At 39.3% G+C, this 72,089-nt stretch overlaps 3 protein-coding genes and 1 long non-coding RNA gene across 4 annotated transcripts; 3 read left to right on the forward strand and 1 right to left on the reverse strand.

Moving 5' to 3' along the window:
- Positions 1 to 6,856: 6,856 nt before the first annotated feature.
- LOC121989057 lies at positions 6,857 to 8,489 on the forward strand. The gene is made up of 2 exons (XM_042542872.1): positions 6,857 to 7,975; positions 8,051 to 8,489. The coding sequence occupies exons 1-2, from the start codon at positions 7,088 to 7,090 to the stop codon at positions 8,198 to 8,200; spliced, it is 1,038 nt and encodes a 345-aa protein (XP_042398806.1). The 5' UTR covers positions 6,857 to 7,087; the 3' UTR covers positions 8,201 to 8,489.
- Positions 8,490 to 40,261: 31,772 nt separating this feature from the next.
- LOC121989074 lies at positions 40,262 to 43,679 on the forward strand. The gene is made up of 4 exons (XR_006114158.1): positions 40,262 to 40,797; positions 40,929 to 41,033; positions 41,118 to 41,211; positions 41,433 to 43,679. It is a non-coding gene; the product is annotated as an uncharacterized LOC121989074 (long non-coding RNA).
- Positions 43,680 to 44,902: 1,223 nt separating this feature from the next.
- Positions 44,903 to 46,906, reverse strand: LOC121989040 (3-ketoacyl-CoA synthase 6-like). The gene is made up of 2 exons (XM_042542846.1): positions 45,890 to 46,906; positions 44,903 to 45,827 (listed from the first exon to the last, which is right to left on the reverse strand). Exons 1-2 carry the CDS (start codon positions 46,811 to 46,813, stop codon positions 45,054 to 45,056), a joined length of 1,698 nt encoding a protein of 565 aa, XP_042398780.1. The 5' UTR covers positions 46,814 to 46,906; the 3' UTR covers positions 44,903 to 45,053.
- Positions 46,907 to 52,798: 5,892 nt separating this feature from the next.
- On the forward strand, positions 52,799 to 56,232 carry LOC121989037 (probable inactive receptor kinase At1g48480). The gene is made up of 2 exons (XM_042542840.1): positions 52,799 to 54,220; positions 55,225 to 56,232. Exons 1-2 carry the CDS (start codon positions 52,903 to 52,905, stop codon positions 55,794 to 55,796), a joined length of 1,890 nt encoding a protein of 629 aa, XP_042398774.1. The 5' UTR covers positions 52,799 to 52,902; the 3' UTR covers positions 55,797 to 56,232.
- Positions 56,233 to 72,089: the final 15,857 nt, after the last annotated feature.

Below are 72,089 nucleotides of genomic sequence, written 5' to 3' on the forward strand. Positions count from 1 at the left end.
TCATCAGATCTGATTCTATTCCTTGCTATCTTGTTTTGTTTGAATTTCAATTGCAATTCTATTCTTGATTTCTTGTTCGTAACTTTGATTTCTTTAGTTTCTGCAATTCAAACCCCATGCTTAGCTACTGACTTAGGTATTAATCTAGTTACTGTTTTTGACATAGATAATTCGCTTGTCACAAATTGTTGAGTGTTGTTCATTTAATTAGCAAACCTTAGTTCTATTCGATGGATTTGTTGTCACTGATTGAGCTTTTGAGTTTAATAGTTGAATTTTGTGGTGATTGTGATTATGCTTGAAAATGGAATGTTGAACTTGAGCTTGTGATTTGTTATCTCTGTCCAAGTTTAGTTATTTGAGCTTAAGAAATTGATGGAAATTGTGATTGTGAATTGGAGAGATGGTTATTAATTTATTTGATCCAATGATGCTTAATTGTTAACAACTTGAATTGAAAGAAGTTTAATCATGTTTTGATGAGGATGAATTATCTTTAATTCTGATCTTGAATGCATTAGATGAAGATAAATTGAATTGTAAGTCAAATGATGTACTTAATTGACCTTGTTGATGTAAGAATTTGATTGGAACCAATTCCAGAATGCACACACATATTAGTTATCCTTGAAAAAATACGACTTGGGACTCCTTACTACACGCATTTTCTTTAGTTTAAATGTGTTCTAATCTTTATTAATTTGGAGCGCCTTGTGACATGCAAAAAGGCCGACACCAGGGCTCCGTCGCCTCAGGCAGTGGGTCTTCTTCTTCACCACGACGATGAACCGAGGGGTGCTCTGTTGTTGCGTGGGATTCTCCGCCGCTGGTGCTATCGCTACTGCCAAACAAATTTCTCCCTCGTAGCCCGACCACCGGATCAGTTGTCAGCGTCGATAGCTGTTCCAGCGGCTGCCAGTGTCCACAACCGCTTCCGATAGCCGTGGGCAGCCCCGCTTCATCTCCCTCTCTCTCCTTACCGACGCCCTCCTCTCTGTCGACCATGATAGCACAGAATCTGCCCCGAACCGCAGCCGGGTCCCATCATCGCAGACGACCTTTGAGTTGTAGTCGTCCCCCATCGTCGCGCCTTCGATCCGCGCTGTCATACATCGCCTGTGCTGATTTAGTATCCGATCCATGTTGACGTACGTGTTCAACACTTATCGGGCCCTCGGGCCACAGCTGTTCTAGCTCTACGTCATGGTTGTGTTTTGGCCCTCGAGCCATGGCTATGTTCCAGTCTTTATGTCGTCTGACCTGTGTGTTAGATTTTGGGTTGTGTGTCATATCTTGGCCTGCGTGCCAATATCATGTTCAAGCCTTCATGTTGCCATTGTATTTTAACCTACATGTCGATGTCTTATTTCGACTTGCGTGACGATATCTTATCCCAGCCTTTGTGCCAATGTCTTAACCTGGCCTGTGTGCGAGGGTCGCATCCGATTTTGTGCCACCGCATTCGGCTTCGTGTCGTCAGATCCAGCTCTTCATCTAGCTCCGAGTCATCTGCTCTTCCGGGTCGCGACAACTCGAGCAGCGCCCTATCCAAGGGTGCCCCCTGGGCTAGGGTACGCTCTTGTACTCACTCTTCCTTCATTTTATTATTCCAGTATTAGTCGATTATTTATATATTCGTTGGATTTGCCTCGAGCCTCAGGGTACCAGGGACCGGAGCAGCTCGATCGTTGGCTGCAGATAGCGTTGACCAGAGGGTTTTTGATGACTTGGTCAACACAGAAGTCATCTCAGCACACCCTCCCCCCCTTCGGGACGTCGCAACTCGGTCAACATTCCATCCACCTCACCCGGCGGTCCATCTGACTCAGATTCCGGACAGGATCAATTTGGCCGAATCTTCTCCACCTGTTCTGGAACATAAAGATGGACGATGTCGGGAGGTTCTCTGCTATTATCACAGTCCTGGAGGATCCCGACAAACATATTATCTTCTACCCTCACTCCACGGGTATTCGGGAGTCGAGGGATTGAGTTGGAGCTTCAGCTGGTCGACAAGTTAGTTTTTCCATTATATTTTTTCCCTAACTCCACGGGTATTTGGGAGTCAAGGAACTAAGATAAACCCTTAGCCGGTTGTCATGGCTCCTCTATCAGGTACGTTACATGCTTTGCTTCCTTTTTACGATTATAAGGGCTGCTATAGCTCCCTTATAAGAGAGTAAGATCTTAGTTCTTTGATCAAAGATTAGGGTCTTCGATTTTTGATCGGACACTAGGGGTCCAACTCCCTGATCAGACATTAGGGACACAACTCCTCGCTCATACACTAGGGGCACAATTCTCCGATCATTGACTCGCAGTACAAATTTCTAATCAGGATCTAGGGATCTCGCTCTTTGATTATAGACTAGGGCCTTACTCTCCAATCAGGGGCCAAGGGCCCGCCTCCCCGATCAGGTATGTTCTAGGCTCTGCACCCTTCGTCATGAGGCTCAACATCCTCTTATTGCTACAGACTATGCACCCTTCACCATGAGGCTCTGCATCCTCTTACTGTTATAGGCTATGCACCCTTCACCATAGGGTTCTGCATCCTTTTACTGCTATAGGCGCTTCACTCTATTATTACTATATGCTCTGTATTCTCCACTTGTTGTGCATTCTTTTACATGTACAGGCTCTGCTCCCTCCGCCCACGGTGCTCTGCTTCCTTCTAATGCTACGAATTTTGCTCCCTTTTATGACTATGGGCTTCACTTCTTTGATGGTCGGGGCTCAGATTATTCTCTCCCTGACTCCACGAACATTTGGGAGTCATAGGATCGACATTATTTCTCTCCTTTACTTCACGGGTATTTTGGAATTGAGGGACCGAGACAGATCCTTAGTCGGTCGACACTACTCTGCGGTCAGGTATGATAAAGGCTCTCCTCCCTCATATTGCTATGGGCTCTGCCTCTATGGATTTCAGGGATTCACCTCCCCCATTAGGGGTCGAGCTATCGTCACTGGTCTCGGATCGGAGAATCGTTAACGATCTCTCGGTCGAGCTTCCAAACCAATTCCCGGTCGGACTTTCAGATCAATTCTTGGTCAGGTCTCCAGATCAAATACTGGTAAGGCCTCCAGATCACCCCTCGGTCGGGATTTCAGACTCTCACCTCAGTGCGAGTTATAAGTGAGCATGCTCTCACGCCTCCAGACTCTCGCCCCAACGCGAGTTATAAGTGAGCATGCTCTCATGCCTCCAGACTCTCGCCCAAGCGCAAGTTATAAGTGAGTATGCTCTCACGCCTCCAGACTCTCATCCCAGCGTGAGTTATAAGTGAGCTTGCTCTCACGACCAATGACCTCCCGATCGGTGTTCCAGACTCTTGCCCCTGCGCAAGTTATAAGTGAGCTTGCTCTCATGACCAACGACCTCCCGGTCGGTGTTCCAGACACTCACCCCAGCACGAGTTATAAGTGAGCTTGCTCTCACGACCAACGACCTCTCGGTCGGGATTCCAGACTCTCGCCCCAGTGCGAGCTATAAGCGAGCATGCTCTCACGACCAACAACCTCCCGGTCAGGCTGCAGACTCTTGCCCCAACGCGAGTTATAAGTGAGCATGCTCTCATGCCTCCAAACCCTCGCCCCAATGCAAGTTATAAGTGAGCATGCTCTCACGCTTCCAGACTCTCACCCCAGCGCGAGTTATAAGTGAGCATGCTCTCACGCCTCTAGACTCTCGTCCCAACGCGAGTTATAAGTGAGCTTGCTCTCATGACCAACGACATCCCGGTCGGTGTTCCAGATTCTCGTCCCAGCGCGAGTTATAAGTGAGTTTGCTCTCACGACCAACAACCTCTCGGTCAGTGTTCCAGACTCTCTCTCCAGCGCGAGTTATAAATGAGCATGCTCTCACGCCCAACGACCTCTCGGTCGGCACTCATTGCTCACTCGCCACTCTGCCCCGCACTCATCACACTCCACTCATCGCTCTGCCCGACACTCATTGTTCGCGACTCACTCGCCGCTCTGCCTGACACCCACCATTCGTGTCCCAATCGTCGCTCTGTCCAGTACTCATCACATTCGCTTCACTCGTCGCTCTGACCAGCACTCACCATTCACGTTTCTCTCACCGCTATTGCTCGGCCGACACTCATCTCACTCGCTGCATTGTTTTAGACTCGAGTCTCACTCGCTGCTCGATTCACGAGCTCTGCGCCTGCTCAGCTCAAGGGCTTTGTTCTCGTTCGCCTTTGATCTCATTAGCTCCATGCTCGCGTCGTTCACGAGATCCGCTTTCGCTCTGCTCATGAGTTTTGTGCCCGTTCGTCATCGACCTCTTGGTTTAGCTCGACGTTGTCTCTATTACCTGGTCAACATTTTTCAGTGGCCCGGTCGTGGTTATTGTCGCTTGGTCGGTATTTTCTCGGTCGCACGCTCGACATCGCTTGCCCGTTCTCATTCCGCTCGATCGGCATTATCTTTGTTTCCTGGTCGATATTTTCTCAGTCGCGCGCTCTACATCGGTCGCCCGTTCTCATTCTGCTTGATCAACATTATCTTTGTTTCCTGGTCGGTATTTTCTCGATTGTGCACTCGACACTGCTCGCTCGTTCTTATTCCGCCCGACCCACATTCTCTCTATTGCCTGGTTGACATTTTTTCGATCGCCCGATCATGATTTATTATCGCTCGATCACGCGCTCGACACCGCTCGTCCATCGTCTTTCGACTCGCTCGGCATTCTTGATCACTCGGTCGAAACTTTTCGGTCGTCCGATATTGATTGTCGCTCGATCGTTTTACTTAGCATCTCTCGGCCGTCTGCTCGATATCGCTCAACATTCCCCAGATCGCTCTTTCGACATTCGTTCGATATTACTTTTGTCGCTCAGTCGACACTTATTCTTTTCGTCGCTCTGCGGGCGCTCGCCGTTTGCAGCTACTCGTTTGACGTTATAAAACGAACCCAGTAATATGAGTTTGCGTTCAATAGCGATTCTGTTTACGTTGGGCTTGGTCTAGTCAGTCGGACTTGCGTCTCCTTCGACTAGACTTGAAGGGAAGACTTCTGATACAGATATGTCCTAATGGCAAAGTAGTAATTAGCAAGGGGAGGAGGGGCAATTTCGTGATTCCACTGTGTAGGGCATTAAGGGGAAGGAAGTGGGACTGTTGGAGGGGCGGCTTTCGCGTTTTTTCTCTCCACCGCCACTACCAGGAAGAGAGAGGCCACTTCTTCCACCTACGGCGCCGGCACTGGTCACATCCGATGCCGGTAGCTCTCTCTTTCCCTCTCTCCTTCCTTCTCCATGTCGACAACCTCACGCACGCCTCCACTCCGTTGCCTCCTTTCCTTCCTCCTGTCTTCTCGACACGGACATTTCCAAGGAGAGACCAGCGACACCGCCAGTTGCACACGTCGCCGCCACCTTCTCCCTCGTCGTCAGCGAGCCATCTCTCTCTCTCTCTCTCTCTCTCTCTCTCTCTTTCTTCCTTCCGCGACCAGGTCACCTCTCACAAAAGGGGGGCTGAGGCTTGAGTCTTCTCAGCCGCCTCCACAGCGCGAAAGATGCACGCCGCCACCCTCGTCCGATGCCACCTCGCCGGAGGCGCTCGTAGCCACCTCGTCGGAGGCTCATACGCCGCTCCTGTCTCTCTCGCTTCTCCGTTTGGGGCCCCGCCGCCTCAGGCAGAGGGTCTTCTTCTTTGCCACGACGATGAACCGAGGGGTGCTCTGCTGTTGCGTGGGATTCTCTGCTGCTGGCGCTGTCACTCGTTGCCACACCCATTTCTCCCTCATAGCCCGACCACCGGATCAGTTGCCGGCGTCCATAGCCATTTCTAGCGGCTGCTAGTGTCCACAGCCACTTTCGATAGCCGTGGGCAGCCCCGCTTCGCCTCCCTCTCTCTCCTTACTGACACCCTCCTCTCCGTCGACCATGACAACATAGAATCTGCCCCGAGCCGCAGCCGGGTCCCATCGTCGCAGACGACCTCTGAGTCGTAGGCGCCCTCCACCGTCGCGCCTTCGATCCGCGCTGTCATACATCACCTGCGCTGATTTAGTATCCGATCCATGTTGACGTATGTTTTCAGCACTTATTCGGCCTTCGGGCCATCGTTGTTCTGGCTCTGTGTGATGGTTGTGTTTTGGCCCTCGAGCCGTGACTATGTTCCGGTCTTTACGCCGTCTAACCTGTGTGTCAGATTCTGGATTGTGTGTCATATCTCGGTCTACGTGTCGAGATCATGTTCCGACCTTCATGCTTCCATTGTATCCTGGTCTGCGTGTCGATGTATTATCTCGGCCTGCGTGTCGATATCTTATCCCGACCTTTGTGTCAATGTCTTCGCCTGGCCTGTGTGCCGGGGTCGCATCCGGTTTCGTGCCACCGCGTCCGGCTTCACGTCGTCATATCCAACTCTTCATCCGGCTCTGAGTCACCTGTTCTTCCGGGTTGCGACAACTCGAGCAGCGTCCCATCAGAGGGCGTCCCCCTTGGGCCATGCCTCAGGGTACCAGGGATCGGGGTAACTCGGTCGCTGGTTACAGGTAGCGTTGACCAGAGGACTTTTGACGACTTAGTCAACATAGAAGTCATCTCAGCACACCCTCCTCCAGGACGTAGCGACTCGATTAATATTTCATCCACCTCATTTGACGGTCCATTTGATTCCAATTTCGTACATGATGAATATATATAATTGAGATTTTAATGTCAGTTATGATTTTTAATAATTGTACAGGCGAATAAAAAAAATAATTTATTAAAAATGAGTTTGGTGTCTTTTCATAATAATTAATAAAAAAAGAGATATTTTTAAGGTTTCTATTAGAAATGCCTTTATGATTTTTAAAATAAAAATATAATAACAAATTTGAGAAGGTGCTCTGCCCGAACCGGTCGCATGCGCAAGTGCAACCCATGAGCGATTAACGAGAGCGTCGTCGCTAGCCCAGCGGTCTCAACAACCGCAACCCTAACACACCCCTCTTTTCGTTCCACTTCCGATTCGGAATCAGCCGTGCTCGATCTTAATTCGCCGCCTCGCCTCGTCCAGGAATCCAACCCCAACCCACCTACTGCACCCACCAGAACAGAGATTCGATCGATCCTAACCTTCGTCCATGGCTACTTCGACCACGACCGCGATCCATCTTGATCCATCGACCGCCGCTCCTCCGCGCAAACTCCCAATCAAGCGCAAGAAGGCACCCCTTCCCTTCCTCGATACCCTCGCTAAGCCCTCCTCCTCCTCTGATCCACTCGACCCCTCCTTCGACGACGACGAAGAAAATGGCTTTGACGAAGCGGAGGAAGCCAACGCCGTCTCCGTTGACGCCCGTCCCGCACCTGGCATTGCCGCTGCCCAGCCATTCCGGTTCCAGCGCGTCTGGTCGGAGTCCGATGAGATCCGGTTCCTGCAGGGTCTCCTTGGATGCTGGTCGCAGGGCCTGGTCTTCCCCCGCGACCTCAACATCTTTTTCGACCGCTTCTCCGAGTCCATGCAGCAGCCCTTCACCCGCTCGCAGCTCTCTGAAAAGCTGCGACGCCTGCGCAAGAAGTTCCGCATCATGTCCGCCCGCATTGCCCGTGGCCAGGACCCAGCCCGCGTCGCCCCCCACGACCGCGACGTGTTCCATCTTTGTACCCGCCTCTGGCACCCATCTTATGCCGCCTCGTCTCCCTACTCGGCTACAGATGCCCTAGCCCCTGGTAGCGGAGGGAACAAGCGCCGCCGCCCCAACTACCGCATCCCCTCTGGCCAGGCCCACCCCGAGTCCTTGTCCTTGTCCGCTGTCGCTTCTCTTCCTCCTCCGATGCCGATCTCCACCTTCACGCCTTCCGAAACGCTGCCGCTTCCTCCCCCTACTCCTGCCTCGGCTCATGGAAACGTAGCTTACGCCACCGATGGCGTCGCCATGAACACATCATTCTATCCTGTTGTAGCAGAAGATAAGGCGATCAAGGAGGAGGCGGAGGTGGAACCATCACCTGGCACCTGCAGCAATGAGGCATCCGTCGTCAAAGTCGCTACTAGTCCTTCGCTTGCAAAAATTTTCTTTGACGTGTTTGATGCATGTCTTCAGGAGTGGAAGGTGTCGTTTGCCGGTTCCTATTCGTCCAGCACATCAGAAAAGAGCAATCTGGAGGAGAGATGGAATGAGCTGCGGCTTGCCGAGATGAATGTTTTGTCCCGTCGCTTGAGGTTGGTTCTCGAGAAAACTATCAAGAATTAAATTACTGTGTTAAAAATTGCAACCATGGGAAACGATACTGGACAAAGATTCGCCCTTCGGCGCTGTCTTTTTTGCTGATTTCCTCTTGAAGTTCGTTACGTTCCTGATTGTTTCTCTGTTGTGTACATCCTCAACACTAAACCTTAGCTGGATCTAGTCTTTATGTTATCTGATTTATGCTTCGTTGAACCATGAATATGCTACTTTTATGATCTTACCTTTTGTTTTCTCTATCTGAATTCAATTTGTTGATGTTTATAAATTTTGTTTTTCCCTGTACATCCATAAATTTGTTCTACCTCAGTCATGCGTATACATGCCGACAGAGTCTCTTGTCTGAAACTCCAAACTATATACAATTCAAGTGGGCGGTTTTTGTTGGTAGAGCTTCTTCTTCTCCACATTGAGGCGAATCTTCAACAGTTCTGTGAGGCTGAGCAATAATTCTAATATGCCATGTGAGAGATCTACACTTTGTTTTTTTAATCTAAAATGTACCATTTAAGATAAAAAAATATTTTATTAAATTTAGGTATTTTTTTTCTCTTTTCTTTATAATATTTAGGGAATGAAATTCATTCCCTAAATTTCGAAAATGGATAGGGTAGTTAATACAAATATTTTTAACTATCCTATCCAAAATTTAGAATAAAAATAACTTTTTATTGAATTCAGTCGCACATCTATTTTTCATTTTACCCTTGTCCTTAAATCAATTTGATGAAAAAAATTATTCGATTGACTTTTTCAGTCGAATTATTTTTTTTCTGTGCGTTTAAAAAATTAATCAGTTTAAAATCGGTTGATTAACCTATAAACCTTATAATAATATGAAATTAGTTTCTATGTGCTTGTCTAATTTTTCTTATTATAAAAATACTATCAAACATCAACTTGATCTAATATATTGAGAGCAATGTTTTCTCAAACACGAATATGTTTGAAAAATTTATTTGTGTTCAAAAATTGATTACTCTCAATATATCATGTCAAAATTATGTTTAATAACATTTTTACAATCAAGGAAATTAGACGAACATATAAGAATTAATTTCATGTCATTTCGAGATCTCTAGGTCCATCAGTCGGTTTCATCCCAAATCGACTGATAAATTTAGAGATCTCGAAATGACATGAAACCAATTCCTATGTGTTCATATAGTTCTCCTTATTATAAAATTATTATTAAATATCAATTTGGTCCAATATACTGAGAATATCAATCGGCTGATTGACTTAGAAATCTCGAAATGACACGAGATCAGTTCTTATGTGTTCGTCTAGTTCTCCTAATTGTAAAAATGCTATCAAACATCAATGTACTCTAATATATTGAGAGCGTGTGATTTTTTGAACACGAATTAATTTTTCAGACACATTCATATTTAAAAATTACTGCTATCAATATATTCGATTAAATTGATATTTGAGGCTATAGATATAATCATACGAGCTAAAAGAGCTCATAAGATCTGGTTTCACTTCATTCCGAGCTTTCTAGATCTACAACTGGATTAATTTAAGTTCATTCGACCATAGTTTTACAAAAAAATCTCTTAATATTTGGGGTCAAATTGATGTTAGGAGATCAATTGATGAACCTAGAAACCTCGAAATGACATAAAACTAATTTATATGTGTTTTCTAGTTCTTTTGATTATAAAAATACTATCAACATTAATTTGATGCAATAGCTTCTAGTTCTTTCGAAAAATTAATTTGTGTTTAAAAAATTATTGCTTTCAATATATTATATCAAATTGATGTTTGATCATATTTTTATAATTAGGAGAACCAGATGAACATATAAGAACTGATTTTATGTCATTCTAATATCTCTAGATCCATCAATTAGTTTTGGTTGAAAATAACTGATGGAAATGGAAAGTATGTACGTGATTTAGTAATTAATTTTGAAACTATGGTAATGATTAAAGTATTTTAAAAACTTATCTAATGATTCAGAAAAAATATTATAAAATCTCTGAATAAGATAATTAATATTGATGCTCTTTAACATACATCAATGGCACCGCCATCAACGGACCGGCAGTGCCGACTTTATCCTCAAAACTTAAGTCAGCAGCACACAGTTAGAAATAGTTTGCCTTTCTCAGGAGAAAGGATGGAGGTGGAAAACAGAGGATCTTCTCATGGGGAAAGGCTTGTACGAGCTGCTAGAACAATGGCCCTCCATTGGAGGAGGGTTTTTGATATAATAAGAGGAAAAAACACAACAATAGTTTTTAGGGCCAACTAGTACATTGATCGGAGAAAAATACTCACAGAGTTAGGTTCGGAAGGAACAAAAGGGTAAAGAGAGAGGTTCCCTTTTGCCAACATTCATTTAGTTATATATATAGTTCTTAAGAGCATCTTCAATAGAATATTTAGAGGGGATATTTTTCTAAATATGAAAAAGTCATTGGACCAGATGATATTCCGATAGAGATATGGAAGTGTTTAGGGAAACAAGGTATTGAATGGCTTACAAAATTATTTAACATGATGTTGAAAATGAAAAGAATGTCTGATCAATGGAGGATAAGTACTCTAGTTCCCTTATATAAGAACAAGGGAGACATACAAAATTGTGCAAACTATAGGGGTATTAAACTAATGAGTCATACTATGAAACTTTGGGAAAAAGTAATAAAAATAAGATTAAGGAAGAAGACCACAGTAACAGAAAATCAATTTGGGTTCATGTCTGGAAGGTCGACAATAGAAGATATATATCTCCTTAGACAATTAATTGGAAAATATCGGGAGCAAAAACAAGATCTACACATGGTATTCATTGACTTAGAAAAAGTTTATGATAGAGTCCCAAGAGAAATTATATGGAGAATTTTAGAAAAGAGAGGTGTTAGCATAACGTATATTGAACTAATTAAGGATATATATGAGGATGTAACGACCAGAATAAAGACTTCAGGCGGAGTAACTGAAGCATTTCTAATAAAGATAGGGTTACATCAGGGATCAGCCCTAAGCCTCTATCTTCTTACACTAATTATGGATGAACTCACTACGCACATTCAAGACACAGTACCGTGGTGCATGTTGTTTGCAGATGATATTGTTTTGGTAGATGAGACACGTGAAGGAGTAAATACTAAGCTAGAATCTTGGAGGGAAACACTAGAAGGGAAAGATTTTAAGCTTAGTAGATTAAAGACAGAATATATGAAATTTAAATTTAGCAATATTAGAAGTAATGAAATAATTGTTAAGATAGAAGAGGACGAGTTGCCCGGAATCGAGAGATTTAATTATTTAGGATCATTTTTACAAAATGATGGAGGGATTGAGAGAGACGTCTTATATAGAATACAAGCAGGATGAGTGAAATGGAGGGGAGCGCCGGGTGTTTTATGTGACCGTAAAGTACCTCTTAAACTTAAAGGTAAGTTCTATAAAACCGCTGTTAGATCTGCTATGTTATATTGAGCTGAATGTTGGTCTATGACTCGAGCACATGATCATAAGATGAGAGTTGCATAGATGAGGATGTTAAGGTGGATGTGTGGACATACGAAGATGGACAAAATAAGGAATGAGAGCATTAGAGAGAAAGTCGGAGTTGCATCTATTGAGGACAAACTCCGAGAGACACGTTTAAGATAGTATGAACATGTACTTAGACGACCAATAAATGCTCCAGTTAAACGATGTGAAACTATGATAAACATGCATATCAAATGAGGAAGAGGAAGACCAAAAAAGACTTGGTTAGAAACAATAAAATAAGATAAAATTTATTTAAATATAGATGATGATATAATAGGAGATAGAGCTCAATGGCGTAAAAGGATTCATACAGCCGACCCCACTTAGTGGGAAAATGCTTGGTTGTTGTTGTTATATTTCTCTAAATATCTTTTTTATTTTTCAAATATCTCTCATTATAGTGATATATGAAGGGTGATTAAAAATCATTGGGCACCAGCACGATATATATATATATATATATATACAAAGTCGAATGAATGTTAATCAACGTTCATATTTTTCTGAACGTTGGGCAATGTTCATTTTCCTCCTATATATACATCGTCTCATTCATCCATTTTCATCAATTTCACACCTATTGTACCAAATTTAGAGAGAAATGAATAAAAATTTTGGTAATTATTTTAGGGATTTGTTCAACTCTCTAAATATCGACGAAAATTCTGGTGAAAAAAATTCTCGAGTGTGTCCTAATTTCCTCAATCCTCAATTTCTATTTCTCACTCAACACACAACAAATTTCCGACCTTTCCATACCCACTACCATATTACTATAATTTTCAAAGTTGTCCAAATTCTTTGAGTGGCGACCCTCGAGCTCATTTTATACATATTCTCCAGAATATTGACAGAGTGGTCAATATTTCATGCAAGCTCCATCTCATGGAATTAATCCGTTTCAATCACCGGAAATTCAATCAAATAAATCGAGAAGAGCTAATGTTGATGTAACTGACAATGATAAAGGTACAAAAATTCCTTATGCAGTTCCTGATTCACAATTTCCTCCATTCTCATATGAAATAGGGTTCGACAATATTATTCTCAATCAATCATCAGCGATCGACAACAAATCATATGAAGATCGTAGCAAGTGAACAATATAGACAGTAGCAAATGATAAACACCTTGCAACGACCTACATAATTATGAGTGAAGATTCAGTAGTTGGTAATACCCAGAAGAGTGAGTCTTTTTGAAAATGAGTGATGACATACTACAATACCAATCGAGATAAGGGAGCTAAAAAGAGAATTGCGGAGAAAGCAAAATCACATTGGGCTTAGCTGAAAAATATTGTAAATAGATATAATGGAATCTACAATAAATGGTATAATGATCGACCAAGCGGATAAAGTGATGAGAATTTGATGGTGCGAGCTCATGAAGAATACAAGAGTATTTTTAAAACTACTTTCCAATATGAATATGTATGGAGAATCATGTCCAATGTATGTTCCTCAATCCTCAGAGCGATGAGCTACAAAGAAAGCAAGAATATCAGAATCATCAGGTTTACATACTGACTCTTTTAATCCTAATACAACTGTTGATCTAGATGATAGAGAAATCTAATCTCGTCCAATGGGGCAGAAGGCAGTAAAGAGGAAAGGCAAAGAAAGAGTTGGCCTAATTGTTGAATTGAATCAGGCTATACAACAGTCAATGACACATTTGGAAGAGTATAATAACAATAAGAAAGTGGATCAACTCATCCAAGCATATCAATTCCTCGTAATAGACACACGAGAAATGACAGATGAACAACTTCAAAATTACCTAGCGATTTGTGAGCAGTTGAAGAAAAATTGAACATGTAGTTAATTTGTATGGTTTATTTTATCCGCTCCTTATTTATTTTATTAATTATAGTTTGTAATTTCTATGGTTTATGGCTGTGTTTTATTAATTTAATATATGGTTGTGTTTTATTAATTTAATATGGTTTGTATTTCTGTATTTCAATTTTAAATTTATAAAATATTTATATTCGTATGAAATAGTATTTTTCTTAAATTTGTACGTCTTCTATTATATTTTTAAGTTAATAAAATGGTCATTAGACCCATCAATATTTGGTTGGTCAGATATTTGATTATGAAATTGGAGATATTTGAAAGTGGATATTTGATGGGTGTGACCTATAAATATTTGATTTGTGGGATATTTCATTGTGAGATTTGAGATATTTGAATAGTAGGATATTCGAAAAGTAATGTGGAAATAGGGACCACAAATACTTTGAAGAAATATCTCTAACCATTGTGGATGCTCTAAAGAAACTGTCAGGTCAGTCGCCAACATTCATACCACTCTTTCTTCCTTGTATTTTTTTTTTAATTTTATTTTATTTTTATTTAGTTTTGTTTTTTAATCAATTTTATTTATTATTTTTTTATCAATACCTGCATTTTTTAAATTTTATTTAATTTTATTTTTTTAATCATTTTTGTTTATTATTTTTTTCATCAATTTTTTATTTTTTTTATTTTATATAATTTTTAACATACATCAGAATATCTCCATTCCTTTAAATTACCTTCCTAATTCGTCATTGAAATTATCTCTATCCAACTCTTGACACATGCCCATGTTGACAATCACTTCGCTAATTTGACACTTAAATTACCCTCATCCAACTCTTAACACATGCTCATGTTGGCAATCACTTCGTGCAAGTTTTCTTACATCCTCATTACCTTGTATCACCCATTCCAACGTGGTGGTGGTAACATTCATTGTACGAAGCTAAAGGATGGGTCATTCGTTATAGGACACGTGTTCATTTGTAGTACAAAGTAACAGGTATATTACCAAACAAGTCGAGAGCAGAATTTGGAGGTAATATTGATTAAAAATTTTATTTTTATATATTTTTATGTATTTTTTATGTATTATTACATGTACTCTTCATTTAAAAAATAATGTTTGTTCCTAAATTATAAATGTGTTTACTATTAATTATTAATTTCATATATATCATTTTTATTTTGATCCATATTTTTATACTTTTTAAAAATTTTACAAATAATAACTCCTAAAATCTACAACTAAAAAACCAAAGAAAATATTACAAACATATAATAAAAATTTATTCAAAAGAAAAATAAAATTGATAAAAAATTTAAAACAAAATGGTTTAAAAAACAAAATCAATAAAAAAAAATAAACAAAACTAAAAAAGGGAAAATGAATAAGGGTATACACATATGCAACTCTAAAATTTGAGGTGAGGTCGGGGAGGGGATGTGTCAGAGGAGATGCGAAAAGTACTACTCATGAGGTGGAAGAAAGAGAAGACCACATATGCTCTGTCATGTGTTAAGGGAAGGATTTGTTGTTGTCGTTATGTCAATTGTCACGATAATTGACACCCATCCCCCTTTAGTGTCCACAAGGTGAGAAGGTGTGGGTTGAACATGCCTTGTCACATGTTAGGCAAAGGATCTTCGATCACTGTCATGTTAATGAATGGACTAGACATGAAACTTATTGTTCGATTGACTTTGGATTCAGACCAAACATACTAGTCACTGACACATAACACTTTCCATCAGTGTCTGACATTATGTACAGTTAATGAGGATGATTAAATCTAATGATAGAAAGAACTCAAATTTTGACCTGAGTTGTACAACTAGTGGAGTAATCACAGCCTAGGTACCATCACCACCTAGGAGTTCCACAACCAATGGTGTAATCACAGCCTAGGCATCAACACCACCTGAGAGACTACTAGTCAAAGAAATGTTAACGCAAATGATAAATGTCAATGAGAGTAATAAAATAGAATGACCGGAAAAGTTATAAGTTAGTGGATACATATGCCAATAGGGAAGCTCTCAAAAGCCTAGGAAAGTCGAGTCTAAGAGAGAACTCCACAAGGAAGGACACTCTCACGGCCTAGGACAGTCGGGTTTAAGGAAGATCTCCGCAAGGAGGGATGCTCTCACACTACGACAGTCGAGCATAGGGGAGATCTTTGCAAAGAGGGAGGCTCTCACAGCTTAGAACAGTCGTGTTTAGGGGAGGTCTATATAAATTGGGAGGCTCTCATAGCCTAGCATATGGAATGAGGACATTCCCTAGCAAGGGTGCTCATATACTATGTTAGTTGATTGGGGATATACTCAAAGGGGTTACTCTCAATGTATAGTATTTAAGGCTGGGGAAGTCTGGGTCTTTTTGGGGATGTACTCAATGGATTATTCCTAAGCTGCAACATCCAAGGTAGGGAAGCCCAGTCCTTTCGGAAATGTACTCGATGGGTTGTTCCCAAACTACAATATCCAAGGTTGGGGAAGCCTAAGTCCTTCTAGAGATGTACCCGATGTGGTTGCTCCCAAGCTGCAACATCTGAAGCTGGAAAGCCTGAGTCTTTCCTGTTGGTGCAATTTCCCTAGGTCAAGGTTGACCAAGTTGACTAAGCTTGAATTGACTCAAGCTTGAGTCTTGATGTTTGAGTTTTGATATTTGATAATGTATGGAGATTGTTAGGACCAGTTGAGCTAGAGGGGGGTGAATGACTCACTCCGTTTTCTTTGTTGATTTGATTGTGCACAGCGAAAACTTGAAAGAAATGCTAACTCTTGTATTTACTTGGTATCCACCTCCTCAAGGAGGTGACTAGTCCAAGGATCCACACCACTGTCACTCTTCCACTATAGAACTTCTCCTTCTCAGAATTATACCGAAGGTGGAGAAACCTTACAAGATTTACAACTCTCTCTCTCTCTCCAAAAGAAAAAGATCACAACCACTACAAAGAAGAAGAAGAGGATGATTACAAACTTAGAATACCTTCTTCTTTGTAGAATACAACTTGAAAATATAAAGGGGAGAGCTTGAACTTGAGCATTTGAGATATCTTGAGCACTTGAAGGATCTTGAGCACTTGAGAGCAATAGAACAGTGCATTTTTCGGTGAAGTGTTTCGTTGCCTCTTTTCCAGCTTTTTAAATGTCTTCAAATATAGCCATTTCTCACATGATCGTCGTCGTGAATCGATTGAGTTTGTCTTCCAATCGATTCAAAAGTATCCGTTGAGCGTCATCACGTCAAGATCAACAGTGTAAATCATTTTATTCGAACCTCAATCGATTGGGACATTATTCTTAATCGATTGAATTTTCCAATCGATCAACAAATCGATTTGGACGCGTTATGCTCCAACGCAGAAACGCAGAACCTCTGTGAATCGATCGACTAATCAATCCAGGAGCATTCTGTGCTTAGCGCAGAAGCTTCACCAATCGATCGACCGATCGATTAGTTTACTCCAATAGATCGGTTGATCGATCCAGGAGCGTTTTGTGCCTCGCGCAGAAGTTTCACCAATCGATCGGCCGATCAATTGGTTTACTCCAATCAATTGGTTGATCGATCCAGGAGCGTTCTGTGCTTCGCGCAGAAGCTTCACCAATCGATCGACCGATCGATTGGTTTACTCCAATCGATCGACTGATCGATCCAGGAACACTCTGTTTCACAACCGTGCGTCTCAATCGATTTACCAATCGATTGCTGGTTTCCCGATTAATAGCAAGTGGATTAATACATATTTTTAATAAATACCTCGTGCCAGATGAACGCCTGTTCCCCTGAACTTTCTTGCCTTGCATCCAGCCTTCTTACCTGCAAGGGTGCTTCTCTTGCCAAGAATCCGGCCCTCGACCTTCTTGGACTTCTCTTGCCTTATATCCAGTCTTCTAACCTGCAAGGACTTTTTTTGCCAAGAATCTGGTCCTCGACCTTCTTGGACTTCTCTTGCCTTACATCCGGTCTTCCGACCTGCAAGGATTTCTTCTACAAACTCATAATACATGTTAGATCCAACGTATTAACCTAAACTTAAATAATTGTCAACACATTGAAACTTCCAGGGCATGATTACACCAACAATCTCTCCTTTTTTGATGTTTGATAATCTATTTAAGTTTAGGATAATTTTCAACACACCATAATAATAATAATGAAATGGTAAATAGTAATAGCAAACCACATATTGTCATGAACTACACATGAAATTCATCTAAATTAAGCATAAGCAGTAATAACAACACATATATAACTAAGCATAAACTTCAACTTATATCTCCCCCTTTGCTAAATATCAAAAAGAAACTAGAAACACTCCCCCTTAATGGGTGCATTAGGCAAACACAATATACTCGAGGGGTACTGCCCCTAAACCAAAAGACAAGAGGGTATGCCCCCCACGTATTATGCAAATCAAACACTATGATAACATAACTAAAAACACTAGTGACATAAAACATATGTCCAATAAGAAGTCATATCATAGATACAACACACGAAATAGTGTCTAAGAGGCACACCATAGACTAAAAGTCAAACAAAAAACAACTATCCATACAGGAAGGGAAACGATAAGTTATAATGAAACAGTAAACTCAATCCTATCGCCCTTAGGAGGATCAACAGCATCAGCAGGACTTCTGGAAGCATCAAAAATAGGTGGCACATCAACTGCTGGAGGGGGAGGCGGAGAGAGTGACCTGATATCCAAGATTGCACTAGCTCAATTAAAGACTCAACGCTCATCCGCAAAGTGGCAACCTTGGCACGCATCTCAGCAATAGTCATGGGCAGCTCCTCAAAGTGAGTGTCCACTGTCTCCTCAAGTGTTTGAATTTGAGTAGCCACAACAGGACCTAGAGAAGCAAGTGCCTCAACATCCACCTTAGGATCAGCAGCCTCCGGAGTTGGCGCCTGACCGGCCCTCCGAGGTCGATCTCGCGATCCCTCACCAAGGGCACGCCGATTAATCCATCGTACGTCATCCGATCCAGCCTCAATACTAGTCTTAGTAAAGGATCGTGCAGAGATTCGGGAATACGAGACTGTCATATGCTCTAGATTCCCTCAGGAGACATCTATATGCATGGACTTTAACCAGTCGGTAATGATGTTGTCAAAAGGCATATGAACTGTCTGCTCCACAGGCTGAGTGAAATGGATGATGTAGTGAAAGATGTTCAAAGCAATGTTGATATCAAGATGGTGTCGCATAGCATACAATAAAAACATGTGAGAGGGTCGGAGGAGGGCTAAGGCATGAGAGACGATAGGCCAAAGACAGTTAATAACTATTTTGAATAAGGCATTGTCCCTGGCAAATAATTCAAGGGAGGAGAAAGTGGTGATATGCACATTTGGATCATCTGGACGGGGATGGCCAAAAAGACTCTGATGCATGCTGAGTGAACTGTCTGCTACACAGGCTGAGTGAAATGGATGATGTAGTGAAAGATGTTCAAAGCAATGTTGACATCAAGACGGTGTCGCATGACATACAATAAAAACATGTGAGAGGATCGGAGGAGGGCTAAGGCATGGGAGATGATAGGCAAATGACAGTTAATAACTATTTTGAATAAGGCATTGTCCCTGGCAAATAATTCAAGGGAGGAGAAAGTGGTGATATGCACATTTGGATCATCTGGACGGGGATGACCAAAAAGACTCTGATGCATGGAATCAATGGTGATATGCTCGAATGACGGAGGCAAGAGATCAGGTAGGGTAGGGTAAAACATGAACTCATTCGTCGACGATCGACACCCCAAAAACTGTTGAAGCATCGGATAAGAAAAATCCAAGCTGCGCTTGGCGACACAAGTACGGTAAAGAACTCCATCCGATGTATGCAAGTTATTATAGAACTCGAAGACAAGCCCAGGATTGACACTTCTTTCACAATAGACAATGGAAGAAAGTTGGTAATGTTCGATTAGGGAAAACCAAAGCAGGAATCATGATAAAATTTACGATCGATGGACCGAGGAGGGATCATTTTGAAGGTGGTTCGATTAAAAGCTTGTTGCAAGGCAGCATTCGGAAAATGCTGATCAGTGGGAGGTTGAGGGCGGGACTGCAGGCGAGACAAACCCTCACCCAACTCATCGACCTCTTGTTTCTTCCTAAAATATAAGGTAAACAAAATGCACAAGGCCACAGATACAGATAACATAATGCAAAGAATGCAATGTCGTGCATATGATGCATGACAGTAAGATTAGCTGTTGGTGCAATCGACCTAGCTTTTAATCGGTACGATCATAGTTTTAATGTGTGTGTCAAAGAGTTTAAGTTAGGTTCACCCTTGTATTTGATATGTGTATTTGAGTTGTGCAGGATACACATGCGACTCAGGTTGATAGCTTCGGGTCCGGTGAAGGATGAAGCATCCGAGGGACCATGGACAAGGCAGCGAGGACAAGGGCCGAGGGAAGCGACTTCGAGACATACGTGAAGGATGACATTGAGAACGAGCCGCGGGCTTGAATGCATCCGAGGGACGAGAGTCAAAGGAAGTAGGCTTGAAGGCAAGAGGTTAAAGTTGCAAAGGAAGCGTTAAATGAGTCGTAAGGGTGAGGGTACGAGTGTATGAGAAATTGTACTCGGAGTAAAATCCTAGTTTTAGGGTTTTACTGTAGCAATCGACTGCATGTTTTAGCAGTCGACTGGTGCAGTCGACCGCGCAGTCGACTGGGTGCGAACAGAATGGTTCTGTTCGTTCGGTTAGTGTGGATCAGTCGACTGTATATTTTAGCAGTCGATTGTACCAGTCGACTGCATGTTTTAGCAGTCGACTGGTAAATGACCATTGACATACTGTTAGTGTTGCAAAGTAGTCGTTGGCTACCTCCAACGGTAACACCAGTCGATTAATGGTTTTGCCAGTCGACTGGTGCTGAGATGAGTTGATATGATGATCAACTCTCTCCTCTTATTTATAGAAAGCTTTGGGGCTTAAAGGAGGTTACTCATGTTTATTGAATAACTCCTAGTCCTTGTCCAAAGCTTCCAAGCCATATTCTCTTCCTCCTAAACCTAAGTTCATCTTGTAAGAGGAAGAGAGCCTTGTGAGAGGTTTGCTCCACCGAGAAGGAGTAAGAGCTAGCCGGAGATTGCCGGGGATTGATCCACCGAATGATCAAGGGTTCGTCCACCTTTAGGACACGCCGTGGAGTAGGAGCAAACAATCTCCGAATCACGTAAAGGATTTGTGTTAGCGTTTGCTCTTACTTGTTTATTTTCATTGCTTTAGTTTTCGTATTCCGCTTGTGTAACTAACCTTGTAGAGAAGAATCGAGATTGGGAGTGACCTAGCTATCCAACCCCCCTTCTAGCCGGCCACCGATCCCCTACATTAGCAACATTCAGATTATATAAGCAAAGTTTAGAGAGAAAGTAAAGAAAAAGTGTAGGAGTTACTTAGGGTTTGGATTCCGCATCGTGAGTCTTGTGATGAGGAGACAAGGAAGACAGTGACCGCGAGCCCCGTTCGCTAAGAGGAGGAGAGCGGAAGTGGGAGAGAAGAAAAAGGGCACTTAGTGCCGGAGAAGACCGTCGGAGAAGACGCCCGACGAGGGTGGGAGGATGGTCGGAGAAATCACCCAAATTAGGACACGAGACGAGTCGAGAGAGAGAAAGGTTTGAAGTGAGAGAAGACTTAGGTCAACAACGCCTTAAGTTGAATTTCAAAGTCCCCAATTGATCGCCCGATTGATTGAGAGCAAGTGAATCGATTGACCGATTGATTCACAAGGCTTCTGTGTGATTCGGACATGTAGCTCAATGATCGCCCGATCGATTGAGACTTGCTAAATCGATCCAGTGATCGATCCAGAAATCACCCAATGATCGATTAAGTTGAAAAATCCGAGAAAGGGATTGTTTTATTTTTGCAGGGCAATTCACCCCTCCCCTCTTGCTGGCCTCCAAAGGGACCAACAAGTGGTATCAGAGTAAGGACGCTTCAAAAGGACTAACCGCCAATCGAAGCAAGCAACCAATGGCCGGACCAAGCATCGTTCCACCAAAATTCAAGGGGGACTTCGCACACTGGAAGCGTCGTATGGAGGTATTTCTGAAAACTGATTTCGAAATTCATTTAATAATAAAGTACAGTTTTGTAGCCCCGACAAATCAAAACGGAGAGGAAAAAGAAGAGAGTCTTTGGACGAAGAAGGAGCAGAATAACTCCGTAGCAAATAATCGAGCGGAGTATCACTTGCTGAGCGTGCTACTGCCTCAAGAAGTCAACTGCATCAGAAGCTACTCGTCGGCCAAAGAACTCTGGGAAAAATTTCTGGAGCTTCATGAAGGCACGTTCGAAGCCAAGCTCGCTAGAAGAGATATACTTCGGAACAAGCTGACAAATATCTGTCTGGAAAGAGGTGAGAAAGTAGCTGATCTACATGCAAAGGTAAAAGAGTTAATTACCGGACTCGAGAATCTCGATGAAACGGTAACCAACAGGGACACCATACACTACGCACTCAATGCTTTTCCCAGAACTCCAGAATGGACGTCAATCATCAACGTCTACTACATTTTAAAGGACCTGGAGGTAAGTACCCTAGAGGAATTATTTTCTACTCTTGAATTACATGAAACCAAATGTGCAGGGACAACAAAGGAATCAAGTCAGATAATGGTGCTAAATGCAACCAAGAAGGATGAACCCGAGTCAGACTCAGAAGAAGATCAAGAAGTGTATATGGTGAGAAATTTTAAAAAATTCTTTCGATCTAATAAATTTAAAGAAATGCAAAATAAGAAGAATCCAAGAAATAGAAGAAGGGTTCTTTGCTACCAGTGTCAAAAAGAAGGACACTTAAAAGAGGACTGCCCAAAACTCAAGAAGGAGAAAGTGAAGATACCCAAAAAGCACAAGAATCTAAAAGCTACTTGAGACGATAGTTCATCATTTGAGTCCGAGATACAAGAATATACCGGGTTAGCACTGATGGCAAGCTATGAAGGGCAAAGTATATCAGAATCCAGCATCGATAAAGGGGTAGCGACTTCAGATGAATGTAGTGAAGCAGGGGGAGAGTCAGACTTCAAGTCTGATATGGTAAGTGAGGTATGTCTCTTACCTCCTGATCAACTTTATTTTAGTATTAAGGCTATGACAAAGTCTATGTATAAATTAAAAAGTGAAAAATACTAAATTAAAAAATGAAAACTTAGAGATAAAAAGAACTTTAGCAAAATCATGTCTGATAGAGGAGTTTGATAAAATTAAACTTAAAAATAAAAAATTAAAAGAAAAAATAGAAAAACTCTACCTGTTCAAATTTTTCTGCTTTTAGAAATTATAAGGGATTAAACTGGTACTATAGTTTCATAAAAGTCAGATTAAAAAATATTAAAAACTTATGTACCTAGAAAATACCTGATTAACCCTATAGGATGGAATCTATATTAGGTTCCGAAGTTGAGTTTAACTTGAACTATTAATTAAGTTTAGCGATTTCAGCGAGAAAATTAAACAGTAAATTTCTTTATAAGGTTTTGTCTAAAAAAGTGGTTGTTGCTCCAATAACCAAGGAGGTCTAATGTCTCACCACTGCCTGGAAGCCAAGTATTGAAATAAACAGTTTGATTGACTAACTGAAAAAATATTAAAATTAAAATTAATTAATGCTTTAAAGAGTTACTCAATTTGTGTTAGAACATATTTTCAAAAATATTTATGTTTACGAAAACTTAGAAAATTTTTTAACTTAGATTTTTTTTAAGTTAGGATTTTTTTTTTGCCTTAGAATTTTTTTTTTTTTTTGCTTCAACACTTATGAAAAAAAATTTCTTTTCTGTTGAAAATTTTGAAATATGTTTCAGATCTTGAAAAATATTTTTAAGTTACTTATTTCATTACACTATATTCTTAACTTAGAATTTTTTTTTGAAAGATTTTTTTTTAAAAAAATATGTTTTTTACTTAGAAATATTTTTTGGAAATTACCTTAGACTTGTTAAAAGCACCCTATTTTTTATGTGATCAAAGGGGGAGAAGAATGTTAAGTCTAGGGGGGTGTATTAATTTCTTACATTGAAAAATCTTATTTACACGTATTTTTCAACATTATTTGTTTTTAAATTATGTTTGTTTTACCCTACCTTAACTTGGGTTGTTCACATCAAAAATGGGGAGATTGTTGGAACCCCAAGGTGTTTTGATGTGATCAAACAAGTTAAGTTAGGTCCTGTTTGATTTAACCCTTATGTCTAAGTGTGCAGGAGCTTAGGAACACAAGAAGTCGAGTGAAATATGCGGCTAGCGAGAAGGACGGCACGGGGAGAGAGCCGACGGGCTCGGTACGCCCGGGGGACGAGGTGACCGCGGAAGAGTACACCGATGGACCAGAAGAACGTACGCGACGTTCGAGGGACGAGAAATCGGGAAGGAAGGCTACTCGAGGAGAAGGCCGAAACTTGGGTTCGGGTGAGCCCTATTCCGGATGGCCGATATCACCCAAGCTAGCGGAACCGGAGCGAAAGACCCGGACCGAGAAGAGCAGCACCGGAGCAGAAGGCCTGGACCAGAAAGTCAACCTGGTTGACTTAGTGGTCCGGGCGCCCGGATCGTCCGGGCGCCTGGACCGTCCGGGCACCCGGAGTTGGCCTTTTGACCATATTGCGTCAAGCGTAATCCGTTGTGTTGGGGATAAAGTTTTATCCCACCAGGGCACCTGGAACCCCTTCGGGGCGCCCCGACCAAGGTTATAAATATAGTCTTGGTTCAGAAGCTTTTCATCAATCACAAGTAATTCAGTTCCAGCACTTGTATGCTCCATTTTAGAGTTAAGCTTCTATTTCTTGTGCGTCAACATTGTAAGAGGCTTCTCCGTCCATAGGAGATATTTTAGTACACTTTTCATCTGTCTTGGATTAACAACCTTCCCGGTTGTAACAAAGTAAATTGTGAGCCTCAGTTTTTCTGTTCTATTTTGTTTACTCTGTTTTTGCAAGTGTTTTAGTTGAAAAATCCGAGAAAGGGATTGTTTTATTTTTGCAGGGCAATTCACCCATCCCCTCTTGCCGACCTCCAAAGGGACCAACAGGGTAGACACTACATATGTCTTCTATGATCAGAGAAAAATAAGTGTTGAGGAAAATGATCCTTGTGTCTGAAGATTAACACGTAATTGGAAATCATCTAAAACTTCAATATATATATATTTTTTAAGTTCGTATCTAACAACGCAATAGTAACTCTTATCCAAACACAACCTTCAACAGGATTTTTTAAAAATGAGTTTGATATGCATTTCAAAATAGAAATTTTCAATCATAATCTTTGGGCTAAATGCACATGATTTGTACACTTGCTTTCCCTATTATTGGACAAATGAATGTTTCATATGAAATCCACCTTTCTTGACCAAAATAATGCATCATAACAAACATTATGACCAAGAGAAATACCCCTAACCTCTGACCCCCATCTAAACATTATCAAGAGAACAATCCTATATTTTTGTGAGAGACAAAATTAAGGTTAAGAGAACTTCAAGAACTTTACCTATGAAGTGATCATGGAGGATGTGATTTAATCAATACAACACATTCACAATTCCCTCCTTAGAAAACTAAATTCAACTTTGGGAAAAGTTTAGTGAAGATATCGGCTAAGTTTGATTTTGACTCAATATAATTTAGAACAATGTCACCTCGAGTTACATGATCACGGATAAAATGATGTTTAACCTCTATGTGTTTTGTTCTTGAATGATGGACGAGATTTTTGGTCAAGTTGATTGTACTGACATTATCACAAAGAACTTGAACATTGTTGTAGGTAAGTTTATAGTCCTCTAGAGTATGGGTCATCCACAATAATTGTGATACACACTCTCCTATGACAATATATTCCACTTCGGTTGTGGAGAGAGCTACATAATGTTATTTTCTATTTGACTAACTTACTAGAGAGGATCATTGAAATTGAGAACCACCACTAGTACTTTTACGATCCAATTTGCATCTGACATAATCAGAATCGGTATATCCCACTAGGTCAAAAGTTTCAGTTCGAGGATACCAAAGGCCAACATTTTGAGTTCCCTTAAGATATCGGAGAATTCGCTTAAGGACACTCAAATGGGACTCCTTGGCACAAGATTGATACCTTACACATATACCCACGGCAAAAAATATATCGGGTCTACTAGCCGTGAGATAAAGAAGACTTTCTATAGCATTTCGATACACCTTAGAGTCAACCTCTTTCCCCTCAAGATCTTTATCTAATTTAGTACTAGTGGTCATGGGAGTAGATATATTTTGCATTTTTCATTCCAAATTTCTTAAATAGCTCTTTGGCATATTTAGATTGATGAATGTAAATTCCCTCTTTGGTTTGCTTAATTTGCAAACCTAGGAAAAATGTCAATTCGCCAACCAAACTCATTTCAAACTCACTCTCCATGTGATTAATGAACCCATTTAAAAATTCTTTATTTGTGGAACCACAAATAATGTCATCTACATATACTTGGGCCAAAACATATCATTACCACTATTTTTCAAGAATAATGTGAGATCAATTTCCCCTCTATGAAACCCTTTTGATACTAGAAATGTTGACAATCGTTCATACTAAGCCCGGGGAGCTTGTTTTAGCCCATATAAGGTCTTTTTAAGTTTATATACATGATTTGGACACTCCAAATTTTCAAACCCCGACGATTGCTCAACATACACCTCTTCTTTTATAATACCATTTAAAAATACTGATTTTACATCCATTTGGTACAACTTGAACCTCGTGTGGGTGGAAAGGTCAACATCATTCTAATAGACTCCAATCTTGCTATGAGTGCATAAGTTTCATCATAATCTAACCCTTCTACTTGATTGAAATCCCTAGCAACTAATCTAACTTTGTTTCTCACAACCATCCCCTTATCATCAAGTTTGTTTCTAAAGACTCATTTTGTATCAATAATTGACTTGTTGGTAGGCCTAGGAACTAAATCCCAAACTTGACTCCTCTCAAATTGAGATAGTTCATCTTACATAGCTAAAATCTAATCAGGATCAAACAAGGCATCATCAATGGTTTTTGGCATTATTTGAGATATTAGGCTACTTGACTTCCTCAATTTCTAAAGTAAGATCGAGTTCTCACTCCTTGAGTGATGTCTCCTACTACTTGATCTAAGGGATGATTTACATGAATCCTAGTAGGTCTTGATTCTTGATTTGTTACAATTTCGAATTCAAGTGACAAAGTTTCAATTTTCTCACCATCACTCTCTTGGATTTCTCCCCCTTGATCATTTCCTTCGTTTAGTGTTAATTTCTCTAACTCAAATTGTAACTCTTCATCATTTGTTCGTATAGGGTTCAAAGAAGGATTTTCTTCAAATACAGCATTAATATTTAATGATTCTTCAACTACTTTAGATCTCTTGTTGTAAATTCGATACGCCTTGCTATGACTTGAGTAACCTACAAGAATGTCCTCATCCGCCTTAGCGGAGAATTTTCCCCAATGATCTTTGGTGTTTAGAATATAAACCTTATATCCAAATACTCTAAAATACTTAATTGTAGGTGGTTTACCAAACCACAACTCATGAAGTGTTTTTCCTAGAAACCTATGTATTAAAGTTCGATTTTGTACATAACAAGCTGTATTAATTACTTCGGCCCATAGGAAACTATGAAGTGAATATTCATTTAACATGCTCCTAGCGGCCTCTTGCAAAATCTTATTTTTTCTCTCAACAACTCCATTTTGTTGAGGAGTCCTAGGGGTGAAAAATTCATGTTTATAACATTTTTCCGTACAAAAACTTGTGAATTTATTATTTTCAAATTCACCTCCATGATCACTTATTATTTTGTTTATCTTATGATTCTTTTCATTTTCTACCCTTTTACAAAAAGCAATCAAGGTATCTAGAGTTCGATCCTTATGTTTCAAGAAGAATACCCATGTATATCTAGTGTAATCATCCACAATTACAAAGCAATACCTACTACCATTTAAAGAAATATATCTACTACTATCAAACAAATCCATGTGAATGAGCTCCAAAGCATTTGAGGTACTTACAATGTTTTTACCTTTATAGGTAGCTTTGGTTTGCTTACCCATTTGACATGCATCACACATTTTGTCTTTTTGAAACTTCAACTTTGGTAATCCTTGCACCAACTCTTTCTTTGAAAGTCTTTTGATACTCCTCATGTTGGTGTGAGCAAGTCTCTAGTGCCAAAGCCAAGTCTCCTCTTCTTTAGACATGAGGCACTTAACAAATGCATTAGTAGCACCAAATAACTCAACTTGATAAATGTTTTTTCTTCTATGGCCTATGAGGATAATGGTGTTTAGTTCACTATGCTTGATTAAGTATTGAGATGAGTTAAACTCAACTCCATAACCCGAATCACATAGTTGACTAACATTTAAAAGATTAAAGACCATGTCTTTCACTAATAACATATTTTTTATCATAAATTTTTCAGAAAATCTAATATCTCCTATTCCTATAACTTTTAATTTACCATTATTATCAAAAGAAACAGTATCTTTACTTTTGTGTCTTAATGATGAAAATTTTGAAGAGCCCCCCGTCATGTGCCTAGAGCATCCACTATCTACGAAACATGTGGTTGGATGCTCCCCCTCGGTGCATGCCTGTTTAAACACGATAAACTAAATGTTTTGGTACCCAAACTTTGGGTCCGATAGCATTAACAACAAATTGCTTGGGTACCCAAGCTTGAACAATCTTAACCCTTGAAGCATGATTTCTACTAATTAGAGGCATGAATTTGATTTCCTTATGTTGTGATTTAAACCCTAATTTCGCTTTGTTGTACACACCCATTTGAGCTCCTAGAATCATGTCCAAATATTTAGAGCTTGAAGTAAACTTTTCTAAAACACCTCTAAGATCATCAACTTGTAATTTCAAAGATGCATTTTCCTTTTTAAGATCATCAAATTCATTCATGTCATTTTCATGAGGCATGCAAGTTTCACATGACACAATTTCATTCTTAAGTGATTTCAATTCATTTTGAAATTTTTTAACCTTGCCTTTTGATTTAGCTAGTGCATTAGTTAAGCATGCAATGGTGGCATACATCTTATCAAGCTTGGGAGAAATTACCTCATCATCACTAGATGATGACTCACTTGAAGATTCCACATCCTCCCCATGTCTATCTTCATCTTCACTATCTTCTACATAGTTTAAGGCCATGAGTGCCATGTGCCTTGAGCTCTTCCTTTCATCTTCTTCCGATGAGCTTGAGGATGAGTCATCCCATGTGGCTTTCAAGGCCTTCTTCTTTTTCTTAATCTTTTCTTCTTGCTTCTTCAATTTTGGACACTCCGTTTTGTAGTACCCCTTTTTCTTGCATTCATAGCAAATTATATCAATCGTAGTCTTTGAATTCACAAGAGATTTATCTTTTCTCTTGTCGTCATTGAAGATCTTCTTGACATCCTTCTTGTCAAACTTCCTTGAACGTCTCATCATTCTTCGAACAAAATTTACCATTTCACTTGATGATAGCTCTTCATCACTATCACTATCACTGTCTTGCTCATATTCTGAAGATGACTCCTTCTTCTCCTTCTTCTTTTCCTTGTGCTTCTTTTTACTCTTTTCACCTGCAACCAAGGCTATACCTTTCTCTTTGTGGCTTATGTTAGCTTGCTCATGCAATTCAAGTTCACAAAATAATTCATCTAATTTTACTATTGACAAATCCCTTAAAACCTTATAGGCATCCACCATGTATGACCATAATGAATTTCTTGGGAAGGATTTTAGAGCATACCTTATGAGATATCGGTTCTCCACACTCTCTCCAACTGAATGGAGACCATTTAATAGTTCCTTGAATCTCCCATGTAGTGAACTTACCATTTTTCCATTCTTCATTGTGAAATTCTGAAGTTGGTTTATTAAGAGATCTCTCTTTGCAATTCTTGAATCCTTGGTGCCTTCATTTAGCCCAATGAGCTTATCCCATAAATCCTTGGGACTCTTGAAAGGTCCAACCTTATTGAGTTGCTCCGAGCTCAATCCACACTGAAGAGTCACAATCACCTTAGCATTTGCTTGAGCCTTCATCTTTTGCTCAACGGTTCACCTTGATGATTCAAGCATTTTTCCATTCTCAGTTGGCGTCGTGAATCCCTCCGTGATTGAGAACCACATATCAATTTCGATCATAAGATAGTGCTCCATGTGGCTCTTCCAGTAAGCAAAGTTATTGCCTTCATAGAACGGTGGTCGTGAAGTACTATGCCCCTCTTTCAATGACATCTTGTAGCTCTTAACTTGTGCTTTCTTGGCGGTGAATCCTCTAAAGTAAATCGGGGCTTTGATACCACATGTTAGGACCGGTTGAGCTAGAGGGGGGAGTGAATGACTCACTTCGTTTTCTTTGTTGACTTGATTGTGCACAGCGGAAACTTAAAAGCAATGCTAACTCTTGTATTTACTTGGTATCCACCTCCTCAAGGAGGTGACTAGTCCAAGGATCCACACCACCGTCACTCTTCCACTATAGAACTTCTCCTTCTCGGAATTACACCGAAGGTGGAGAAACCTTACAAAATTTACAACTCTCTCTCTCTCTCCAAAAGAAAAAGATCACAACCACTACAAGGAAGAAGAAGAGGATGATTACAAACTTAGAATACCTTCTTCTTTGCAGAGTACAACTTGAAAATATGAAGAGGAGAGATTGAACTTGAGCACTTGAGAGATCTTGAGCACTTGAGGGATCTTGAGCACTTGAGAGCAATAGAACAGTATATTTTTTGGTGAAGTGTTTCGTTGCCTCTTTTCCAGCTTTTTAAATGTCTTCAAATATAGTCGTTTCTCACATGATCGTCACCGTGAATCGATTGGGTTTGTCTTCCAATCGATTCAAAAGTATCCGTTGAGCACCATCACATCAAGATCAATGGTGTAGATCATTTTATTCGAACCTCAATCGATTGGGACATTATTCTCAATCGATTGAATTTTCCAATCGATCAACGAATCGATTCAGACACGCTATACTCTAGCGCAGAAATACAGAACCTCTGTGAATCAATCGGCCAATCGATCGGCTGATCAATCCAGGAGCATTTTGTGCTTCACGCAGAAGCTTCACCAATCGATCGACCGATCGATTAGTTTACTCCAATCGATCGGCTGATCAATCCAGGAGTATTCTGTGCCTCGCGCAGAAGCTTCACCAATCGATCGATCGATCAATTGATTTACTCCAATCGATCGGCTGATTGATCCAGGAGCGTTCTGTGCTTCACATAAAAGCTTTACCAATCGATCGGCCGATCGATTGGTTTACTCCAATCGATCGGCCAATCGATTGATTTACTCCAATCAATCAGCTGATCGATCCAAGAACGCTCTGTTTCACAGTCGTGCGTCTCAATCGATTAACCAACCGATTGCTGGTTTCCCGATTAATAGCAAGTGGATTAATACATATTTTTAATTAATACCTTGTGCCAGATGAACGCCTGTTCCCCTGGACTTTCTTGCCTTGCATCCAGCCTTCTGACCTGCAAGAGCTTCTCTTGCCAAGAATCTGGTTCCAACGTCCTCTTGCGTGGTCGTCCTGCACTACGCCTCAGCACGGGAACACGTGCATTTTGCCTCATATCTGTTAAATTATGTCCCAGATATTACTACAAGTACCAAAATTATAAAATGAATTATCATACCTATTTGTCGTCTGGAGATGTTTCGTCGCTGTCATGTCCCCATTTATGACCTCGGAACTTTGAAACAAGAAAATTGACGAAAATCCATACAAATCTGAAAATAAATACCTAGATTAACCTGAATAACCTGGGCTCTGATACCAAAAATATTGTCACGCCCCGGAGGAGTCCCTACCAGAAAAAATTTCGACAATATTTCCCCTGTACGGGAGACAATATGAAACTTTACTACAAAGCCCTCAGGGCCACACAATCCACGGCCGACACGGCCAGAACATATAAATATAAAATACAACAATCCACGCAATTATATATGTCGAGTATAGCCTCCGGCTGACAACAAGTCACAACCACGCAGTTGATTTGAAAACAACCTACTCCACTACAATGACGGAAAATGCAAAGCACAACAGAGAAACCATCGTAGCAGAAAAATAAGTAGTAGACCAAAAACTTGAAAAAAAAAACCCTCGAGTACAAATCATACACATCATATATATATATATATATATATATATATATATATATATATATATATATATATATATATAGCAAGTCAACCAAAAGTCCAAAAATACGTGAACTCGTCGCGACAAGTGGTGGGGGACTAACGACTGGAACCTCCTGACGACCTCAACCTGAAATAGAAAAAAATAACACCACGGGGTGAGTCTAAGAACTCAGCGGGTATCGGGCTGACATGCATAATAAGAAATAACCTAATAGTAATAAATATGTGTGCAGCCTCCTGGAGTAATGGAAAATGCAAAACTATAAGAAAAGGAGAAGTTATACTCATCAGGACCTCTTATTAGAATAATAAGATCATCAAACCAAAAGTAACATGTCCATGTATGCATGTCAAACATATGCATCCATCCAATATGTAGCAAATAAAGTGCAGCAAATACAAGCAATAAATGTAATCATGTATATGATGCATATGACATGGTCACCCCTGACGTCAATTAGCCATCTCACACACGATGGTGAGACCGAGTGGGTAGGGCTATGACAACAGGAATAAACCGGTACTCTACTAACTGAGTCAATATGGGTATACAGATATCATTCACTACACAACTAATGATAACCGAGACTGGTATACGATTCTAACTCTCAACCAACTAGTAGTAATAGACACTAAACTACTGGTAGTATGATATGATGAATCCCCTGAGACTGTAATCCTTGATCTCCATTAGGTCAACCGTGATCAGTGATTGACCCAACACATGCAATGCATGCTACAAACAAATAGGCAAGTACTAACAAGAGAACACTAACACACATCATAACTATATGGGCAACAATACATACACCAACAGAAATGTATGATAACAATATGCAAACATACCTCCTATAGCCTGGAGATGTCCTGCTGCTGCCTGGTCCCAAAACTCGAAAAGTCACATCAAGAAAACCGAATCACGAAATCCAAAACACGAATAATAGGCATCGTACCTACTCTGATACCAAAAATTGGTATCAGATAAATCTCGAAAATCCAAAACGCATAGCAAGTATCGTAACCTGCTCTGATACCACTAAATTGTCACGCCCCCAAAGGAGTCCCTGCTAGACAAAAATCCGACAACATCTCCCCTGTACCGGTGACAATATGAAGCATCACTACACACAAAATATACATCAGCCACATGCGGCTGGAATATTTATATACACAACCACGCAGTTATAATAACAGCCCACTCGGTTGGAATGAAATAATTACAACCACGTAGTTATATATAAAACAGCCCACACGGCTGTACTAAAACACAGCGGAAAAAAACGAAGGAAAGTCCACACAACACAAATAAATACAATGCATGCCGGCACGGCTTAAACACAAATACAACACCAAAATCACAAGATAGCCACATGGCTACACATAAATACAATGCCAAACATAATAAGAAGATATACAAAAGAAAACAAGAGCGGTCTTCGGATGTGACGTAGGACCCGGCAGACAGGATACTCCGAGCGACACCAACCATCTACAAGCTACCTGAAAACATAAATGTATACATGCGGTGGTGAGTATAGGTAACTCAGCGGGTAATAGAAAAGATAGTGCATGGTCCATAAATAAAATCATGGAAATCATAAGTATACAGTCTCAGTAGGGAATAAAAACCATGATCATACTATCATAATCAATGCACCTAAACATTTCTGACATAATAACCTGACATATAAACTGTACAAACCACAACTAACATAATGACAGATACATACCCAATCTGGAATCGACACATGGTACAATGATCAGTAAACTCACCGGATCTGCAACAGATATACCCGTGACACCTGTGCAATATAAGTACGACTGCATATACATGTAAAATAAATGACATGTATGCAGTATGACAACCAAATGCAACAACCATATCTCAATCAAATGCAACAACGACAATCACATGCAACTAGTATCTACTAGGCATGTATGCAAATGCAGATGCACCGCGCATCGAATGCAAGAATAATAACTGCGTATGCATGCTCCATGGTCACCCCCGCCGCCTCTCCAGACACCACGACCCCTGTATGGCCGAGAGACTTGGGTCTGTGACGACTGTACTACCCTCCAGCCCACTATATAGTGGTCGAGGCGGACAGTCCACTAGTAACTATCTAGCTACATAGTATCAAGGTCCCTGACTGCTCACAACGCCGGATCTCACTAAATCTCGTGACCGGGTGGCACGACAGGACGAGCGGCAATTGCTTTAGCTACCACTACCCATGAGTGACCGAGTGTGCGGCACTAAACCAAACCGATGACTCTCTCAACCACAAGGGAGACAATAGTCATCAGATGCAATGAATGATGAACATGATATATATATATATATAATCATCATCCATGCAACACCCCAAACCTCATAAATACCTCCAACAAGAGTATAATCGTCATGATACATCCACATATCCCACTAAACATATGTACACACTACACATGTATAATCAACCAAAAATCTCCAATAATCCCACCAGACACATGTACACAAAAATATAAGTACAATCAACATGTATCCTCCAGTAAAAACACAACAGACAGGTGTATATACCCCAAACATACAATCAACACCACTCCTCCAAAAGTACATGACAAATACGTGTGTACATACAACGTGCAAATGCACGGTCAACAAGATGACTCCTATAACACATCCCCACCTATGTACAGTCAACATCATATACCCAATCAGCATGGTAATACCAACAACCCAAGCGTCTCGATGTGAGATCATTTGGCACGATCTACATTTAAGGCGGGTACTTCTTGTATCTCTTTAGCACATTGATCTTAGTGCATGAGCTATATGTTCAGATAACTACTATGTTTATCTTGACTCCACTCATATTTTTCCTATGCTTGATACTTCCACTCAATCTTTGAGCTACTCGTGTCTGTTTCTATACAGTCTCTTGTTGCTATCGATGATATTTAGCAGATACTATATTACTAGGTATCAGATACCATATATCAGATGCCAGACATTAGATATTAGGTATTGGATATATAGACACCTGATACCATGATTACATGCTTTGGTTTCCGTTTATTTACACACCTTACTGAGCATGCTGGCTTCATGTAGCATACTTGTTTCTGTTTATATATATATGATGATTGCTGCATTTACACATCATGTCGTTGCATGCATGCCGGCGACCATGTCTCCCTTGTGGTTGAGAGGGTCGTTGGCCAAGGCCGCACGCTCGGCCACTCATGGGTAGTGGTAGCTTGGAGTGTGCCGCTTGTCCTGTCGTGCCCCCCACTCGCACACTCATGGGTTGTGATACCTGGAGTCGCGGGCAGCAGGGACCCTCGTCGCAGACGTGACTATTCAGCTACTATGCAACTGTCCCCTCGGTCACACGAGAGTAGTGGTAGCTAGAGTGGTGTACAGTTTGTCATTGATCCGGCCTCTCGACCATACAGGGGTCATGGTGCTAGAGGGGTGGGTGGGAGTGACCATTTCGTGCATACGCTGTTATTATTTTATCAGCTATTGTTTACTATTGCTGTTGTTGCTTATTTATGCTGCTGTTGTTTACTCATGCTGTTATGCTGACATACGTTGAGATATATACTTGTGATATATGTTTAGACACTGGCTTACCTATGGTAATTATGTATATACCTCACATGTTACCCATGTAGATATGAGCAGTACTATAGCAGGTCTTTGTTATACCTTACCTTCTACTACTAGCCTAGGATATGGCTTCAGGTATGGACACTTATTAGGTTATTACTGTAGTATCTGCTATTGTTACCTACGAGACTGTATACCTTTGTGTATCTCTAGTTCTTTACTATACTCATGCACTATCTGTCTATTACCCGCTGAGTCTTTATACTCACCACCCCGTATATTGGTAATTTTGCCAGGTAGCAGGTAAAGGATTTATGGAGTCGCCTGGAGTTCCTGTACGCCAGTCCCATGTCACATTCGAGGACTATATTATGGTTTTTGTATACCGTACATTATTTGTGTTTATGTTTTGATTTTGTTTCTTGTTCCTGTGTTTGTGTATCTTGTATTTGGTTTGATATTATTGTGTCAAGCCGAGCGGACTCGCAGTTAGTTGCTTTGTGTTTTGTGATCGTTGTTTGTGATTTCTGCTGTGTTGGTTTTTAGTACAGCCGTGTGGGTTGATTAATATATTTATATAACTGCGTGGTTGTGTTTATTTCTGTTCCAGCCGAGCGGGCTGATTATATAACTGCGTGGTTGTGTAAATATATTCCAGCCGTATGTGGCTGATGTATTCTTGTATGTATGTATGCCTCAGATTGTCACCGGTACAGGGGAGATGTTGCCAAAATTTTTCGGTAGGGACTCCTTTGGGGGCGTGACAATTTATTGGTATCAGAGCCACAGGTTTTATGAGGCCTATTTTCTGTATTTTATTTTTTTTTCGTGATTTGGTTTCTCGATGTGACTTTTCGGGTTTTAGGACCAGGCAGCGACAGGAATCTCCAAGCTATAGGAGGTATGTTTGCATATCATTATCTTACATTTTTGTTAGTACATGCATGGTTGTTCTGATAGTTATGTCCTGTATTAATACTCTTTTGTTAGTACCTGTCTAGTTGTTTTGTAGCATACATTACTTGTGTTGGGTCAATCACTGATCACGGTTGACCCTACTAGAGATCAAATATTACAATCTCATGGGAGTTCTTTTACCATATCATCAGTATTAGTAGCTTCTGTTATCACTAGGTTGGTAGTGGATAATATCTGCTAAATATCATGTTGGCTTGTCAGTTGAGTATCGAATACTCGTGTTGGTTCGGTTAGCAGAGGATCAATTTATGTTTGGCAGTTTGGTCAGTAGAGGACCAAGTTACTCTTATTGCTTCGGTTAGTAGAGAACTGATGTACCCTTGTCGACTTGCTTAGTAGGGTTGATTTACTCTGTTGGTTTGGTTAGTAGATGATTGATTTATCCTAATTGCTTTAGTCTGTAGAGGTTTGATTTACCTTTGTTGACTTGGGCAGTAGAGGACTGATCCATTCTTATGTGATTAGTTCGGTCAGCAGTTCAGTCAGTAGGAAACCTACTTACTCCATTTCATGTAGATTCTGACCTTTGAGTTATTTGTGTTCGGTTAGATAACCTAAAAGGCACATTTGAGTTCATGATTTGTACAGACATGGAATGGACTGAATTGGTCGCATACTATTGTTGGGTTGATTAGTCTGTAGAGGATCGATGCATCCTATTTTATAGGGACTTTGACCATGGACTGTATGTACCTGGTAGGATGTCCTAGAGGGTACATTCGGATAGATGCCCCCACTGATGTGGAAAAGTGTAGAGCTAGATGCTTAACATCTACGTGATACATTCATTATATAGGTGTATCAATTGGTGAGTATATTCAAATACATGACTTGTACTGATGCGGAACAAATATTGTTAGCTGCGTATCCTTTACATGACCAAACACCACGTAAAGGAAGATGCAGAAGACGATTTATAGGGCAGAGCATCTCTTGTCGATGATTCTGAAATGCTCTAGGGAGATAGTATTTCTCTACCTCCTTCGGTTTATCTTGTCAAGAGTTCTTGAATCGGAAAAGGAGGAATCATGGTATAATGGTTTATAGGGTGATGATCAGTTGACTCGTCTAGCATTGTTCCTTGGGATGTCCTAACTCATGGACCGATTGGATATTGGTAGATATCCTCGATGATACATATTGATATATGATCTGTAGTGATGTAGAGTATGTGGTGTTAGTTGCTTAACACCTACGTAGTCCCACCATTATCGAGTGGAAACATCATATGATAATCTTCGAGGAGTAGAGTGACGATTGACAATTATGTCGGTTAGTTATTTGTTAATGGTGCTCCTCTACCTTTGTGTCCATTGCTCGTCACTAAAGGTTATTGAACCTCAGGTGGAGCAATCGTAGTATGATGGGTTACAAGATAATGTTTAGTCATCTCAGCTAACATTGTCTCTGTAAGTAGCGTAAGACCTTGAACACACAATTATTTACTAAAGGTCTTGAAGTCTATATGTTAGATCAGGATGTTCGATATTTCTATCGACATTTGTCAGACATTTACGGTATTCCTATGAGAGTGTGGAGATACTCTCTTGATGGGTAGACTTTTAGTCAGAAGATTAAGTGACATTTGGATTCTAGATCATCATTCCCTTACGGTGGATTTGTGGGTGTTTGAAAGGAATGAGATTCGACATATTTTCTGGATATTTTCGAATAAGATGATTAGAGTTTGGTATACTCATATCACATGGATTGACCGTATCTCTACCATTTGGAGAGTTGTTGGTCATCGATCAGGGAATCAAGGGGCACCCTTGGATTTCAGTTGTGATACACTTTTGGTAGAATGTTGATAAATTTCTACATATTAATTGTAGCCCATGTTGAGGGTGGATCAGTGGGAAATTAGGCTGGTGAGTACATGACTAGTCCGTCTCACTAAAGATATATATGGTAATAAACTTCTACAAATGATATAGTCTCTGTAGTGGTATGACATAGACGTGCAATGTTGAACCATGACGGATATATCTAAGCTTATTACCAGTGGGTGTTGAAGGATGGATGTTTACCTTCTTCTTTGTCATTATTCAGGGGACTATCAAGTTTAATTGACGTTGTGGATGATTTGAGATTGATGGGCATTACTAGATCAGGTGTGGTGAAATGTTATTAGTTGATGATCAGATTATAGACTCGTTACTAGTGATCTTATGTTTGAGTGTGCTTGTTGTATGGACATTATGAGTCCATGATATTGTCATTTAGGCTTACAGTGCCCTAGATGTTTTCATGGATTCAATGAACTTTGTTCATAGGGTATTTGGATCAGTGATGCTGTCTTCATTGACGACAATGTGCTATATTCCTGATCTGAGGTGGATCATGAACACCCTCTTCGCATAGTTCCGGAGATGTTTCGACGGGAACATCTTTATGCGGAGTGCGGTTGTGCGCATTTCGATTGTCTTCTGTGGATCGTTTGGGATATATTGTCTTTAGCAGGGGTATATCAGTGGATCCATAGAAGATAAAAACTGTTACCAGTTGGGAGTAGTTGAAATCTGTACAAGAGATTTATAGCTACCTTGGTCTGACTGGATATTACCGGAGATTGGTTGAGGGTTTCTCCAGCATTGTTATGTCGTTGACTTGACTACCCAGGAAGAGTGGAATTTTCCTGGACATATGCTTTTGAATCTAGTTGCATGAATTGAAATGAAAAGTTGATAACTGCACTATCTCAGTTTCACCTTCTTGTGTAGACGGATTTATACTTTACACAGAAGTATTGTGCTGGGAGTTAGGTGCAGTTATGAAGCAGCACGATTGTGTAGACCATATTTTTCATGATAGCTAAAAGATCATGAGAAAAATTATCCAACTCATGATTTGGGATTAGCAGTCATCATTTTCACGTTGGAAATGTGGTGACACCAGTTATATGAGATTCTTTATTTCTGTGAGAGATTATGTGTGCTACTGAGTCATTTCTTATCTGGGAGATGTTACTGCAGGAAACACCTCGAGTTGGATTTGTGATACATTCGGGGGACACCCGATGTATAGAGTCTTGTAGTGTTCCGATAGGTGTAGCGACATGGAGGAGGACATCGCGGAGTTGTAGCTTGATGTCTAGTATGTCAGCAAGTGGAGACTGAATATCAATGTCTAGCAGGATTGTTCTAGTAGATTCGGATGCTAGAATGAGAATAAGAGAATGATATAATGGTATATAGTTTATTTGATGATTAGCTTTGTTCACTCTCTACCGATCCATAGAGCGGACCCTTTGGATCGCTTAGCAGCGATATACTGTACAGAGATTACCAGACTTTATGGTATATTACTGAGTATTGTATCAGATCAAGATCCGTGATTTAACTCACGTACCTGAGAGTTTGTAATATCATGAGTATAGAGTTTTGTTGTAGTAGTGGTTTTCACCCTCAGACTGATGGATAGTTTGAGCACTGTATACAGATGTTGGAAGATCTACTGATAGTGCATTATGGAGTTCGGAGGTAGGTGATTTACTCATGGTTGGCTAGGTAGTAGTGTAGCGGAGCTTGGTGAGCTCATAACCCACAGAGTCATCTTTTACGGTTGAAGATTGACTGTGATATTTGAATGGACTAGTTTATGAGTATGTTATTAGTTGTTTTCCTTAGATGAGGATCCCTGAGTTGAGCAGTAAATTTGGGGACCAAATTTTTATTAGTGGGGGAGAATGTAAAATACGGTGCCCAAATAATAATTAAATAATAAGTTTATCTAATAAATAATCTTATTGGATTTTTCAAGAGTTTTTAGAATTTTTCTGGTATTTAATTGGAGCTCATATGATATATTTTGAGGGGATAAAATTGTTGTTCCTGGAGAAAGTCTATTTGGAACACCCCTTTAATGGGAGTTGATTGAGGAAGCAACTTAGGATTTAATTAATTGAAACCTAAGTATGAAAATGCCCAAATCCTATGCGTTCATTCCCATCTCGCCGAACCCCTTTACCCCTACCCGAATCTCATTTCTTCTCCTCTGCTCCCGACCCTCTCCTTCACCTCTTCTTCTCACGCGATCGGAGCAGACGACGCCCCTCTTTGCCGTGGGATGCTGCCACCGTCGACGCCGAGCCACCCGTTGTGGTCGCCGGTGAAGCTCTAATGCCACAGCCACCTTGAGAGCATCTTCTTCCTTTCCCCTAATCTCGTCGCCATGCCCTAGATTTGTCGGCGCCTCACACTCCACCCAATCCATCGCTCTCTCCCTCTTCTCTACGTCTCCACCGAACACCGCCGATGACCATCCGTGCTAGATCATCGACGACACTGCATCCTTCGTCGTTGATGGAGGTGATGCTGTTAGCCATAGATGTAGTGAGCCCTCTCTGCTCCCGATCCACCCGAGGTCCTTCTCCCACCTCAACGTAGACGCTGACGTTTCCCCCTTCGCTTTCGTCTCCGGCCGAGGACAGCGAGCAGTTTCACATAGTGGATGTCGACACTGTGGTAAGGGGTTTGACTCCAATCCGTGCATCATTGATCGACGATTAGTGTTGATTGCTATTATGGTGTTCCTAACCTTCCTATGATTTCCAAACTGTGCCCTAATTCTCTAATGCCACTAGCTACCTGCCCAGGTCTCAACAGTGAACAGCGGTTTGCCTTGCTGTGAGTAAGAGCTGTAAACCCTAGATGCTGGCTTTTGTTGCTTACCGTTATTGTCGGAGATGAGCGGAATTTGGGTAAGTTTAATTTAAAAGGTTTTGAATTCCGTCTTGATTTGGTATACAAGGTTAATTAAAAGGATTTATTGTTTGGGTGGTTAGGTTTGCAAGGGAAAGAGTTAGCAAACAGTAGAGGATCGTTGTTGTTGGTTGTGAGCCACTTTCAATGACATCTTGTTGCCAAATTTAGAGTAAGGTATGTTGAGATTTGATTCTAGTTCTGCATGGGATTTGATTAGTGATGATTGATGGGAATTAAGGAGTTTATCGGTGGATTAAGAATGAACCTATCATCTAAATGAATTTAGATTATTAGGTAGAATTAAACATGGTTACCTAATCGAATTAGGATTGGATTTTGTGTTAGCTAGATGTTGCGCATGTAATTAGCTAAACTGTATATCATGTGATTTGCAGGACTTTGATCCGAGATTAGCGTCTCGATGTGAGATCATTTGGCACGATCTACATTTAAGGCGGGTACTTCTTGTATCTCTTTAGCACATTGATCTTAGTGCATGAGCTATATGTTCAGATAACTACTATGTTTATCTTGACTCCACTCTTATTTTTCCTACGCTTGATACTTCCACTCAATCTTTGAGCTACTCGTATCTGTTTCTATACAGTTTCTTGTTGCTATCGATGATATTTAGCAGATACTATATTACTAGGTATCAGATACCAGATATAAGATGTCAGACATTAGATATTAGGTAAATTTAATTCTAATAAATAAATTTAATATATTTGTCTATGTTTTTCATAAGTAGAGTGTAAAATCTATAAATTCAATATCAAAACTATTATTTTTTTTATTTAAAAATTGATTTATGAGCTTAACGAATATGTTCACGAGATAACGAGCCGAATATTCTGAAGCTTAAGCTTGGTTTGTTTATCTTAACGAGCTTCATTAAACGAGCTCAAACGAGCTTTTATAGAATCGAGCTTCGAATAGCTCATGAGCGGCTTGGCTCATTTACACCTCTAATTCCTGTACACTTGGTAAAAGTATCAGATCGGACAAAATTTAATTTTAACTATGTATTATTTATCAAAATCAAAATTTAATTATTAGTATCAACTGCACTAACAAAATAAACTAATGTAAACAAAGGTGAGCAACGTGATAGGAAAAATCAAGCGAGGCAAGGTTAAGAGTATAATGAATTCTATTTTCATACCATCAATTTTCATAAATTAAATCATGCACAGGATAAATGTAGTGAGATAAGCAATAAAAATTTCACCTCAACGTAAAAACCCATATTTGTTCATGTCTGACTCCAATATCTCGGTGCTATGGTAGCAACTCCCTCGTATTCAACCATTTGAAACTCCATTTCTCCAACCTTTTTCTTTTTGAATGAGGGTGTTGTATTCTTGGTGTTGCTTAGCCCAGAGACGGGTTTACACTAGGACTATCCTGGGATATAGCCCAGCCCAAAATCTAGTCAAAAAAAAAAAATTGTCTTTGAAAGGACGGATTAATTCATTCACGTATTCTTCTCTTTTCTAGTTTTTGTATATCTTCTCTCCGAGGAGATGGACGTGTATATCTTTTCTCTTTTTGCTTATTTCTCTCCAAGGAAAGCGATGTCGGACACGAATCTCCAATCTCAGGTAAACCCTTATATCTTTTTTTCCTTCTCTTCTCAGTCGTCCGCAGCCTGATGGCGATTGAGATCGCCTCCCGTCTCCCGCGGCACCTGCCGTGTCCGCCGGCGCGATCAAGTCGCGGCCGCACGCACTACCAACTCACATAAAACCAAGGTCGCCGTCGAGTCGTGACCGATGCTTTCGCCGTGCGCGCGACCAACTCGTACAACCGCTGCCGCGACCACTGCCTTGGTTTTGTGCAAGTTGGTTGCGCGGGACCAAAGCATCGACAGCTGCTCTGCAGCAGCCTTAGGTTTGTGCGAGTTTGTTTTGCGCGGTTGCTTAGTTTGTGCGAGGTTTTCTTGGTTTAGATTTACCTTTTTTCAATTTGGGATTTGGGAAAAGTGATTTTTGTTTTTTATTTTGAAATTTGCATTTGTTGGCTACATGCTCCGATGATTGCGGTTCTTCTAGTGAGATGGATTTTATATTTTGAGTTGCTTAATCGGATTATCTTGCTCCGTTTGATCGTGAAATTGATGCACGGAAAGGATGCAATCTTGCTAGCTCAGGTTTGACCCCATGAATCCCCATCCTGAATCACTATGTTGTTGATTGGTCCATGAATCCCCATCATTAACAACTATGTTACTGATTGATTTGATTTTCCACTGTGCTACTGAGGGTTGATTGATTATTTGATTTCCTTGATTTTTTTTTTTATGTACGCCCATTTATAACACAATTTATTTCTTTAAATTATATAAATTAATTTAATTTTTATAATTGATTTTGATAAATAGGAATTAAATTGCAACACTTACTTTCAGGCATGTCTTCTGATAACATCATTCAGAGCTCCCATTATGAGCTAACAACAGTAAAGGAAAAACCTACATTCATAGTGGAGGGAGATTTTTCCCTTTAATCGAAGAAGCGACTTTGTGATTGCGATGTTGTTTTTTCAACTTTTTTTTATATTATTTAAATATGAAAGAGAGATAATAAATATATATAATGAAAAGTGTGGGATTATGAAAAAATTATTGAGAGATTTTTTTATAGTGAAGAGGGATGTGAAGTTTTTAACTTTTGATGTGATATAGATATGATAACGAAAGAACTCTCAATGGACTCTAATCATTATAAATACCTTAAAACTCAGGTTTATGATATCAAACATCTTATTTTCTGTCACTTAGTAAATTAGGTTATATAAATTTTATTATATTAAGTCCATCCCAATTGATCTGTTCTGGGCTTAGCCAATCCACGTCATTAAGATTGGAGCTGTCGGTTCTCTTCTCTTTGCATCGTCATCCATCTCCAGTTAGACAAATTCAAGCATAAAAGCATTCACAATGAAAATTCTTTGAGAACTCTCATTGCTAAGGTGGCTCAAGGGAAGGATCTCTCTCTCATAGTGGGGGAGCTCTCTCAACTATTTGTTTTTAGTTTATTTTTTAAAAAATAATAAAATAGTATATAATAATAATTTGTGATAAAATATAGAGTCTATGAAAAGTAAGAAGGAATGAAGAATTGTTGAGAGATTTTTTTTAATAATAGAGTGATATATAGAGATTTTTATTTTTAACATGATATAGATATGATAATAAAGGAGTGTAAGAAGAGTTCCAACAAGCATGAATATTCTAATAGGAGAGTGAGATGAACATGGTGGATTGTGGTGGTAGTAGCGACAACAACATGCTGCGGTGGCGGCGTTGACGTTGAAGGCGTATGACGACGAGGATTGCGTGAGGGAAAGGAGTTTGGGTTAAGATGGGATGAAAAAAGAATTAGTGGATGGGTTTAAAGGTGCACTTTTATAAATAAAATCCTAATATTTATAAGAATTACGAAAGAGTCATTTCAAATTTTCAATGATATAACAAAGTTTGGGATGTTCGCACTGTGCAACAAGTCTGGCTGACGAATCTGATCATGATAAGGATTGCAGGTCACATCAAGAGCACTGACTAAGGTGACGAGTCTGATCAAGGACAGCAGGTCGCACGATATCATAGCACATTGACGCCCTTCAGGCCTTCAATGCTTTAGTTACTTGGTGAAAAAGAATTGCAGGAGGAAAATCCTTTGGATGCAAAGATCATAGGCCAAGTGGCTGACAGATTGGAATAAGAACACTGCTAATTTCCATAAAGTGGCTTCAGGTAGGCATCGTGCAAAATAAAGTCAAAAGCACCTGTGAAGTGATAAATAAAATACCTAATATAATAAAATGAAAATATGCATACTTAATAAGAAAAACTAATAAGATATTTTAAAATGAATGCTATCAGAACTTGTATAGCATCCAGGTAGACGACAATATTGCTGTTGTTTGTAAGCGATTGTGGATACTGGACAGGGTGGTTTCAGTTGCGTTTTATTAAGTAGTACATGTTGATGGTGACGGCGCCGCTAATGGGATCAGAGCTTGACCACCTCGGGGATGTGGACAGGGTAACGGTGGATGCAGTTAGCCCAGGGCCCGTCTACCGGCGTCTTCACGGTGCGCATGCACTTCCACACCGCGCTGTTGCACTTGAATCCGCTGCCGAAGGCTATCTGCCACAGGCGGTCGCCGCGCCGCATCCTCCCCTTGGACTCGATGTAGTTGAGCTCGTACCACAGCGAGCTGCTGGAGGTGTTCCCGAACCGGTGCAGCGTCATCCGGGACGCCTCCACGTGCTCCGCCGACAGGTCCAAGTTCTTCTGCAGCTCGTCGATCACCGCCCTCCCGCCGGCGTGGATGCAGAAGTGCTCGAACGCCTGCTTGAAGTCCGGGATGTAGGGCTTCCACTTGGGGTTGATCACCTTCCTCACCACCAGCGTCAGGAAGAAGAGGAGCTGCTCCGACATGGGCAGCACCAGCGGGCCGAGGGTGGTGATGTTGGACTTCAGGGCGTCGCCGGCGATGGACATCAAATCCTTGGAGAGGTTGATGCCGGAGTTACCCTCGGAGTCCTCCTCCTGGTACACGCACCGGTACGCGCGGTCTTCGGCGCCCTTGTGCGTGCGCAGCACGTGCACCAGCCGGTACTTGGCTCGTCGTGCGTCGCGGCGTCGGTTTGACAGTAGGATCGCGGCGGCGCCCATGCGGAACAGGCAGTTGGGAAGCAGCATCGCCCGTTCGTTGCCAGGGTAGAAGTTGGGCGTGATGATCTCGGTGGAGATGACCAGAGCCTTTGAGCTTGGGTGTGCCTGCAATTCTATCATATTAATTAACTAATTTGTTTAAGTACCACAATCAATAAGCAACGGACCTGTAAGAGGTCGCGGGCGAGGTCGATGGATATGAGGCCGGCGCTGCAGCCCATTCCGGAGAGGTTAAAGCTCCGGATGTTGCTGCGGAGCTTGTACTTGTTGATGATCATGGCGGAAAGAGAAGGCGTGGGCGAGAAGAGGCTGCAGTTGACGATAAGGATGTCGATGTCCTTGGGCTTTAGGCCCGTCTTCCGGACCAGGTCGTCGATGGCGGAGAAGATGACCAGCTGGGCCTCGTCGCGCGATGCCTCCATGGTGGGCTTGGGCGGGAGGTAGTGGTTGGCCGGCGGCAGGCACGTCTCCTCGCCCAGCCCCGACCGCTCCAGGATCCGCATTTGGAACCGCACGCTCTTCTCGTTCGGGTAGATCAGCCGCGCGTGCTCCATGAACGTCGAGAAGGGCACGCGGCACGTCGCCGGCGGCTTGAAGCAGGCGTAGTCCACCAGGTACACCGGCCGAGGGCGCGACATGAAGTACACGGTGGACACGAACACGATCGCGAAGAGGTAGCACAGGACGTGGATGAGGTCGACGCGGAGGGACTCCCATAGCTCCACCATCTCCCCGGGTCCCCGGTGGACCAGCTCCAACGATACAGCGGCCATCACCGGCAACAGTAAAAGCGACAAGAAGTTGTTCACCAGGTACTGATAGCCGAGTTTGACGTACTTGAGCTTGACGGAGCTGGAGAACTGCGGCAACGGCGCCGTCGGCATTCTGCCTGCCTGCCTGCTGCTGCTGCAAGTGCAATTTAGACTGGGCGTGCGACGGGGTCGGGATCGCTGGCGAGGATTTAAAGAGGTCACGATGGACGCGACGCTGACCGCAGCAATATTAATGGCGTTGGTTGGGAAGAAGCAGAGCATAAATGCCGAGGGCCACCTGAGCAGTGGAGCAACCAGGCCAAGGGTAGCTGCATCCATCGATTGGCATCACTTCATTTATTGATCGGTCACAAAGTTCGCAGGGGGGAGTAGGGAGTTGGGGGTTGGGATTCACATCGAGCGAAACCGACCAACGCATCGGATCGTGCTACTTCGCTGCTTTATCGCCCGTGGAAGAGACTGTACACCGTTTGTGGTTTGTTGGTGAGCAGTGAGTGACAGCAGACGGAACAGAAACCTGAGATAAGGCAGAGTAAATTCAGTTTCCTTTTGTGGTTGAAAAAGCAGCGAATCCTTTTTTGCTTTTCTCGGCCTTGAGCCTTCTATTTTGATTAATTAATTCAATTGGATGGATGCCCGACCAAACTTGCCTCACCCTCCAATACCTCGTTATGCAGTAAAGAGTTGGTCGAAGCCAAGGTAACTTACGGTGCGGTAAAACATTTTTGGTAAATTTGAATGATGAGAATCTGACAGTTAGAAAATGAGTCTTTGATCAATATATATGTTATTTTAAAAATATAATTAATCATTAATATAGAGACATTATTGTTAAAAATTAAATATAAAAATAGATAGAAAATAATATAGTTAATTTATAAAATATGATATTATTTAAATATCCTTAATAATAATTAAAAAAAATAGGAAAGAGTTTATTTTAACAGGTTAGAACTACTGTCTAAATATTTTTTAATGAGAAAATTTTGTAGGATGATATAAATAAAAAAGAAAAGTTAGCCGAATAACTAATCAGTATCACACACCTATTATAATAATAATAATAATGGGTAATATTAAATGATCAAAATCTGACCACCCAGAATATATACATGTATGTGTATGCATGGATAATTTAGTAATATCATATGCATATATTAATTACATGCATTATGATTGAGAGATAAAAATTTTTAGCTGACCAGATTCTGGTCAACAAAATTTATTGTAATAATAATAATAATAAGATTAAATCTTGTTAGCCAGAATCTGACTCTCTATCTTCCAATTACAATGCATGCATATACATGCATTTAATTAATATATACATATAATATTACTAAAATGTCCTTATATATACATGCATGCATAAATTTTAAGAGTAAATCTTGCTGGCTAGAATATGGCCAGTTAGAAATCTCTATCTCCCAATTAAAATGCATGCATGTACATGCATATAATTAATATGACCATATAAAATTACTAAAATATCCATACATATACATGCATATATATATTCTAGCTGGCCAGATTCTGATCATTTAGCAATATCCAAATTTTAATTGGTCAGATTTTAATCATTTAACATTACCCTAATAATAATAAGTCTTCGCCGTACTTGTTTAGAGACGGTGTTATGATCGTCATTAAGACCCTAAAGAAGTACAGAAAACAGAGTCATTGACTTCGCTCCAAACCCATGAAATTATAGAAAACAGAGTCATTGACTTCGCTCCAAACCCATGAAATTAGAATCCAAATTCAAAATGCAATCACTATCACAATCATTGCAGACAAAAAGGAGCATTTAGTTTTATATTTTTACATATTGCGACTTCACCTGACTTTGGACCCATGCCGAGCTTGGAATTGCCTGTATGGCCTAGCAAATGATGCCAAGCCACATTTGCTAGGCCCCGTACCAATAATTTAGCTCCTGTGGAACTAAGTCGGATATGGCCCGATTTATATTTCTACCGTGCTACTGCTTCACGTCATGTAAGTTATCAATTTATGTCATATACATTATACATTAGTAATAAATATATACACTTAATTTTTTAAAAAAATATATTTTTTTTTTTACAATTCATACTCACATGTACTATCATTCAAAAATGACATTTTTTTATTGGAATAGTAAAGTAGATATTTTTTTTTTTCTATTTATGATATATATATATATATATATATATATACATACAAAGATATTTGCATCATTTATTTTCTGAAAACTATGTTTATTTTTGATGTTGTTGGGGTAGTTATGGATTCACGTCTTTAATATAATTTGTTATAATTTTGTAGATGTTATATAATTGTAACAACTATAATTCTATAGCTGTAATTATACAATTGTAATAATTAAATATAATATTATTTAGTATTTATCTCTATATTATAATAATTATCATTCATAACTACTAATATGATGATATTAATCATCAATACAATATTATTAAAGATAAAGTACTTATATTATGAGAATTAAGAATCATAATTGTTATCACACAATATTATTAATATTGATTAGATTTAAAGTACTGAAATATAACATTAAAAGGGTTATGTACACTTCTAGGTGATTCTCATATGTTTAAATACTCAGGAGTACTTTCAAATATCTTGATTTATTTTTTGAGAATCGAGATGCCCAAGCGGGCATCCGGGTGCTTGAACCTGTAAGGAGCGCTCAGAAGTGTACATAGTAAGAATGTACAGACTAATATTTTCATATATAAAGAGAGGGGGTTTATCCTACACACTCGTTCGGTGCACACTCTTGGATGATCCTCACATGTCCGAGGCCCGGGAGCACTTTCGGTCATCCCGATTCACTTTTGAAAATCGGGACTCATGAGGGTTCCCAGGACCTCGGACATGTGAGGGTCATCCAAGAGTGTGCACCGAACGAATTTGTAAGGTATCAATTTATTATATATATATGCGCCCGGAAGTACTCTCGGATACCCAAACCATGAGTGTGCCGGATAAGGATGTGCATGATATTATTTATCTATATTAGAAATTTTAGTCTGCACACCCTTGCCATGGACTCCCCTTTCATATATATAGAGAGGGATTTTATCTTGCACATCCATTCGATGCACACTCCTGGGTGATCCTCACATGTCCGAGGTACGGGAGCACTTTCGGGTATCCTGATTTACTTTTAAGAATCGAGATGTCCGGGAGGGTTCTCGAGCGCTCGGACATGTGAGGATCACCCAGGAGTGTGCACTGAACAGGTGTGCAAGGTATCAACAGGATAAGAGTGTGTGGGATATCATTTCTCTATATTTTAAATTTAATCTGCACACCCTTAGTCTTCACATTCATGGGTGCTCTTCTATTATATGATGTATATATATAGAGAGAAATAATATTATGTGTAGTCTTACCCTGCATACTCCTAAACAGGGTCGATCCTAGATTTTGAAGGATCTTATGTAAAAAAAAAAAAAAAAGGGAAAAGAGGACCCTTTATATGAATATGAAAAATAATAAAATCAATGTCTATATAGTAATTTTGATCAAGATTATTACATGGGCGGTCAAACTTGTTATATTGGCATAAACTAATAAAATTGAAATTTGTGAATCTTGTTTGTTTGCGAAATTTAAGCTTGTTAAAGATCTCAAAAAAAAAAAAAAAAGTAAAAATTCTAAATGGATGTCTAGGAAAGAAAAAGTCATAAATATATAGAAAAAATGATAGTGTATATTAGAGAAATAGAAACATCTATCCACCACCAATAGACAAAATTATAGTTATAGGAAAATGAAAACACATTTGTTTGAAGATAATTAGACAAAACAAAATAGAGATAATGACTTAACCTAAGATTTTAAAAAAAGTTATTGTTCTAGTGGGATTGATTACAAAACTATGTTTATAATATATATATATATATATATATATAAAAGAAAAAGTCATAAATATATAGTAAAAAATGATAGTGTATATTAGAGAAAGAGAAATATCTATCCACCACCACAATAGACAAAATTATAGTTATAGGAAAATGAAAACACATTTGTTTGAAGATAATTAGACAAAACAAAATAGAGATAATGACTTAACCTAAGATTTTAAAAAAAGTTATTGTTCTAGTGGGATTGATTACAAAACTATGTTTATAATATATATATATATATATATATATATATATAAAACTTTGGTGTGTACCTTAAAGAAAAATTCATGGAGGTCATTCATGGAGGTCGGAGTACCGAGAGAGAAAATAAAAAACACAATTTATTTTATATTTGTGGAAAATAACAAATAGAATGAAACGTAATAAACATAGATAAATCTCGGCCCGCCAAACAACCTGGCACGTGAGGCCGAAGAAGAAATTTAATTCGGAGAAGAAAATTATCTTAGGCCCTCAGCTTTCTTGTTCGATGAAAAAATCTAGTGGAAACACCGTCGATGAGTTTATCTTTCAGTGAAGAAGAAAACGTCGTGCAGTGATTATCAAAGAGAGAAAATCTTGGTTCGCAACTTCCAAAAGTGGTAAAAATAAGTAAATAGAATTAGAAATAATACAATATAGCCTTTATATATATAGGTATGGACGCCCAGATATCTGTCCTGATAACACAAATAACACAGTTTATTTGTGTTGATTAAAATTTAAATATTTATAGTATAATAGTAATTACTATGACAAGTCGAAAATAGGATAATTTTAAAAGTAAAATGTATTAGCGGTCGCCTTGTAATAATAAATTAAAAGGGACAGAAATTGATTACCAAGAGGAACAGACCAGAACCGAACATCACATCATGAACGCGTTGTTCGTTGCATAACTCTTCTTAATTAGTTTGCTGTATTTTAGGGAAAAGGAGCGACCTTCGAATAAATAAAAGAAGCAAAAAAACGTGCATTTGGTGACGTAGATAAAACGGAGCGTTACGATGATTATAACTTTTTCCCCGTAAAGATTTAGGTAATTCGGGTTAACTACCAGAAAAAAACTGGGAATGCCAACAACCCAAGCGACTTGGCTGCTATTTCCGAGCTAAAAATAAAATCAGAAGAGACAAAACCGTTTATTTGAATGTCATTTGTATCAGCATACAACATTTGCCAACTACCATAAAAAATATATCAAAATAAATTAAAAAGTATTTACAATAGACGTTCTAAAAATCTAACATTTCTTATTAGTAAATTTTATTTAGAAAAAATAATTCCTATAAATATCTCATAATTAAAAATCGAACATTGGATAGGATATTGAGTGAACATCTTTACTGTGACACTATAATATAACTCTGGATCACAAATACAAATAGCAGAGCTGAGTTTCTCATTGTTATCCATGTTGCAATTAAACAATTAGGGGGTGTTTGGTTGATGAGTTTGGAAATGAGGGAATGAAATGATAGTAAAAGATAGTATTTGGATTGTGTGTTTAGGAATCATATTTTGGGAATGATTATCATATTTATGGAATCAACCAAACTCATATAACTTGATGGGTTTCATTTCCATTCCTATTCCCATTCCATCTTACTATCAAACTCATACCCATAGTCATTCCCATCATTTAACCAAAGACCCCCTTAGTGTAGAGTCTCTTCGAATTTTTAGCTTTTTATCAAAGATAAATTTTCAAAATATTCAAATTACGTATTTTAAAATTATTAAATCACGTACCTACATTCAATTTTATCCTCGTCTTCAAATCAATTTGATTGAAAAAAAAATCAGTCGACTATTTTTTTTTCCATTCAAATTGATTTCTTTGTGTGTTTGAAAAAATTTATTAGCCGATTTTGATTAAAATTGATTGATAGACTTAGAGATCTTAAAATGATATTAAACCAGTTCCTATATATTTGTCTAGTTATCTCTATTGTAAAAATATTAATAAATATAAATTTGACTTAATATATTAAAAATAATGATTTTTAAAATATGAATATGTTTGAAAAATTAATTTATATTTAAAAAATTATTATTATCGATATATTAAATTAAATTGATATTTAATAGTATATTTATAATCAATAGAGCTAGATGAACGGAATGAATATAAATTTATCATTCTAGTCAAAACATAATTAAATTGATTTGATTGGAAAAAATAAATAGATTTATTTATTTTTTAGTCAAATTAATTTGAGGACCAGAATAAAATAAAAAGTAAATATGTAATTTATTAATTTTAAAATTACGAAATGTTATTTAAATATTTAGGAACTTATCTATGGTCAAAACTTGTTGAATTTTTGTTTAATCCGTACTTCCAAATATATTTACCACCGGATTTCTTTGGTGGACTAGCTAGCTGAGTTCTAGGGTTTTATTGTAGGACAGGGAAGGGAAGGAGGGCGTGAGAGTAAAGCATGTGAGGGACATAGCATTTACTGCTAGCAGTAGCCTCCGGGCCGCATGGCTTCCAAGCGATTCCTCTTCCTCGCCGCCTTCTCTTTCTTCCTTCTTACGTCATTGTGGCCTGGCGGAGCGCCGGATCTGGCGGCCGACGGCGCCGCTCTGCTTGCCCTCCGCGCCGCAGTCGGCCGCTCCGTCCTTACATGGAACGCGTCGCGCTCCCCTTGCACGTGGCAGGGCGTCGAGTGCGGCTCCGGCCGCGTCACGGCACTACGGCTGCCCGGCGTCGGCCTCATCGGCCCCATCCCGGTCGCCGCTGTCCGAAACCTCTCAGCTCTCCGCACCCTTAGCCTCCGCTACAATGCGCTCTCTGGCGTCCTACCGTTCGACCTCCCCGGACTCCCTGAGCTCCGCAATCTCTACCTGCAGCATAATCGGTTCTCCGGTAATATCCCTCCTGCTCTCGGCTCGGTCAGGAACCTCATCCGGTTCAACCTCGCCGGCAACCAGCTTTCGGGAGAAATCCCGCAAGAACTCAACAACCTTACTCGGCTTCGAACCCTTTACTTAGAGAACAACCGGCTCAGTGGAAGCATTCCTCCTCTCGACCTACCCAACCTCTCACAGTTCAATGTGTCGTTCAATCCGCTGAAAGCAACAATTCCCTCAAGGTTTCGCACGTTTCCTTCGAGCGCATTCTTGTCCACAGGGCTCTGCGGAAGACCGCTTCAGCCGTGTCTAAGCGATATTCCTCCATCCGCTGCCCTCGGTGCTGCTGGGCGTGATAATGGTGGCGGGGCTGGAAAGGGAAAGAACAAGCTTTCGGGAGGCGCCATCGCTGGGATCGCAATCGGGTCTGCGGCCTTCATCCTGATTCTCCTCATATTGTTGATACTACTCTGCCGTAGGAGTGGCAAGAACAGGACGAGTTCGCTGGAGGCGGTTGAGACGAGGGTAAAGCAGCCAGAGGAGGCCGTATCAGCGTCAGAACAGGACAACCAAGTCGGAGGGAGCAGCCAGGCAAACATTCGACCGGCACCAACTGCGGCAATTGCAGGGGGGAAAAAGCTGGTCTTCTTCAGCGGTGCTAGGGCAACATTCGATCTAGAGGATTTGCTGAGGGCATCGGCAGAGGTGCTGGGAAAGGGGACGTTTGGGACGACATACAAGGCGGTGCTGGAGATGGGGATAACAGTGGCGGTGAAGAGGCTAAAAGATGTGACTTTGACAGAGGAGGACTTCCGTGAGAAGGTGGAGGTCATTGGGGCGATCGACCACCCCAACTTAGTGCCGCTACGGGCGTACTACTACAGCAAGGATGAGAAGCTACTGGTGTATGATTATATGCCCCTGGGAAGCCTATCAGCTCTCTTGCATGGTAATCACTTATTTTCTACCCTTCTTAAATCAGAACTAATCATTTCATCGACAATGCGCTTCATTTTCACTTATAGATAATTGTTCTTCTAACTGAAAAGGCATGCTGCATTGCTTGTGCTGAGCAACTGTGGTTATTTCTCCTGCTCTTTTCCCCTATATTTTGGATTGGGGCATTGCGCTCTCCCTGTGATTGTTCATTATCTATCTGTACTTGTCTCTTGATCTGATAGAAGGCAAGGTTTTCAAGTATGCACTTCAGTCGCGCAATTATTCATGCTTTAGTCTTTACAATGTGTCAACGTATGTTATTTTACTGTTTGTAGTTGTTTTGCCGCTAATATCAGTTCAAAAATTCATTTCTAGATTCTGTTTCTTTAGATTTACTGGATAAATATGATTTTTATTGGTTGATGTAGATTATTATAAAATGAATATGTGGGAGAATTTCCTTTACGTAGATTAGTTTCTAGGAGATTTATTTTGTGATTATTTTTTGTTTTTTGCATTTCAATCATGGTATTTTTATTTTCTGATTTTAGGCAATTGAGTTAAGGTAATCAATTGGTATAAGATCAAAATTGAAAAGCATGATTTTTGGATTTTGCTTCTGTTGATATGATTAAAATTGATAACTGTTTGTTAATACTTGTGGTTCTTTTTGGTAATGGACCTGAATCATTTTGGAAAGAATATGATGTTAAAGACATGGAGTCCACAGGTACTATTTTTTCAGCTACCTTTTATCAGAATGATTTATGCACATTAAAAGTCCTGCATTTTCTTAGTCCTGGATTCCTATGTAAACCTAAATAAAGTCCTGCATTTTGTTTGAGTGCTCTTTTCATAATCTTCAGGTATGTTAATCCAAGTTGTGCATGTCTTTAAGATTTCGATTGGTTTATATGCAAACTTGTTTTAAGCTGAATTTATCAGATGTTTCTCCTATACTGTCCGACTTTGCTGACCTTTTCTGATCCCTTCATTACTGGAACAATTTTGTAGGTTACAGGGTATCTGGCAGAACACCTCTCAGCTGGGAGACAAGAACCGGTATTGCCCTTGCAGCAGCCTATGGCATTGAATACATTCAATCAACTGGATCTTCTACTTCGCATGGCAATATTAAGTCCTCCAATGTCCTGCTCACCAAGTCCTTTGAAGCCCATGTGTCCGACCATGGCCTCGCTCTTCTTGCAGGTCCATCATCCTCTTCTACCCGCATTGTGGGTTACCGTGCGCCAGAGGTCACTGATGCTCGCATGATTTCTCAAAAGGCCGATGTGTACAGCTTTGGCGTGCTACTAATGGAGCTGCTCTCAGGGAAGGCCCCTGCCCAAGCCCTCAATGACGAAGGCATTGATCTCCCAAGGTGGGTCCAGTCAATTGTGCCTGAGGAGTGGGCAACTGAGGTGTTTGATCCTGAGCTGCTGAGGTACCAAACCCTGGAGGAGGATATGGTGCAGTTTCTTCAGCTTGCTGTGGACTGCACTGCTCAACATCCTGATAAACGACCTTCAATGACTGAGGTTGTTACCCGCATGAAGGTAATTCAGACATCAAGACTTAAATCCTAAGCCGAGAGCAACATAACAGCAACAACAGCATAGAAGTTAGCAGTGACTAATAATCAAGGAGGGATGATCCTCAAAAGACTGAATCCTAGGTCTTTTCTATGAACATGAAACATGAAATGTGGCCTAGATGCTGTTCTAGTTTTTTATTCCAGTGAGCTTAAGATGAAGTTATTTTTCTTTACTTCGTGTGATTAGGCAGAATGTTCCTGATTTTCTCTCTATCTGCTTCTATCAACACGCTCTTAGATTGTGATGATGTTGGAATGCTGATTCATGTAATTATTCCCGATTCCTTTTGTTATTTGGGGTCTTTTGGTTTGGCTTCATATGCTAGGAGTGCTCCTAGTCAGTTATTTTACTGAAATGCCTCCTGTTATATCGTTCCACTGTGGCTTTGACAAATTATATTATATGCATCGTTAATCAGCTTACTTCATTCTTTGCCAGTATGTTTGATGGAAAGTGTTTGCTGTTTAATTGAGATAATGCTCTGGGTTCATGAAGCGCATCAATACGAGTACACGATAAACTTTTGATGCATAATAAACGAGAATAGACGGTGATGGATTTTTTTGGTACAAATAAAATTTAATTGCAATGTCAAATATAATGTGGTGTCTCGTGACTAGAATATAATTGATAGAGCAAAAGGCCACCTACAATGAAGTTTTGGGTTTTTTGTCCTCTTGGTTTTTTAGATAGCATAGGTATTTGTGTTAGCAGATGCATTATGTGTTTCTTTGATCTAACTTTGTTACTCTAAACTTGTGAGAACTGTTGTTTTTAAACTTTATTTTCTTTGTTTTTGTTATCTACTGACAATTCGCCCCTTTTCTCCTAGCTATCAAAAATAGGCATCAAAATAATCTGAATAAGGGATTTAAGTCCAGAAAAATACTTAAGAACAGGCTCGTAGTCTGGTAAACAGAACTCGTGCACTGAATTTAATGAAATACTTGCTTTCACCGGATATTATCTCGAATATAATTGTAAAAAGCGATCACTTCTCTCGTTTAAACATGAGGTGTAAGTATCATGCTTTTGAGAACTCGGAAGCGTAAGACTTCAGGAAGCATGAATTTCGCCATGCTTCGCGCAAAAGTGAAGTGATCGTTTCTTTTTGTTTATTTATTTATTTTTTTATTAAGTTTAAAGTCCTAAAATTTTTTAATTTTCATCTATTTCAAATTGTCGGTGTCTCTTCGTCTCCCTTTCGTCATCCGTGCTTCTCGATCACCTCTTTTAGATAAGTGCTTCATCTCTTCTGTTATTATGTTATCTATGAATTTTTCCAATGTCTTCGACATCCCATGAGTATCCCACCATCGTGCTGTAAAAAATAAAAGAAGAGAAAAACTAGCCATATTATTGAATCCAAATTAAATTAAGAAATAAATAGTACAAGGCCTTATATAATTAATTACAAGAAAAAAATCTAAACCATAAACTGAAAAGGTAAAAGACTATATCTAAATCCTAAATTGAAAAGGTAAAAGACTAAATTGTCCTCAAGGCTATAACAAATAATTCTAATAGATTATATAATCTAAATTATATAATCTAACATCCCCCCTCAAACTCACGATGCTACAGCCAGAAGCATTGAGAGTTTATCAGATAAAAATCGGAAGCGCGAAGCGGAATGAGCCTTGGTAAACATATCAGCAATCTGCAACTTTGAAGAAACAAAAGGCAATGTGATAGTGCCAATCTGAAGATGGTGACGAGTAATGTGACAATCAATTTCAATATGTTTCGTTCGCTCATGAAAAATTGAATTGCACGTAATTTGAATAGCACTCTGATTATCACAATATAACGGAGTAGGTTGATGAAGAGAGATACACATATCCGCAAGCAACCAACGCAACCAAACTATCTCACAAGTAGTTGACGTCATGGCACGATACTCATCTTCTGTGGAAGATCTAGAAATAACATCTTACTTTTTACTCTTCCAAGAAATGAGGGAATCACCAAGAAAAACACAGAAGCCAGTGGTAGATTTACGATCCGTAGGATCACCAGCCGAATCCGCATTAGAGTATGCACGCAGCTCAAGAGATGACGTAGAAGGAAATAAAATGCTTTGAAATTGAGTGCCCCGAAGATATCTGAGAATACGAAGAACAGCAGCCCAATGAACTGTAGTTGGTGCAGCAACAAATTGACTAACCACATGAACAACATACGCAATATCTGGACGAGCCACGGTGAGATAAACTAAGCTTCCAACAATAGTTCTGTACAAATTAGGATCCGACAAAGGTGAGCCATCAGATGGAGAATATCGAGCATTAGTCTCAATAGGAGTATCAACAACTCTATTATTAGTAAGACGAGCACACTCAAACAGGTCAGATATATACTTTGACTGAGATAAAAGATAACCTTTCGGGGAATAAGCAACCTCAATGCCCAGAAAGTAGCGTAGTATACCCAAGTCTTTCATAGCAAAACAATGAGTCAACTCAGACTTCAAGGAAGCAATTCCATCAGAATCATCACCAGTAATAATCATGTCATCAATATATAATGATAAAAGAATACGACCTGCACTCGTACATCTGATAAACAATGCTGAATCATGATTACTAGGATGAAAACCAAACGAATTAATCACTGTAGAGAACTTTTCAAACCAAGCACGAGGTGCTTGTTTGAGACCATAAAGCGCTTTACGAAGCCTGCAAACTTCACCAGGTTTGTGTGAAATACCAGGAGGAGATGTCATATAAACTTATTCATGAAGATCACCATTTAGAAATGCATTCTTGACATCCATCTGAGATATTCTCCATCGACAAACAGAAGCAACATCAATCAGAGTACAAACAGTTGCCATTTTTGCAACAGGTGCAAATGTTTCTTCATAATCTATGTCATACTCTTGAGAATATCCTTTAGTAACAAGACGATCTTTGTATCATTCGATAGATCCATCATATTTAGTTTTGATCTTATATACCCAACGAGAACCAATAGTATGTTTTCCTGGTGGTAATTGAACCATATCCCATGTATGACTCTGATGCAAAGCAGTTAGTTCCTCAACCATAGCATTCTGCCAAAGTGGATTACAAACAGCTTCTCTATAGGACTCAGACTCAGAAAGACAATGAATAGATGCAACAAATGAAGCAAAAGAATGAGAATAACAAGAGTAAGCAAAATCCGGTAATTTAGTAGACTTACAAACACGAGTGGATTGACGATGGTGGACAGAAGGATCATCCGCAACCTCAGGAGATAATTGGGTAGTAGTAGAAGGAGGAACATGTGGAGCGGATATCTCGGGAACCAAAGTACCAGATTCAGTTGAACTACTAGTAGGATTTGTGGGTGAATCTTCCTCAGTATCAGTATTGAAAGGATCAATGCAAAGCAGATCTGACTTTGTCATATTATGCGAACTAGCCGGAATAGAAAAGAATGAAATATGCTCAAGAAACACAACATGACGAGAGACATACAATTTTTGACTAATGGGATCAAAGCAACGATATCCTTTTTGACTAACACGGTAACCCAGAAAGACATAAAGAGCAGACCGAGAGACTAACTTATTACGCTCTGCATGTGGACAAAGGACAAAGCAAGTACAACCAAAAACATGTAAAGAAGAATAGACAGGAGCATACCTATACAATTTTTCAAAAGGTGACAAACCTGAATTGTGTGATGTTGGAATTCTATTAATGACATGAGCAACAGTAAGGATTGCTTCCCCCTAAAAGGCACTAGGAACACTAGCAGACAATAAAAATGAACAGGTTGTTTCAACAAGATGTCTATGTTTTCGTTCAGCCACGCCATTTTGTTCAGGAGTATCTGTACACGGGGTTTGATGAATAGTGCCATCAGAAGCAAGTAAATGTGAAAATTAATTCGAAGTGTATTCACCCCCCAAATCACAACGAAAATACTTTATGACACTAGAATGTTGAGTTTTCACAAGAGCTCTAAAGTTGTTTGAAAATTGTAAGATAATCAGACTTGTGTTTCATAAGATAGACCCAAGAGTAACGAGTGCAATCATCAATAAATGAAACATAATACCTTGACCCCCCTTTTGTAGGAATAGGAGAGGGTCCCCACACATCAGAATGGATAAGATCAAATGGAGCAGAAGAAAAAGAAAGACTTTTAGAAAATGGTAAGGCAGAAAATTTGGCCAGTTTACAACCACTACAATCAGAAATATCAGAACTTTTTAAAGGTCCTAATGCTCCTGTAGAGGCTAAAAACTGCAAACGAGACGCTGAAACATGACCTAAGCGAGAGTGCCATAAATAAAAATCAGAAGATGAATGATTTAGATGAAAAGACGATAAATCCACACTCGAAGCTACAACTTCTGGTAATTTGAGTTGATCTAAAATACAGAGTCTTCCTTGCCTATGGCCTGTCCCAATTATCCTCTGAGATTACGGGTCCTGAACATAACAATTGGATGAAGAAAAAGAGACTAGGTATCCAGACTCACATAATTGACTAATAGAAACAAGATTTAAAGTAAGACTCGGAATATAATAAATATTAGTAAGAGATAAAGAAAATGTAACAATTGAACCAACACCTACTAATGGCATAGGAGTACCATCAGCAGTCACAATAGATATAGATGAACTGGGAGAAAAAGAAACAAAAGATGACAAATTGGATGACATATGATGAGAGACACCAGAATCCAAAATCCATAAGGATGAAGATATACCTAAAATACCAGACGACGACAAACCTATATGAGAGGAAGCTGATTTAGCAGAGTGCTGTGAAGCAAGGAACTGTTGAAACTGCTCAAACAAATATAAATCATATTTTCATAAAGCATCTGCACAACTAGGCATAATGACAGAGCAAATAATTCTCAGAATAACCAAACTGTAAGGATATTTGTATGATCTGCAAAAACTGATATCAGGACGACCCGTGGTCACACAAAGAATCTGAGACAGAAAAGGATTTCAAATGTAGAAATCGACAACATAGGACGTCGATGCAATCAATAGAAAATAGATGTCGGCGTATAAATCAATAGCAGCAATAGGAGACAGCAGCGACAACATGAAGCAATAACAGGGGGCGGCAGAAAAAATTAGGTCAAAGAAGGGAAATCGCTCTGATACCATGTAAAAAATAAGAGAAGGGAAAAACTAGCCATATTATTGAATCCAAATTAAATTAAGAAATAAAGAGTACAAGGCCTTATATAGTTAATTACAAGACAAAATCTAAACCATAAACTGAAAAGGTAAAAGACTATATTTAAATCCTAAACTGAAAAGGTAAAAGACCAAATTATCCTCAAGGCTATAACAAATAATTCTAATAGATTATATAATCTAACACGTGCAGCCACGAGATGCTTTCGGCGTCACCGAAGACGTACGACAATGCTTCCGGCGTCGTAGGACGCGTGACGGGACTCTTCTAGCTCCATGGGACGTGTCACGAGATGCTTCTGGCGGCATTGGAGGCGTCGCAGGACACCTCTAACGGTGCTGAAAGCGGTGTCAGACGCCTCCGGTGCCACTGACAGCATCGCAAGACACCTCCAATGGCGCTGAAAGCGGCGTCGGATGCCTCCGGTGCCATCGGACGCCTCCGGTGCCACCGGTAGCGTCGCCGGACTCCTTCGACGATGTCGATAGCATCTCACGACACTTCCGGTGTCGCCAGGGCGTCGCGGTCGCGTGGGTTACTGTACATTTTTTAAAATATTTTTTTTTTAAAATTTAATTAAATTAAAGAACTCCCCATTTAAACGGGATATTTCGAATAGATTTTTATAAAGTATAATTAAATTATCTCAATAAAATATATAAAATTATATTTAAATTTAAAATTTTAATAAAATTTATTAATTAATATAAATCAGATTTAAAATTTATAAAAAATATATTTTAAATATAAAAAACTAATTACTTTATATAAATCTGATTTAAATATATAAAAATATTTAAAATTTAAAAATAAATCAATAAATCAGATTTAAAATTTAAATACATAAAATATATTTAAAATATAAAAATCTGATAAATTTTAGTAATTAGATTTAAATATATAAAAATATATATTTTAAATATAAAAAATTAATTAATTTATATAAATCAGATTTAAATATATACAAAATATATTTAAAATTATAAAAAATAAATTTTTTATTAATTCAAATAAATCAGTAAATCATATTTAAAGTTTAAATATATAAAATATATATTTAAAATAAAAAATCTGATAAATTTTATTAATTAAATTTAAATATATTAAAAAAATATATTTTAAATTTAAAAATCTAATAAACTTTAATTCAGATTTATATTCTATAATTATATTTTTTTCATTTTTATATTTTATTTATTGATTGATTATTATTGATTTTATTTTCAGCTATTTTGATTCTTAACCATGTCAAATTTATACAATAATTTCATCAACTCGAAAGGATATCGCTTAGAATTATACAACATGTTCAGATCCTAAAAATTCAAATATTATCGGTTGTATTTTTTGTGGTAAAATAATAAATGGCGGAATTTATTGGCACAAGATACATTTAGTTGGGTAATAGAAATGTAAAAACTTATATGAAATGTTCAGAGTATGTTAAAGAAGGAATTAGAGAGTTCATGTAAAAAAAAAAAAAAAGAGTAATTTGAAGAATCTAATGGATGAAATTACTCATTCTGATGATATTGCTGATTTGGAAGAACATGAAGATTATCATCAAACTAAAGTGAAAAGGAAACGACCAATATCCGATCCAAGCATCCATCCTATGGTTCAAGGTATTAAAAAGTGTAAACAAATTGGACCTATTAATCTTTATTTTATAAAAGATGTTGATTAAATTGTTAAACAAAGATGTGCAAAAGACAAAAGACAATTTGATGAAAATAAAAAGAAGTTAAGAGATATTACAGTTGAGAAGTTTGCAAGATCGATGTATGATGCTGGAATTCCCTTCAATGCTGTTAATGATTCTTTTGAGTCATGTATTGAAGCTATTAGACAATTTGGATCGGGGATGAAACCTCCATCATATCATGAAGTGAGGGTTAAGTATTTGAACAAGGAATTGACAAATACGAACTCACTTCTCAAATCCCATAAAGAGGATCATGCTAAGTTTGGGTGCACAATCATGATAGATGGATGGACAGATGAAAAGGGTAGGACTCTTATAAATTTTTTCATGAATGGTCCCAAAGGAAGTGTATTTGTTGAATCAGTTGATGCTTCAGGCTATTCTCATATAACCGACAAGATGTTTGAGTTACTTTCTAAATTTATGTATCGCATTGGAGAAAAAAAATATAGTTCAGATTATAACAGATAATGCAAGCTACAATGTCAGTGCAAGTAATATTTTAAATTTGAGTTACTTTCAATTAATAATTGAATCATATTTTTAATTTTTTTAACTAAACGTATTTGTTTTTTCAAGTCGTATTTTGGAAAATTGATTTCCACACTTGTACTGGATTCCTTGTGTAGCTCATTATTTAGATTTATTACTCGATGATATATTCAAAATTCCTCATCTCAAAAAATTGCATGAACGGACGTTGATGGTGAATGATTATATTTACAACAGACTACAAGTATTGAGCATGATGAGAGAGTCTACTAGACAGAGAGACATGGTAAGAACTGCAAAGACACATTTCACAACCGCCTTTTTGACTTTAAAGTGGTTTCATGTACAACAAGCAAATCTGAGAAAAATGTTTACATCTAAAAACTGGGCAAATAATTGATTTTCTAAAGAGGTTGCAGGAAAACGTATAGCAGAAGTGATATTGATATCTTCTTTTTGGAAAAATATGTTTTTTTCATTAAAAGTTGGTGGTCCATTAGTGAAAGTATTACGGCGGATAAATGGTGAAAAAAGGTCTCCTGTGGGTTATATTTATGAGTAAATGGTCAAGGCAAAAAAAAGCTATCGTTGCGTCATTTAACAATAATGAAGAGAAATATCGTAGCATTTTTTAATTCATTGACAAAAAGATGAAACGTTCAACTCCATCGACCTTTGCACATAGCCGGATATTTCTTGAATCTAGTATATTTTTACTCAAACCCTGACATAGAAAATGATATAGAAGTGGAGGGTTTGTACAAGTGCATATCTAGATTGGTGAGAGGTGAGAATTTACAAGATAAGATCACGAATCAATTAGAAAAATACAAGAAAGCAGAAGGGCTTTTTGGTTTGCCAATGACTATCGGACAAATAACTTTAAAATCACCAGGTAAATTTATAAATAGTATATTGTGCAATATCAATATTGGATGATATTATGGTAATAAAGTTAATATTATAATTTATATGTTTTTGAATTTCAAGTTTATTGGTGGTCTCCTTATGGTGCATCAACGTTTGAATTAAAAATATTTACAATAAATATTTTAAACCTCACATGCTCTTCTTAAGGTTGTGAACGTAATTAGAGTATTTTTGAACATGTAAGTTAGAGTTTTTTTAATACATATTAAAAATTTATATTATGAACTTAACCTTTTACTTTTATTTTTTTTTGTAGATACATTCTAAGAAAAGAAATAGGTTGTCTCAACAACAATTAAATGTTGGTATATATCAAGTACAATAGAGCTTTGAGGAGAAGATATGACATGTGAGATAATATTGATCCTATTACTTTGTCAGAGATAGATGATAGTAATGAATGGTTGTTGGGCAAATTGGATGATATTAATAAAGACAATGATAATGATTTTGTCTATTAAGGTGAAGATTTGTGGAGTGATGTAGCAAGAGCATATGAGATTGGTGAAAGTGCATATGACTTTCGATCTCAAAATACATCTTCTTTAAACGGGGTATCATTATCATCTATATCAGCAAAAAGAAAGTAATTTTCGGCTCAAACTAGTCTTGTAAATGAAGAAGAAATTAATCTTGATGAAGAAACTGAAATAGAAGATACTGATGGATACAAATCAAACGATGAAGTTGATGATGTGGATTTTGACCATGAAAATGAAAAAGATGATTATTTTGATATTTGATATTTCATCTATCATATTTTCAAAGACTTTTGATTTTCAATAATCTACAACTTCATCAAAAATATTTTGTTTATAGTTATTTGAATTGTCAAAGATATTTTTAAAGATTTTTAATAGGTCTAATAGTTCTTTTGTTTATTACATTTTTTTCCATAAAAGCCCGTACTTCGCCTTGCGTTTTAAGCCCCAAAACTCTTAAGAGCTTTTTTGACAACTATGGTCTGGAATTCACTTAAAAGTTTATGTTGTTTGGCTATAGAAAAGTTCTACAATTAAATAACTAAAACTCCAGTGATTGTTTAGTTAAATATATGGATACCCAAGCTGTTCCTCAAATTATTATCATGGATGTTTAGTTATCTGACCAATTCGCTACTTCATAGTCATGCTCAATTTTTATCCATTCTACTGTCTAAATTTCTGAACTAGTTTCTTAATTAGGTTAAGTAGTTGGCCTTTTATTCTTTGGGAAGACTACGAGTAACCTTCAATCTAATCCAACATTTACCCAAATATCATGGTGCCAGTTAAAATTATATAATACTGCATCTTGACTGCCAACTTCAATACTGCGCCCTCAAGGTAGCAGTTTGATGTGAAAATCTATGATGAAGATCTGCATCAACTTGCCTTCTCGGTTGAATTCCTCTCAGATTAATAGCTTTTGATTTTAGACTGGTACCAGTGCCAGAATGGCCCTGCAACACTTTCTAATGGATTCTTCTGGAGAATGAGGTCTGTTTGCAGCTGATAGTAAATTTTTCATTCATTTTACATCCAATCAAGTCATTCCATTCTTATTATTATCTTATTTTTTCTAATCAATTTCATCCTTTACTCTTATGAAAATTTTTTAGAATTATTTTCAATTCTAAAAATGTAGCTTCACAAAGTTCACACCATCGTCCTGATATTCAATATTCTCAATTTTCACTTCCACACAATTTTCTCAATATTCTCTAAAATTTTTCAAATATTTCATACATTCCATAATTTTTTTCAAATTTTCAAAGTTCTCAAAACTTGTCGGCTCATCAGAAGAATACCCCTCAACCTCCGTTTTATATGTATCTTCTTGCATATTAACAATTCATGGCAAACTAATTCATAATGTCGTCCCATTCTTATGAAATTTCTTCTCCACAATTATTATTCATTCTTTTGGAAAAATCAAGGAGGGCTAGCATAGACATATCTGGACCAACAGAAAATCAGTAACATCATCTGAGGTTCTAAAGTTGGGCAATAAAGTAAGTTTGGTGTGGGTGACATCAAACGGTCCAAGTGATCAATGGAAGAAGAGATGCACTTTACAAAGGCATAGATCAATATTAACACTAATCCAATCATCACTAATGATCAAAAGGAATAAATTTAAGGAAAACAAATCACAGATTACTATAACAAGTATCGGCACGATGAATTTGTGGAGCGACTTGGGTGAAGTTAAAATCACATTTCTATAAGCTCCATCCGATGGTGATCGTATAGTCATATCCAATAACTTTTATATATATCGTGAAAGCGGATGGAGTATGAGGATGTGCTCATGAGAGCACATAAAATGTGGTAAGAAAATTATTGCAATAAGTCTTTCAACTATAAACATATTTGGCGAGTTTTAAGAGACAGTGAGAAATATGTTTCACAAAAAGTTGGTTATATGCTAGCAATCCAAGACCTCAAAATCAAGGAGCCACACATCCTCATCCAATCTGGATGCTCCTATCAACGTGGATGATTGTGAAGTTCATACTTATCCAATGGGGCAAAAGGCAGCGAAAAGGAAGGGAAAATTCAAAACTTGAGACATTGATGACATGGAATTCAATAATAAGGGGCCAAAAAAAGAAGAAAATTACAAAGAGAGCGAATTGAGATACAAAATCATGAGATATCAATGAAGGAGTAAGAAATCTTTACGAAGGATACTAGTGAGATGACATAAGATTAACTAAAGTTACATTCTAAATTTTATGAAAATATTAACAAGAAATATGATATGTAGTGGATGATTTTAAGATAATCTTTATAAAATTTGTTATTTTTTATGTCATTTATGTAATTCATTTTTATCTATATTAATATTATTTATATTTAAATGAGTTACCCAGAATGATGAGAAATAATTTGGATGTGAGCATTAGAATACTATGAGCATTTGAATGGATGCACATAATACTATAAGTATTAGAAAAAAAAAGTGAATGTTCGGTGAGCTTTAGGCTATTTATTATCAACTAAAGAGCTAGTTTAAAATTAACTGGTTTTAAAATAATCATTACAAACTAGGCGTTATAAAAGTAGTCAGTTTAAAATTAGTTGTTACAGATTAGTCGTCATAAAAATAGCCATTACAAACAAGTCATTATAAAACTAGCAGTTACAAATGCTTCTATATATTCATGTATAGAAGTTAGAATCCTCCATTCTATTGATATTGTCTTCTCAAACCACATGTATAGTAGTGGATGTAAAGGTCAAGGTCAGAACAGTCAAAGTCTAACGCCCATGAAGCAAACCAATTAAGCAGAGCAACGACCTCGTTTGTCTGGTCGGGCGTGACAACCCGGTGGCCCAGTTGTGCCCAAATTACTGCTTTGGGAAAGCCCGCAATTAAGGTTGATAGCTAAGCAGCAACTCCCCCAGGCCATTTCTTCCGGGTGGGAGGCATGTTCAATCAGACAAAGGGCATCCCTTCAACAACAGTACAACCAAACGAAAAATAGGGCAATGGTTCTGTGTATTACACCTGGACAGGAACTACCCGGCTGAACAGCGGCCGGTTGGTCGCATGTGGGCCCACTAGCTATCTCATCATATCCTTTTGGGAGTTTGTGCCACTGGCAATAAAGTAAGTCCAACAAACAAATCATACTTTATAAGCTTCCAGGCTATCACATCAGAAAGTTGCATGACTGCTTAAGGAATGGTGTCAGGAACACTTTTTGACTTGTCATTTTTTAGGATGCCTAGGAAAACATGTCTATGCTTTGAGATACGTGCACACACACTACTGTGATACTATGAAAGGAGGTTCCCATCTACCGGTAAAGGTATGGACAACTTTATTTTCCACATGCTCTTGCTACCGTTCTCCATTTTTCTACTCACTAGAAACTGACTTGAACATCAAAGGGTCATCGCTGGGAAGCTCTTCCCAGCCAGGCACTAGTGCCTCCTATGTTGCAGGTTTACACGGAGTCCTCATCTCGTCAACTTTCCATCCACATCCCTAGTTTACCATCATCTTCGTTTTCGGACAGGATTATATTTGGCGTCGTCTGTGGAAATCTTTACATAAATCTGAAGCGTAAAGATGGAGGAAGGTAGACGCCTTACTACACTAACACTAACACAAGAAAACTTGGAATTGCTGATACAAGCCTGAGTGGCGAAGATGATGGAGCAGTAGTAGATAGCAACCGACGGTCGAGCGGACGACCCCTCCGCGTTAGGAACTGGCCAACACGCTGAACCCAGAGCTTGAGTAGAAGATCAGGCCGGTCGGAAGCAAAGAAATAGGTCGATCGACATCTCCTGAGACAAGCCGAATACGCTCATCCCTTACCATCGCACGTTATTCTGTACGCCGTCAGAAGAGCAGGGCTGAGAGGAGCGAACACCCAGCTCCTCATCAGATGATACACCCGTTTGGGATGAGCAAAAAGGTAAAGAACCTCAGCTTGATGCCTCTCCCAAGCGGATTAATTGGCAGTTCTCCAAGGAGATTCACGACAATCAGCTGCCACGCTATTATAGTCCTTTGATGATCGGGGAATACATGGGGGAAACCGACCCTGAAGATCATTTGATCAAATTTGATAATGTGGCAATGCTCCACCAATATACCGATGGAGTTAAGTGTCGGGTGTTCCTCACCACGCTCTTCAAATCAGCATAGAGATGGTTCAAGAGGCTACCGATTGGATCCATCCATAGCTTCAAAGATTTTTGATTAGCTTTCCTACAACACTTTGCAAGAAGTCACTGCCATCAGAAGATAAATGTCAACCTATTTGCAGTCAAGCAAAGACCCAAGGAAGCATTGCAGGCCTATATCAAAAGGCTTAAGCAAGTGACTATGGAAGTTCCATCAGCCACACTAGAGATCTTGATAAGCTCTTTCTCCTAAGGACTTGTAGAGTGTGAGTTCTTTTGGTCACTCATCCAGAGGCCTTTGACAGACTTCAATCATATGCTCGGGTGAGCTATTGAGTACATCAACTTCGAAGAAGCTTAAGCGGCTCGAATGAAGGAAGTAATCCCCGAGCCAACCGCCGTCTCAGAAGGTCGATCGACCCATGCACATCAACCACCAAAAGGTCTCGAGCGGGAGTAGCATAGTAGCACCAAGAGCCCTGGACCCATGCGATCCAACATATGGAGGTTGAGTGGGGGAGGCTTGATAACCATGATTTGGTCACAATATTTTGATTCATAAATGCATGCTTTTATGATCTTCTCATAGGTTAAACTCATATTTACACATTTCACGAATTGCATTTATTCTTGGACTTAATTGCAAACTATCTCATAATTACGATATTTGATGCCAATATTCGAATATGACTTTTGTAGGCATTAAAGGGCAAGGATTCGATCAGATTAGACTAGATTTGGGCTCAAATGTAGGGCTAATAGAGGAGAGCCAATCAAGAACCAACCTGGACCATCCAATCAAGATCTGAGGAGATCTGGGCCATTCAGCATAATCTGGCCCTAAGAAAGAGTAGATCATCACCATAGATTAAGATTTGAAGATTTTGATCCAGATTAGAAATGAACTAGCCGTTGATCTAGATACGGAGAATCTCCACTGTTCGTTCAGATCTTGATCAAATTTAAAGGGGATAAGAAGCTATAGCGTGGGTTGTTCGTGAAGTTGCTATGGGACACTCGCGTCAAAAACAAAGGGGGGCGCAAGTTGCTTTGGTGATCCCGATTCTTTCCACCGCCGGCGAGCAATGGAGGTCAAGGGCGTTTCCCTTCCTCTGGTCATCATCCTATCTACCACCGGCGATGCCACTTCAACCATATGATCTCCAACTCTATCGCGATTTCCGAGAGAAGACGAAGTTGAGAAGCGGAGCAATCTGGTGGTTTGAGCCGATTTCCTCTCCTTCTAGCCGACGATCTTCCTGTGAAGCTCCAACCACAACCAAATGGCGAGAAACATTTCTTTCTGTTTCATCTTTCGGATTCTGATTTCTATTTCGTTCACTGTATTTGAATATCTGAGCTGATCAGTTCTTCGCCAATAGTAAGATCTTGACATCTTTGTCAAGATTAGTGGGTACTTGGGGATTCCCAACTCACCTTAGTTCATCATTTTCCTCCTCTAATTTTTGCATCTTTGTTCTTGCAATTTCCAACCAAGTTTTTGTTTCCTTTATTGTTCAGTTTTATAGACTTGGATTAGTTTAATTAGATAGAGTTTTTGATCTATTTTCTTATCTTCAATTCATCTAAATGTTGGCTAATTCCTTGAGTAGAGATTAGGATCCGATGTTTGTGCTTGGTTCTTGAGATGAATTCAGCCACTGTTTATCTGAATTCGAACTTCTGTTTTTAGTAATTGATTGAGTTCAGTTTGTTCTTGTTTTGCCTTTGTTTAGTTTCCAATACATTTAGATCTATTAATGGTGTAATCCACAGCATAGAGTGACAATATATTGTGGGTTCATGATTAAGAGATAGATAGGATTCCTTTTATTGCATTAGATTTAGTCTCATAATTGTCTTGCTATTTTCTTCCGTATTTTAAGAACTCAACAAAATCCAAAATCTCAATTCTATTAAATTGTTCATAGGTCCATTAAATACCATTTACATTCCTTGAGAGAGATGATTTGAACCATCCCTATGCTTCATTAGCATAGAGGGATTTGGTAATTACTTGATACCAATTCACGATAAAATATGGGTTTATCAAGGCTCACCGAGCCCCAGCTGTGGACCCCGCCTTTCTGCTCTTATCATCGTACAACAACGTACAACACCAAAGATTGCTACAGTTTCAAACCAAAGCCCTGCCGAGCAGCTTCATTGAGATTCCGCTGCCAATCCCCTCACCTGATAGACACCATCACCAATGAGTGGGAGGACGACATGAAGAAAGGAGGTTGGCAACTAAAGAGCACCGACAACCACATCAGCATGGAGATTATTAAAGGCCTGCCTGGGCGTCTGCTGAGTGGGAACGTCCGTCTGCTTGGGAGGAAGAAAACTATAGCAACGCCGTTGGGGCAACATTAGGATTATTACAGGAGGACCAACCGGTGGCGACTCTAACTAGGCTCAGAAATCGCACACCAGCAGTTAGAAATGTTGGAACTCCAAGGTTGTTTTGGTGTGATCAACAAGTTAAGTTAGGTCCTATATTGTTTTAACCCTTGTGTCTAAGTGTACAGGAGCTTAGGAGCACAGGAAGTTGAGCGAAAGACGCGGCTAGCGAGAAGAACGACACGAGGAGAGAGCCGACGGGCTCGGTGCGTTCGAGGGATGAGGTGCCGCGGAAGAGTACCCCGGCGGACAAGAAGGAAGCGTGCGGTGGTTCCGAGGGACGAGAAGCCGGAGCGGAAGATTGCTCGGGGAGCAAGAGGCGCAGCTAGCGAGAAGGTCAGCATGGGAGAGAGCCGACGGGCTCGGTGCCACCGAGGGACGAAGACTGCGGATGAGTACGCTGACGGATGCGAAGGAATCATGCGATGATTCCGTGGGACGAGGAGCCGGAGCGAAATCCTGCTCGAGAAGGCCGGAACTTGTGTTCGGGTGAGCCCTTTTCCGGATGGCCGAGATCACCTAAGCAGCGGATCTGGAGTTGAAGATCCAGACCGAGGCGAATTGAACCAGAGCAAAGGTCCTCGGATGAAAAAGTCAACATCTGTTGATTTTAGGGCTCCGAGTGCCCGGAACCATTCCTAGTGCCCGGAATGGTTTAGGGTTTAGGGTTTAAGGTTTAGCCCGGAGCCTTGAATATTGACTAGATCACATCAAATGCGATCTAAATGTTGGGGGATAAAGTTTTATCACCCCCAGGGCGCTCGGAATCCTTCAGGGCGCGCCGACCAAGGCTATAAATAAAGCATTGGTCCAGAAGCTTTTCAACAATCACTGGAATCCATTCTTTCTACACTTGTGCACCTAATTTATAGATTAGCTTCTTTGTTTTGTGCGTCATTGCTGTAAGAGGCTTCTCCACCTGAATGAGATACTAGTGCGAGCTTTATTCCTTGGATTAACAACCTCTCCAGT

The sequence above is a fragment of the Zingiber officinale genome, chromosome 6B, assembly GCF_018446385.1.
Source record: "Zingiber officinale cultivar Zhangliang chromosome 6B, Zo_v1.1, whole genome shotgun sequence".
In the NCBI taxonomy this organism is placed as follows: Eukaryota; Viridiplantae; Streptophyta; class Magnoliopsida; order Zingiberales; family Zingiberaceae; genus Zingiber; species Zingiber officinale.

Coding starts and splice junctions, on each gene's coding strand:
- LOC121989057 (XM_042542872.1), top strand. CDS start 7,088: ATGGCTACTTCGACCACGACCGCGATCCATCTTGATCCATCGACCGCC. Junction 7,976..8,050: donor CTGGCACCTGCAGCAATGAG/GCATCCGTCGTC, acceptor GCATGTCTTCAG/GAGTGGAAGGTGTCGTTTGC.
- LOC121989040 (XM_042542846.1), bottom strand. CDS start 46,813: ATGGATGCAGCTACCCTTGGCCTGGTTGCTCCACTGCTCAGGTGGCCC. Junction 45,828..45,889: donor TCGCCCGCGACCTCTTACAG/GTCCGTTGCTTA, acceptor ATAGAATTGCAG/GCACACCCAAGCTCAAAGGC.
- LOC121989037 (XM_042542840.1), top strand. CDS start 52,903: ATGGCTTCCAAGCGATTCCTCTTCCTCGCCGCCTTCTCTTTCTTCCTT. Junction 54,221..55,224: donor CCTATCAGCTCTCTTGCATG/GTAATCACTTAT, acceptor ACAATTTTGTAG/GTTACAGGGTATCTGGCAGA.